The sequence below is a fragment of the Schistocerca gregaria genome, chromosome 5 (assembly GCF_023897955.1).
Source record: "Schistocerca gregaria isolate iqSchGreg1 chromosome 5, iqSchGreg1.2, whole genome shotgun sequence".
In the NCBI taxonomy this organism is placed as follows: Eukaryota; Metazoa; Arthropoda; class Insecta; order Orthoptera; family Acrididae; genus Schistocerca; species Schistocerca gregaria.
Genome location: NC_064924.1, coordinates 450,522,645 through 450,594,733, shown reverse-complemented (window position 1 = coordinate 450,594,733; position 72,089 = coordinate 450,522,645). Strand labels below are relative to the sequence as shown.

General features: G+C 43.4%; 1 protein-coding gene across 1 annotated transcript; it reads left to right on the top strand.

Annotated features, from left to right (window-relative positions):
* The first annotated feature begins 13,065 nt into the window (after positions 1-13,065).
* Positions 13,066-38,938, top strand: LOC126272501 (uncharacterized). The gene is made up of 3 exons (XM_049975391.1): positions 13,066-13,268; positions 26,934-28,112; positions 38,349-38,938. The coding sequence occupies exons 1-3, from the start codon at positions 13,257-13,259 to the stop codon at positions 38,538-38,540; spliced, it is 1,383 nt and encodes a 460-aa protein (XP_049831348.1). The 5' UTR covers positions 13,066-13,256; the 3' UTR covers positions 38,541-38,938.
* The last annotated feature ends 33,151 nt before the right edge of the window (positions 38,939-72,089 follow it).

The following is a 72,089-nucleotide window of genomic DNA, read 5'->3' as shown; positions in this document are numbered from 1 at the left end:
TCTGTACTTCTAGTTGAAAATAGCAAGGGTTTGTGTTAAACTAATTTGGAAAACAATTTAATAATTCTTTTATTGGTGGCATCAATTTAAATGATTAATTATTTATTGAGCAAAGGAAAATCTTAATTAAAAAAGAAATCGTCTATCTTTTGTTGGCCGCCATCTTAACTTTTATCTCTGAGGCAAATTTAAATTACTTGAAACTGCAAACAATATTCCGATGTGTAAGAAATAAATGTGCACCGGTTGTACTGAACTCAATTTATAAAAGAAAAAAATTAATCGAATCAGACTGCATTTTTAAGAACAGTGCTGATGGTATTTATTGTTGAACAGGATTTCGTTGCTGATGTATGAGACCAGGAGCTAGAACCGCTGGGGCACACTGGCCGGCGCAACCTGCTACGTCCTCAGTTGTTTGCTTTGTGTATTCCAGCCTCTGTCCTGCACAGTTTTTGCCATCTGCAGCTCCGTCTAGCAGCGTGGAAATCATTACCTGATCTTTTAAAAGATGTTGTATCATTCTGTCCCTTCTCCTTGTCAGGGTTTTCCACATATTCCTTTCCTCTCCGATTCTCCGTAGAACTTGCTCATTCTTTATATTATCAATCCGTCTAATTATCAACGTTCGTCCATGTCTCACTGCCACACACTGATGTTTTGAAAACGTACATTCTCAGAAATTTCTTCCTAAAATGAAGACCTATGTTATTTTAATAGACATCTCGTGTCCAGGAGTGCCCATTCTGCCAGTGCTGGTCTGCATTTGACGTCCTCCTTGCTCCGTCCGCCATTGGCTATTTCACTGGCAAGGTAGCAGAATTCCTTAAGTTCGTCTGCATCGTGGCCATCAATTATGGTGGTAAATTTCTCGTGCTCATTTCCTCTACATCTCGTTACTTTCATCTTTCTACGATTTACTCTCAATCCATATTCTGTATTCAGACTATTCATTCCAGTCAACAGGACCTGTAATACTTCTTCCCTTCCACTCAGAATAGCAATGTCATCAGCGAATCTTGACACTGATATCTTTTCACCTTCCCACTCTTCAACTGAACTTCGTACTGCAGGGGCGAGAGACTACCTCTCAGTCTTACACCGTAGATCAGTCGGTAGACCTCTTGACCGCGAAAAGCAAAGGTCCCGATTTCGAGCGTCGGCCCGGCACAAGGTTTTTATCTAACAGGAACTTTCATATCAGTGCACACTCCGCTGCAGAGTGAAAATTTCATTCTGGATACAAGGTGGAATGTCGGTGTTGAAAAGTATAAATTACTGAGACCGGCAAGCCGATAGCAACGCTGATACGAGAACACGAGCCCTAAATTCGTCTGAGGCAGCACAATGGTGAAACACCGCAAGATTCAGCAAGGAAATTAAATTTAACGAACCCTGCATTCTGGCCAAGCAGCCAGCTTTGAAGAAACGCGATATCTCAGAATCCCTATAAAAAATGAAGCACTCTTATAACGTGAACACAGAGCACGGATGCAGGCTTGCCCCATCCCGGCTGCCAGCCCTCAGAGTCTAACAGGGCACACAAACAAGATATGACACTAGCGCTACTAGCGAGTAACTGTCTGCGAGAATCCTGTGTCCAGCAGCAGAAAAGCTGTTGCCCAAAACATATTCGCTAATGAGCAGCAATCATAGCAAACAGCGCCAGAATCAGTAGTTGATAGCAGATCTCCACTGTCTCCAGCGTAGCAACCCGGTACGCTCATTTGACCTCAGCTGACCAATGATAACACCGACCTTTTTAAAACTGCGACGTAAGGTTATGCTCAGTGAGCATCAATGAAATAATTTAAGCGATTCCACACAGCTAAATCTCAACATTACTCCCAGAATGGTTCAAATGGCTCTAAGCACTATTGGACATAACATCTGAGATCATCAGTCCCCTAGCCTTTGAGAACTACTTAAACCTAACTAACCTAATGGCATCACACACATTCATGCCCGAGGCAGGATTCGAACCTGCGACCGTAGCAGCAGCGCGGTTCCGGACTGAAGCTCCTAGAACCGCTCGGCCACAGCGGCCGGCTATTAGACCCAGAACAAAGCCACTGTAACCGTGGTCGAAACGTTGGTTTGTCCAACGTAGTTTTCTGTCTTATGACGCTGTACGATACTCAGAAACCTTTTATGTTAAATGAGGAATGTATTGCTAGAATTAAAAATCGGCTGCAGCTACCAGTAATTTGTTATGTATGCCATGAGCGGTTTCGTAGACTAAAACATCATCTTCAAGTGTCGCCATACAATTATCGAGACTTGAATTTGTGGAGGCCTCGAACCAGTCAGTCATGGTCGGTCATATTTACGTCAGACAAACGCATGGACCACAGGACCAGCAGTCGCGGCGCCCATTGGACAGCTAGTCTCCTGGCACGCTGCACTAGCCACTTCCGTGTCGGGCTGTCAAGGCGGGCGCCGCGGTTGCTGTTCTACGCTCCCATGCGTTTGTCTGACATGGATGTGACCGACCCTGACTGACTGTCCCGATCACCACGCATTTATGCTTCCATAATTACTTGGTGGCGCATTAAGATGAAGCTTTGGGCTTCGAAACCAATCGTTCAATAAATAAGAAATTACTGGCAGCTCAAGCCGATTTATTATTCTATCGTTTTATTTATGATTCTCTTATGACTACAGATATTTACTGAAGAATGTCGTTTTCTTTTGTGAACAAAAAAATGGCCAGTAAACAGCAAAAGATCTGACCTTTTGCAGAATGGCGTCGTATATCTGCTCACGAAGCTCAAGTTTTCGTCACTTTACTTCCATTCAAATCAGTTTATGTGAAACGTAGGAACCATCATTGGAAAGCAGTGTCTACGTTATTTAAATTACTAAACTAGTGTAGCTGAATGAAAAGCACACTGATGAGGTAGTAAAACGTCAAAAGCAACAAAATGGTTTCCTAACATTTATAAAAAATATTCGTGTGTTAGAAAGGCAAGTGAACTGCAAGAAAGTCCGAATCATTACACTCCACATAAAATTATTGCATGTTAAGGGAAATGCCTATCATAATAAGAAGAGAAAACAGCAGAAATACATGCTTCTTATGCGTGAAATTTGTGTTCATTTTCCATTGCTTTCAGCGGAGTAAGCTGCAGTTATACACGTACTCGAAAGTATCTGTTCGTGAATAAGTTGCAGCTTATGTCACTGAAGCTGTCACATTTTACATTTATTTCACGATCATTCATGTCTCTCGATAATATGCTAATGCTTGGAACGCAAAAATATGACAACTTTCGTTAATTAAGTAGGAAAACAATTAAAAACACACATTAATTTTACGGTGGGCTTTCTTTCATTCTGGAGCGCTAGTGTCGTTCCAACTGTCTATATCTACACTCTGCAAATCACACTTAAGTGCCTGGCAGTGGGTTCATTGAACTAACTTCACAGTATTTCTCTATTATTCAAATTCCGAACAATACGCGGAATAAACGATCACCTATATCTTTCCGTGCGAGACCTAATTTCGCTTGTTTTATTATGATGATCGTCTCTCGGTATTTAGGTCGGCGTCAACAAAATATTTTCGCATTTGGAGGAGAATATTGGTGATTAAAAATTGATGAGAGGATTCCGTCGCAACGAATAACGCCTTTGTTTTAATTATGTCCATCTCAAATCCTGTATAATGTCCGTCACACTCTTTTCCCTGTTTCGCGATAGTGCAAAAAGTGCTGCTCTTCGTGGATTTTTCTCGGTGTAGTCCGTTAATCTAATCTGCTAAGGACCCCAGACCGCGCAGCAGTACCCCAAAAGAGTACGGACAACCGTAGTGTAGGCAGTCTCTGTAGTACATATGTTACATTTTCTAAGTGGTCTGCCAATGAAACGAGGTTTTAGTTTGCCTTTCTATGTGTTCTTTCCAATTCAAGCTGTCCGTAATTGTAATTCCTAGATATTTAGGTGAATTTACAGCCTCCAGATATGACTGTTTTATCGTATAACCGAAGTTTAACGGATTCCTTTCAGCACTTATTTGGATGACCTCACACTTTTCATTATTTACGAGGAATTGCCCATTTCTGCACCATACAGATAGCTTTTCTAAATATATTTGTAATTTGTATTATGTTCTGATGACTCAAGTAAACGATAAACGACATCATCAAATGCAAACAACCCAAGACGGCTGTTCTGATTGTCTCCTAAATCGTTTATACAGATAAGGAATAGCAGAGGGTTTGTAACACTACCTTGCGGAACGCCAGAAGTCACTTCTGTTTCACCCGATGACTTTCCGTCAGTTACTACGCACTGTGACCTTTCTGACAGAAAATCACGAATCCAGTCACATAACTGAAACGATATTCCACAAACACGCAGTTTCACTACAAGCCACTTGTGTGGTACAGTATCAAAAGCCTTCTGTGAGTCTACAAATACGGAATCAAATTGAAATCCCTTGTCAATAGCACTCAGCACTTAGTGTGAGTAAAGAGCTAGTTAAGTTTCACACGAATGGTGTTTTCTAAATACGTGTTGACTATGTGTCAAAAGACGGTTCTCTTCGAAGTAATGTACACTCCTGGAAATTGAAATAAGAACACCGTGAATTCATTGTCCCAGGAAGGGGAAACTTTATTGACACATTCCTGGGATCAGATACATCACATGATCACACTGACAGAACCACAGGCACATAGACACAGGCAACAGAGCATGCACAATGTCGGCACTAGTACAGTGTATATCCACCTTTCGCAGCAATGCAGGCTGCTATTCTCCCATGGAGACGATCGTAGAGATGCTGGATGTAGTCCTGTGGAACGGCTTGCCATGCCATTTCCACCTGGCGCCTCAGTTGGACCAGCATTCGTGCTGGACCTGCAGACCGCGTGAGACGACGCTTCACCCAGTCCCAAACATGCTCAATGCGGGACAGATCCGGAGATCTTGCTGGCCAGGGTAGTTGACTTACACCTTCTAGAGCACGTTGGGTGGCACGGGATACATGCGGACGTGCATTGTCCTGTTGGAACAGCAAGTTCCCTTGCCGGTCTAGGAATGGTAGAACGATGAGTTCGATGACGGTTTGGATGTACCGTGCACTATTCAGTGTCCCCTCGACGATCACCAGAGGTGTATGGCCAGTGTAGGAGATCGCTCCCCACACCACGATGCCGGGTGTTGGCCCTGTGTGCCTCGGTCGTATGCAGTCCTGATTGTGGCGCTCACCTGCACGGCGCCAAACACGCATACGACCATCATTGGCACCAAGGCAGAAGCGACTCTCATCGCTGAAGACGACACGTCTCCATTCGTCCCTCCAATCACGCCTGTCGCGACACCACTGGAGGCGGGCTGCACGATGTTGGGGCGTGTGCGGAAGGCGGCCTAACGGTGTGCGGGACCGTCGCCCAGCTTCATGGAGACGGTTGCGAATGGTCCTCGCCGATACCTCAGGAGCAACAGTGTCCCTAATTTGCTGGGAAGTGGCGGTGCGGTCCCCTACGGCACTGCGTAGGATCCTACGGTCTTGGCGTGCATCCGTGCGTCGCTGCGGTCCGGTCCCAGGTCGACGGGCACGTGCACCTTCCGCCGACCACTGGCGACAACATCGATTTAGTGTGGAGACCTCACGCCCCACGTGTTGAGCAATTCGGAGGTACGTCCACCCGGCCTCCCGCATGCCCACTATACGCCCTCGCTCAAAGTCCGTCAACTGCACATACGGCTCACGTCCACGCTGTCGCGGCATGCTACCAGTGTTAAAGACTGCGATGGAGCTCCGTATGCCACGGCAAACTGGCTGACACTGACGGCGGCGGTGCACAAATGCTGCGGTTCCTGGTGTGTCCGCTTTGCCGTGCGTGTGATCATTGCTTGTACAGCCCTCTCGCAGTGTCCGGAGCTAGTATGGTGGGTCTGACACACCGGTGTCAATGTGTTCTTTTTTCCATTTCCAGGAGTGTATAATGTTTGAACGTAATATACGTTCCAAAAGCTTACTGCATATTGATGTTACTGATATGGACTGTTAAGTATGAAGCTACTGTGTCAGCATACTCAGAAAGGAAACTAGTTGGTATACAGCTTGGACCGTAAGACTTGTTTCTATTAAGTGATTTAAGTTGCTTCACTACTCCGAGGATATCTACTTTTAAGTTTAAGTGGCAGCAGGGACTAGATTGAGTAAAGAGGGTAAAATGGACGCACGTACGCTCACACGTAAAGTCAAGAAAGACAACATGAACTTACTCAGGTGCTTGCATTTACAATTACATCCACATTCATTTGATCCAGATATAATCCCTGTTTAGGGCAGGTGGTTACATATACATCGTGTGCCTAGTACCAAATGTAATAAGAAATTAAAATAAAACGCACTCAACTTCGGTTCCCATCGTGACCTTCCTCTCTGGCACGGAAAAATTTGAGAAGCCACAAGCTAAGAAAATACGGGCTGCAGACTTTGATAGAACCACAAATTTGTATTAAAGGTATACTGACTGCCACCTTTCATTATTTCTATTATATATGCCCGAAAGTACAAAAACAATTTCCAACAATTTTTCAGCCTCGAAACTTTATCGAAAATCCTTCAAATACCAGGATAAGAAAATGCATTCTCATTTGCTTTATGTAATTTTGAACATTATTCAATGGCGAGTCAAATGTTTCTCTAATCTAATTTATTTCATACTCTTAGACAAATTATATAAAAAATTAATCGCTTTTCCAAAAAATTGTAGTACTGGAATAGAAGAGAAAATTTAAATGGGATGTTCTGTAACAATTAATCTATTGTATAACAATAACTATATACATCCTGATTGGTAGGGTTATTAATAACGTGATACGGCGACAAGGCGAGTATTTTGTCTGCTGTCTGCACTATTGCTATCTAAAAGCAGCGCCAGCGGAGAATGCAGAGTCAATGTGTCAGGGAGTAAGTGTCACTATATCGAAGCCTCGCAGTGCATTCGTTCACTTGTGACGGTTGTTACAACATGAGCGGGGGTCTAGAATGGCTATATGTGACAGAAGTTTAAGTTATCCTGAGACAGACACTTTGGTTTCACTTGATTCGCATTGTATGGAATTCAAATTCCGCGTGAATATTAGGCAAATATTTACCTCATCCGCTTCGGTTCAGCTAGTTTTCATGTACCGCTTGTATTAAAATCCGTGGGGGGAGGGGAGCATTAAACTTTCCACTTTCAGGTGAAATAAAACATCTTTGATTAATGTGGCCGATGCGAGATGGAGGCAGAATTTGTAGAACTGTGAATTGGACTTGGATTCTGAGGAGAGGAAACAACTCAGCAGAAACTTCGTGATACGGGGAAAATTTGATCACATTAATTTTTTCCCAGAAACATTGCTTAAATGATTACAGTAGCTACTTTTTCAAGACCTTACAGAATTTTTTTCTAGCTTTGGAGAGCTGAAAATCTAGCCACCTGGAATACACACTGCCGGTAAATCGTCTATACACCATTTTAGGTTTACCTACCTCGGTAGTTTACAGGCCCTTGTTGCAAACTGGTCAGTAAGTACGATTATTAGGACAAAAACCGAGAAATTTAAACTAAATACAAGCCCTACGTCCGACAACATGTATGGAGGCCCAGTGTGCAGTGAAACTTGTGAAATGAGTTGACACACAGACTTTGAAGAATCGTCGGTAAAAGAGGCAAAGTAAGCGGGAAAAAACAGGTAGTAAATTATCGCGAATAAGGTGACTTTACAGTGGATGCCATTTTTAACGACCTTGAACACTACTAGCAGGAGGAACTGAGTCTGGGGAAAAGAGTAAACCGAACATAAAGAGAGAGCCAGAAGACATATGACATCATGAGGTAATTTGATCATAAAGGTAGAGCTATAAGGAGAACGAGATGATGAAGTTTGAGGATTCAGGTAACCAGAAGTTCATAAAATACAGGAAACACCTTTACAAACAGATGGAAAGCAATATAAGGATGTGGTGGTATCATATAGGATCCAGCTAAGTCATTTTTCCATTTTAGCTGTGTAGTAAAAGCACACTGTATCATCACTGCGAAGGAACACAGTTGTCTGAATGTAAATTATAGATAAGACCCTTACCAAGAAAAACGTGCTACACGTTTTAAAATGACAACTTATTCATGTTATATGCTTCCGTTTTGGATTACAAACTTCACTATTATTGGCACTATGACAGATCATTGGTGTACACTATGGAGGAAATCTGCAGATGTATGACACTGACCAAAGAATAAAAGTGAGGACTATCTAATAATTTCAAAGACCTATTTATGTATATCCACGGCTACACCCAAAGAAGAAAGGGCTAATACAGATTAAATAAACATAAAATTATGAAGAGGATGCGGTGCAGAGGCTCAGAAAAAGTCAATATGTGTCAAACAAATTCAAATCTTAATAGCCTAAGTGGAAAAGTGGCCTTTAAGTTAGTAAATTTAAGACTGTGATACCCACAATGAAGAATATTTAGTATTTTGGAAGCGTCGGAGGCTGTTAACGAATGGTACTCTCAGACATAAAGAAAAAATGCCATAAAATTATAGTGAAATGCTGAATACCTGTAGAGGATCAGCTATTTCACAGGGAACGTAACCTCTTCCTTGAATTAAATAAATTTGACGTATTGGACATACATTGGCTGAGATACTTATTGTTAATTTATCATACAGTAGGAAAAAATCACTGGGTTCATAAGGCTCTGAGCACTATGGGACTTAACTTCTGAGGTCATCAGTCCCCTAGAACTTAGAACTACTTAAACCTAACTAAGGACATCATACACATCCATGCCCGAGGCAGGATTCGAACCTGCGACCGTAGCGTTCGCGCGGTTCCAGACTGTAGTGCCTAGAACCGCTCGGTCACTCCGGCCGGCAAAATCACTGGGAAAGTTAGATATCTGGGTTTAGGAGTTTCGAGCGATCTAAATAGTTTTGTCCACTTAAAGCTGGCTATTGAAAAGACCAACAGCAACTGAGTTTTATTAGAATAAAAAGAAATGTTAATCACTCACGCATGAGTTAGTTTGCAAAACCTTCGTTCCGTCGATTATTACGTGTTGTTTCTCATGATTATTTGGCAGAATCATTAGAAGAGATAGACCGACACGAAGGAAGGCGTCGTATTTCGCCACTGGTTACTTCACATGTACCGATACGGTGCTATTCAAACGTCATTCAAGACAGGCGTTGTGGATCGCGCAGGAATTTATTGTTAAAATTTCCGGAGCGTGCGCTGCAAGGTCCGTAGGACAGCACATTACATACCACACATATCTCGCGAAGTGACTACGGTGGCAGAATGAGAAAAATTCGAACTTTTATGGAGGCACGGACAAGACAGAATATGTGGTAAGGTATCAAGAAATAACTTCCATGTTACTTGAAGCAGCTGTAGATGGTACAAATTGTGGAAGAAGACAGAGATTGGAACGTATCTAACAACTATTCGAGGATTTTGCGTGTAAGTGCCACCCTAAGACGAAGAGGTTGACACTCGAAAAGAATTCGTAGCAGCCCGTATCACACCAGTGAGGAGACGCTTGACAACAATATGAAGACTTAACAAAACTCTTTCTTCACTTCAGCTAGTTACAAATGGAACAAGAAACGGAACAAATGATAACAGGTGAATGAACCGTGCCTTACTACTCGCTGGAAAGTGGCCCATGGAGTATAAATGTGGATGTGCGTAACTAAATGATTATAATCTAATAAAAAAAGCTACGTTCTTGAATAGAACACATACAAACACATTGATCCCAGTTTTCATAACTTCGCCTGACGCTTTCTCAGAAAGAAGAAAAGTATGTGGCCAAGAACATATTCGAATACTTTCACAATAAATTAATAATAATATATATAGATATAACTGTTTTAAAAACGAATTAATTGTTATTTAGTAACACTATTTATTTCACACAAGGAGATTTTCAGTACATCATGGATGTACGGGTTTGTGGGTGTTTTCATTTAAGTACCTTCATAACAAGTTTAGCACGTAACTTAAAACTGTATACATATTCTCAACAAATTCAATGAGTATTGCATTTTCATTTCTGATAAATCACTTTACCCATTCCACATCACAACGAGAATCGGCCTACATAATAGGTTGGCACGAAACACGAAGAGCAGTTAAATAATTAACTATAACATTGCTATTAGTGTTATAGTAGACTGTATAAGTGTAATGTGAGTTGCCATACCTTTAGACTGGTGGTCAAATTCAGGCACGAAATTCCAGAAAGCCGTAACTTTGCGGATGTGTTTCCTGTTCCTTCACATGTCAGACGGTGAGCAAGTTACGAAAGCATTTTTGGTGACCGTTGTTATATCATGGATTTCCTAATTTTCAGACGGCTCCAGACGTAAACACCATCTTTCATCTGAAATTATCTTGGAGCCGACGGCAGTTACTGTAAGAAAATGTATCAGTGTTTTAATAAATATCTCTTTCTTCCGACATTCCATCATTCATTTAACCAATGCGAGGAAGGAGGGTGTAGCGAGAATAAATAAAATGAAAACGGTAAACACCTAATAAGAAAGTACAATACTGAACCGACTTATAAGTTGGTGAAGGGTGTACTAGATCTTCAATAGATAATATAACTGTGAATATGCACAAAAACGAACACAGGAACACATTTAACATGGCCGCCCTATTAGCAACTTGTACAAGGTTCTAATAGCGGTTTTTTATTCGGTTTCTTCGTAGAGAAGGATACAGAACCGTTGAAAGGAGATAGAAGTTCGCTAACGGTGCGGCGCTGCAGCTGTTTTAGCCAACGTTACAGATAACCCACCCAGTGACGCTACGCTGCACAAACTGTAACCTTTAATCAACGGGCAGCTCACCACACTGTGTATATTATGTTTCATTTTCGCAAAGTGTCTGCGAGGTGGACTCATCGACGGCAGATTCCTGTCAATTCGAGTCCGCAGCACGTGGTCGTGCGGTAGCGTTTTCGCTTTCCGCGCCTGGGTCCCCGGGTTCGATTCCCGGCGGGCTCAGGGATTTTCTCTGCCTCGTGATGACTGGGTGTTGTGTGATGTCTTTAGGTTACTTAGGTTTAAGTAGTTCTAAGTTCTAGGGGACTGATGACCATAGATGTTGACTCCCATAGTGCTCAGAGCCATTTGAACTATTTTTTTCGATTCGAGTAAACAACTTCTGCTGGATGATTGCGAAAGTGATGACGTCCTTTAAGAACTGCTACCTGGGACAAAGCTAGGTTCCGCTTTCGGCAATTATTAATTGGGAGAGCTGATAAGGAATGACACCAGTCTTCGTAATCCAAATGATGGAAGCTATGAACACAGTCATCAACAGGGAACGCAATGCAGACACTGTTTCGAACACCAAAAAGGGGTCTTTTTAGAGCGAACACTACACTTCAAACAAATACTTCCAGAAAAGACTCCATAACAATTAAATTTATAATCAATATTAACAAATTCTCTTCTATAGGAACGCTGTTTCTCTTATCTTCTCTGCTTCGGCCATCATCAGTTATTTTGCTGCCCAAATAATAAAATTCATCTACTACTTTAAGTATCTCGTTTCCTAACATAATTTCCTCAGCATCACTTAATTCAATTCGAATACATTCCATTATCCTTGTTTCTCTTTAGTTGTTGTTCATGTTATATCCTCCTTTCAAGATACTGTTCATTCCGTTCAAATCCTTTGTTGTCTCTGACAGAATTACAATGTCATCAGCAAACCTTAAAGTTTTTACTTCCTCCCACTGGACTTTAATTCCTACTCAGAATTTCTGTCTGATTTTCTTTACTGTTTGCTCAATCTACAGACTGAATAACGTCGGGGATAGGCATCAACCCTGCGTCACTCCCTTGTCAAGTATTGCTTGCCTTCAATGCCCCTCAACACTTATAACTGCCGTCTGGTTTCTGTACAAGTTGTAAACAACCTTACACTCCCTGTGTTTTACCCCTGCTACCTTTAGAATTTCAAGGAGGGTCCTAAAGTCAACACTGTCAAACGTTTTCTGTAAATCTACAATTACTATAAACCTAGCTTTGCCTTTCCTTAAGCTATCTTCTAAGATAAGTCGTAGGATCAATATTGTTTCGCGTGTTCCTGCATTTCTACTGAACCCAAACTGAACTTCCCCAAGGTCGGTTTCTACTAGTTTTTCCAGTCTTCTGTAAATAATTCGTGCTAGTATTTTGTAAACTTGACGTATTAAACTTAAAGTTCTTTAATATTCGGACCGGTCAGCACCTGCCTCCTTCTTTTTCTTGAAGTCTTCGGAAATGTCTCCTGTGTCATACATCTTGCACACCAGATGGAAGTGTTTTGTCATTGCTGGCTTTTTCAAAGCTATCAGTAGTTCTGGAAGAATGTCTTATACTCCTGGTGCCTTGTTTTGACTTACTTTTTCAGCGCTGTGTAAAATTCTTCTCGCAGTATCATATGTCTCGTTTTATCATAACCTACGTTCTTCCAGTTCTATAATATTTCCTTGAAGCTCATCGCGCATTGGTAGACCCTCTATGTATTCCTTCTACATCGCCACGATTTCTTGATATCTATACGGCTGCTTCTCTTTCCTCCAAAGGCCTCTCGAATTTATCTCTAGGCGGTATCCAAAGTAATATTTTTTTGTTTAACAATTTTTCATCAGCTGGTAGTCTTTCCTGCGCAATTAGTCCTTGATGAATCCAAAGACATCCTCTCACACAGGCTTGCGCTCCACTTCTAATGACCTCGTCGTCACAGGGAGTTACGGAACCGAACCACAATCTTCCTCATTCTCCTGGCTCGGTGAATCAGCCAGTGAACCGAGCGCTCAGAATCGTGTTCAGCTAAGGTCACTGTGGCCGCTGCAAGGTATACAATTTAGACATTTTCATCAAGAAATCGGTTCATACTGTAGCGAGGCTATCCATTAGTATAGGCTGGGAGGTCCCGTAGTACCGTCAACAAAAAGCGTGGAGAATTGAAATCACCGCGCTGAGCCCAGAAACTGGATAGCTATTGCGCCGAGAGCTAATTCTCCTTATTAACGGCGTGCCACTTTGTCAGCCCGCGGACGAATCCCACGAGGAGGAGCAAAAACGGTCGCCTGCGCACTGAGGGGGGCGCGAGAGGGGTCGGCGGCAGGCGGTCGCGGTTCGCGGCCCCGCGCGGCCCTGCGGTCTGCGCTGCGGCGCACGTCTTAAATACGGAAAGCCCTCCGCAGCAACCAGTGAGTGCGCCGACTGCAACCAGCCACCATGTTACCGCAGGTAAACACCGGCGTGTGGCGTCTCCAGTACGTAGCTGTTCTCTCTGTGGCGCTGCGGTGGGTGACCTTTCCGACTACTCGTTCCCGCATTTCTTCTTCCAGACGCTGTGCTCAGCAGCATGATGGCTATGCCTTCGCGTGACAATGCTTTTATCTGTTTTCACATTTCGTTACTGAGCCCTGTCTAGTCCACACTGTAAGGACTCGATCATTCATGCAAGTTGTACATCCCGCATGTCTCAGTCCGCTTCGGCTACTGTATATTTTTGGGTCCTGGCATACTTTACGCTTTCAGTAAGTCTATTGATTTTAGACGTAGTTACGTCTCGGATCAGTCTATGATCTTCGATGTTGAGTTGGACTGACACAAGTACGTCTGAAGACTGTGTAATTTCGAATCACAACTTATGAACACCATGCCACCAATAAAACAGCTCAATGGATTATGCGATAATGGTATACTGTTGTCCATTCGGTTCAATTAATCTTCGAAGTCCTCCTTCGTCGCCGGCCGCTGTGACCAAGCGGTTCTAGGCGCTTCAGTCCGGGTCCGCGCTGCTGCTACGGTCGCAGGTTCGACTCCTGCCTCGGGCATGGATGTATGTGATGTCCTTAGGTTAGTTAGGTTTAAGTAGTTCTAGTCTAGGGGGCTGATTCCAATCCGATGTTAAGTCCCATAGTGCTTAGAGCCATTTGAACCTCCTTCGTCTCTGATAGAATTACACTTTCATTGGCAAATCTCAAAATTTTTGTATCTTCTCCATGAAATTTAATTCCATTTCCATTTTTTTTTTTATTACGAGCTCAGTGTATATTTGGAATTACATCGGAGACAGGCTACAACTCCGTCCCACTTTCTTCTTGACTACTGCTTTCCTTTCATGTTCGTCTACTCTGGATTCTCTGAAAATCGTAGATAATCTTTATATCCTTGTATTTTATCTCCTTCTACTTTCGGAAGAGTGGATTCCATTCACTATTGCCAGAACCTTTCTCTAAACCTACAAAGCTTCAATGCTTTAAAATTAATTGTATATGTTTCTGTTGTTTTGGATACGATTTTGATCCTGCAGCCACTATGAATGAAGACACAAAGGAATTAAAGAAGTTAGCTGTCAGTGGTTATTGATTTATATCAATGGGACAAGTTAATTCGTAGTGGAATATATAATTACGGCGATGACGGCCAATGATCCCTTCAGTGCAGGCCCAACGGAGAGGCCGTACGGTTCTAGGCGCTACAGTCTGGAGCCGAGAGACCGCTACGGTTGCAGGTTCGAATCCTGTCCCGGCCATGGATGTGTGTGATGTCCTTAGAATAGTTATGTTTAATTAGTTCTAAGTTCTAGGCGACTGATGACCTCAGAAGTTAAGTCGCATAGTGCTCAGAGCCATTTGAACCATTTTTGAGCCTTCAGTGCAGATGGACAACAAGCAAGAACTCTTATAGGAATTGGCAAGATGCCGTGATTAATGACTACAATGATCAGGAGCAATGAATTAGTAGTGTATATGAGATGAGAATTTGGGTTTTATGGGAGGCATGCTAGGGTAGTCCAAGCGATTGTGATGATCACTGTCTCTGGTTGGTATAGTGGGCAGCGCATCTGCCCAGTAAGCAGGAGGCCTGGGCTCGATTCTTGATCCAGCATAAATTTTCAACTTTCCCCACTGATTTATATCAGTGGCCTCTAATGTCTTTAATTCCTTGGGCCTTTGCCTTAATCGTAGGTTTACTTTCTACAATTTATCTTTTAAGATGAATCGTAAAGTCACTTTTACCTGCTGTGCTACCACGTATCTTCGGAACCTACACTGTACTATCAGGACCAGATTCTTTTAAAAAAAAAATCCTTTTGCTTTGTCACCGTCTCTCATTAAACTGATGGTACAGCAATATATAATTGTCGACAAGTTCATTGTTTGAGACTGTTGTTATTATATTCTTCTTGAAGTCTGATGATACGTCACCAGTCCCATATACTTTGAATACCAGGTGGAATAGCTTTGTCACGGTATGTTCATCAAACGACCTCGAGTATTCTGAGATAATTTCATTTGCTCCAGGTACCTTGTTACGATTTAGGTCTTTCAGTTCTTTGTCATCCGCATAGTACCATATATCCCATCTCCTCTTCATCTACTTTCTCTTTCCTTTCCATGGTGTTGTCTACAAGTTCGTTTCCGTTATGAAACCCATCTATATATTCCTTCCACCTTTCAGTTGTTCTTTCTTTTCTTAGCACGGGAAACGCATCGAACTACACGGGACATACTAGGTTCATGGCCCCATGTTATCCTCCACCACTGTCTTACCGTCCTAGATTTGTGTTCATAATGCAATGTGACATCGTGGTGCTGTTTTAAATTTGTGGCAGCGCCTTTCTTAGCCCTGTGGCGTTTTCTTATCGCTACTCACAGATAATCAGATACCCCATTGCTTCTATTTTATAAATATCAACAGACGCTTACATAAGAATTCTACAGTCGTCGTTCTAGAAATTTTAAATTTCACTTTATTTACACTATTTTCAGCTACATTGGCACCCGTCACATGGAGAGATAAGTGTAATAAGAACATATACTTTTGAAATTGTACTGTATTGACTCTGAAGAGTCATTGGAACGCTCGCAAATTACAAAACCAAACAAAATCCCGTAACATAATTTTCGCTAATCCGTCGTTAAGATGGAAATAATGTGGTTGGTATATGTTTACAAATAGTGTAGCTCTTGTTCTGAACTTTTTCATTTATTAATTATTCATGAAGCATTGATAACAGATGAAAATGTTTAAAACTGCTAACAGTATACAAATATGTACTCTTAATGAAGGGCCCTATCTAGATAAGCACTTAATTGTTCTCGTATTTCATAGTTGTCTCCTGGCTGGTCACATACAGCAAACCTTTTGTATTTCGCCAATGTCTTCATTTTTCTATTCCTGATGACCGTTACGACTTTAAGCTTCTTTCTTTCTCTCCATTGCAAAATTAACTTGTCTTGGGTGCCTTTACAAGCATTCCACCAACTTCCCGTACTTCTGCTGTCGTATTCGACAGATGAACTACACACAGCAAAACAAAGTTTTGCACTACCTTGGTTTCGAGAGTTCCGTAACCTGTAAAGAAAATTTGAATAGAGATCAACATAAACATCATTCCTGCCCTTTTTATTGCCCATGAAAACCACACATTAAATGTTGTACCATCATACAGCGAGATCTTCAGAAATGGTGGGCCAGGTTTATGTACACACCGGTACCTCTAATACCCAGCAGCACATCTTCTTCATGTGATGCATGCTTGCATTCGTAGTGGCATACTATCCACAAGTCCATCAAGGCACTGTTGGTCCAGATTGTCCCACTCCTCAACGGCGATTCGGAGTGGATTCCTCAGAGTAGTTGATGGGTCACGTCGTCCATAAACAACCCTTTTCAATATATCTCCGGCATGTTCGTTCGGGTTCATGTCTGGAGAACATGCTGGCCACTCAAGTCAAGTGATGTCGTTATCCTGAAGGAAATCATTCACAAGATGTGCGCGATGGGGGTGAGAATTGTGATCTTCAATATGCTGCCGATATGTTTGCAATATCGGTCTGAAGATGGCATTCACGAATAGTATAGCCAATACGGCGCCTTCCATGACCACTAGAGGCGTACGTCGGCCCCACATAAAGCCCCTCCAAATCAGCAGGGAACCTCCAGATTGCTGCACTCGCTGTATAATGTGTCTAAGGCGTTGAACCTCACCTGGTTGCCTCCAAATAAGTCTCCGACGATTGTCTGGTTGAAGGCATACGCGACGCTCATCGGTGAAGAGATTGTGATGCCAATCTTGAGCGGTCCATTTGGAACGTTGTTGGGCCCATCTGTACCGCGCTGCATGGTGTCGTGGTTGCAAAGACGAACCTCCCCATGGACGTCGGGAGTGAAGCTGCGCATCATGCAGCCTATTACGCACAGTTTGAGTCGTAACACGACGTCCTGTGGCTGCACGAAAAGCATTATTTAACACGGTGGCATTGCTGTCAGGGTTCCTTCTATCCATAATCCGTAGGTAGCAGTCATCCACTGCAGTATTAGCCTTTAGGCGTCCTGAGCGAGGCATGTTATCGAAAGTTCCTGTCTCTCTGTATCTCCTCCATGTCCAAACAACATCGTTTTAGTTCACTCCGAGACGCCTGGACACTTCAGGGGGCGTTTCCTGGCACAAAGTAACGATGCGGACGCAATCGAACCACGGTACTGAATGTCTGGGAGTGATTGAACTACAGAAAGCACGAGCCGTTTACCTCCTTCCTGGTGGAATGACTGCATCTGTGGATCTGATCGGCTGTCGGACCCCTGCCTGCCCCCCCCCCCCCCCCCCCGTCTAATAGGCGCTACTCACGCAAGGTTGTTCACATTTTTGGGCGTGTTTAGTGACATCTCTGAACAGTCAAAGGGACTGTGTCTGTGATACAATATCCACAGTCCGCGTCTATCTTCACAAGTTCTCGGAACCTGGGTGATGCAAAACGTATTTTGCTGTGTGCAATACTAGGCACATTTATTTTCTCCTATGTTTGTATCATGTCTGCTTTAACTATCTAACTGTCAAACTGATCTCTATAATGTTTCTGTAGCGGTAGCCTTTCATCTTAAATTCTTCCAGTTTCATCTCTTCCGGTTTTTCCACTGCCGCACTATCCACGCCTCACATTTAAGTAATGACGAAGCCGAAAGAAAGCAGTAATAGTAACTTATTTTTCTTAATCTGACCGAAATATTTGATGAAAATATATGTCTTCCACATTACGCCGTTTGTGTAAAGCTCTAAGTGGTTTTTCGCTGTCATTTAACAGATCTAAGTCGTAACCAGTTACTGACGTCCTTTCATAGTATTCTTATGAAATTTATTTAACTTTTTTAATTCCTCACTAACAGACAAATTAAAAAGAAACTATGATAAATGACATTCTTTAATTAACACTTTCTGAAACGACCTTTTTTCTAATACGATCTTTGTATGTAAATATAACATCGATAAAAGAATTCGACATGTTACGTAAAGCCCTGCGTCGAGCGTAGGATAAACGTCATCAGTTTTTTGTAAATGAACCGCAGTTGAAGATATCCCTTCCAGTATTTTATCTCTTCCATTATTTCAATTCACATCTCTATCAGTAGTGATTTTTTAAAATACACATCTTTGAAATTTGCTCAGCGTCGATTGCCCAGCTAGCTGTCATTTTTGGTAACATCTTTCCGGTTTCCCTTTATTTCTTTCAGCAATTAATTTCACTCAAGGTTCAATCAGTACCAGATTATGAAGGAGTATTGGGAGATTCAGAAGTCATGTTCCATTCGATAAAGTCTGCATTGGTAATTCAGTAGTCTTGGCCCACAGGACAGAGTCATATTCAGGGATATGACAGGATCTTTGGAAAACAGAAAGTTTAGTAAATATAGGCTCTAATACGCATACCTTAAGAGCTAAGAGCACTTGTTCACTAAAAGAAATGTGATTTACAATAGCGAAGATGAACAAGTGCTCTTAGGTTTTCAAGTACTCACTTTAGAGCCCAAGTTTACTGGACATTTTTTCTTGTTTTAGTCCATACCGACATTTCTCAAAATATGGAAGGCAAAGAGCTTGCAGCAGAAGAGAGTCGTTTCACAGTGTCGAAGTGCTCTGGTCCTATGAAAATCGCTAAGCGGGTCTAAGGCTTCCATCGAGTCCCTTGTTGACCAGTCTGGTGTGGCAGTAAGAAATAGCAAAACGAAATCCGAAGTTTTAAATTTCACGTTCAAGAAGTCGTTGACACAGAAGAATCGTACCAACATACCGTCATTTGACCATCGGACAGACTTCCGTGTGGACGGCCTAGTAATGAGCATCCCTGGTGCAGAGAAACAACTGAAAGATTTGAAAGCAAACAAATCACCAGATCCGGATGGAATCTCAGTCCGGCACAGAGAGTACTCTACGGCACTGGCCGCTTACCTAGCTTGCATTTATCGTGAATCTCTCGCCCAACAGAAAGTCCCAGTGAATGGAAGGAAGCGGAGGTGACACCAGTATATAAGAAAGTAAAAGAACTGGCCCGCAGAATTACAGACCAATACCCCTAACTTCAGTTTACCGAGCGAGGTGGCGCAGTGGTTAGCACACTGGACTCGCATTCGGGAGGACGACGGTTCAATCCCGTCTCCAGCCATCCTGATTTAGGTTTTCCGTGATTTCCCTAAATCGTTTCAAGCAAATGCCGGGATGGTTCCTTCGAAAGGGCACGGCCGATTTCCTTCCCAATCCTTCCCTAACCCGAGCTTGCGCTCCGTCTCTAATGACCTCGTTGTCGACGGGACGTTAAACACTAACCACCACCACCATAACTTCGGTTTGCTTCAGAATCCTCGAACAGATTCCCTGGTCGAATAGAATTAACTTTCTTGAGACGGAGAAGCTTATATTAATGAATCAGCGTGGTTTTAGAAAGCATCACTCTTGCAAAGCTAAGCTTGGATGAAAGGCCACAGACAGATTCCATATTCCTAGATTTCCGGAAAGCATTTGACAAGGTCTCCCATTGCAGGTTGTTAACGAAGATACGAGCATATGGAGTAAGTTCACAAGTATGCGAGTGGCTGAAGACATCATAAGTAATGGAACCCCGTATGTTGTTCTCGACGGCGAGTGTCCCGCAGAGTGTCAGGAGTGCCCCAGGGAAGTTGATAGGACCGCTGTTGTTCCCTATATACTGTACGTAAGTGATTTGGCAGACAGGGTGGGCAGCGATCTGCGGTTGTTTGCTGACGATGCTGTGATGTACGGTAAGGGGTCGTAGCTGAGAGACTGTGGGAAGATACAAGACAACCTATACAAAATTTGTAGTTTGTGTGATGAATGGCAGCTAGGTCTAAATGTGGGAAAATGTAAGTTAATGCGGATGAGTAGGAAGAACAAACTTTTTAATGTTCGCTTACAGTGTCCTATTTAAGACAGTCAAGTCGTTTAAATATCTGTGCGTGATGTTGCAAAGCGATATGAAATGGAACGACCATATGAGAAATGTAGTAGGAAAGGCAAATGGTCGTCTTCGGTTTATTGGGAGAATTTTAGAGAAGATTGGTTCACTTGTAAATGAGACTGCATATGGGACACTGGTGCGAAATATTCTTGAGTTCTGGTCGAGTGTTTGGGATCGGTACGAGGTCGGATTGAAGGAAGACATAGAAGCAATGCAGAGGCGGACTGCTACATTTGTTACCGGTAGGTTGGAACAACACGTAAGTGTTACGGAGATGTTTCGGGAACGCAACCAGGAATCCTGGAGGGAAGGCGTTTCTTTTCGAGAAACATTGCTGAGAAAATTTAGAGAATCGGCATTTGAAACTGACTGCCAAACGATTCTACTGCCGCTTGAGGGCCATGAAGATAAGGTTCTAGAAATTAGGGCTCATTCAGAGGCATACAGACAGTCGTTCTTCCCTCGCTGTATTTGGGAGCCGAACAGGAAGGAAGTGACATGTAGTAGTACTACAGGGTACCCTCCGGCACGCACCGCACGATGGCTTGCGGAGTATATACGTAGACGCAGACTGCTGTTAAGGTATGCATTTTAGAGCCCATGTTTACTACACATTTTTTACGTGGCATCATCTTTCCTGTCATATCCATGAATACGGGTTTCTATAGTGGGCCAAGTCTATTGAATCAACAATGTAGACTCTGTCCTATGGGGTATGACTTTGGTATCACACTGTATAGTGATACGTAGTCCTCCCAAGTTCCTATAACAAGTGTCGATCACAACTTGAAAAAGAGTTTGTCATTTGAGAGCTCCTAACGTAAATGAGCTGTATATACAATACCCTTGTCCGAGATATCGTAAAACCACATATTAAGTCTACTGCACTTTCACTCAAGAGAAACGCTATTTTAAATGGCGTTGCGTAGTCTGGGTAGACAACCGCAGCGCAATGCAATGCGGCGGGTAGCGCATTCGGGACATAATTTTACCTGCGTAGCAATTGTGATTTCGCGATGCAAGATGTTAAGCTAATGGAAAATTCGCGTCTTAGCTAATAGGTCGACGTCGGAGTTGTTGCGATAAGTAGAGTGAACGCCCTTCAAATGAGATATTGTAGGACAAATGCTGAATTCTTGCCCCATACGACGTCAGTGTGTAATGTGAACGGAACACGAGGGTTAAAAGGATGTTTGCACTGTTTCAATGAGTCATCAGGACAGTAATCTGACCTTGCCTGTGTCTGTTCCGTCTTCACCCTTAAATCACTTTCAGTTACACTGGAAATGAAGATATACAGGGTTATCAGTTTTGATTAGAAACTGTCTGAAAAGATTGTAAGGTTTTTGCAGGATAGGCTGTGGTGAGAAATAACTGTTAAGGAAAAAATTCGACATGTTGCACCATTTGCGGGTTCATTAGCATTGAAGTAGCCCAGTCAGGTCGTTGCAATAATACATTTAAGCTCCTCGTCTGATACAATTAGTGTCTGTTGTCCCCACAGTGCAGACAATAACTCACGAGACTGCTCATCATTTGACTCTGGTTCGATCCTTAGCATTGCGCCATGTCCAGTTTTTTGTATGGTCCTCTTCTGCGGTTTTTGAAAACCAAACGAAGGACATGTTTTCTGCCCCCCCTCCCCCCCCCCCCCCCCCCCCCACATGAATTTGCGCGCGTAACGGCGTTATTGGCTAACTTCAGTGCCAATTAACTCAGAGACGGTGCAGCATACAGAATTTTTGGTTAACAATTATTTCTCAGCACAACCTAACCTGCAAACACCCTTACAAGCTCTTCAAACTGTTTCTCACTACCTTCTTTGAAACTGCTCTGTAAAGTAAATATACAGGGTGATGAAAAAACTTCTACAAAATGACAATGAACATGGGGCATACAACAGGGATTAGTAATCAGAGGAACCGGGAGTCACAAACACAACGAATGGGTGTTACATTTACAACAAGGCGCTACACTCACAAGACAGCGTTTCTATACAAACACGGGCGGAGCGCAAGGACCATTCACACCGTGGAAGAGTTGGGAGGTAACATGGTTTCCAAAACGTACAGCGAAATAGCTCAGATGCACTTGATTTACGGCGCGGCCGTCTGCAATGGACGAGAAGCCGTACAATTGAACTTAAGTAGTACGTATTGCCTCACCCACCACACTCGCCTGACATTGCGCCATTTCATTTCCATCAATGTGAAAATGACGACCAGAATACAATCTCCAAATATTTTGCTCAAAAACTAATTGATTTTTATCGATCTGTCATTGAAACTTCTCACATTAAATAGCAAAATGTTGTTAATAACGGCTTGTTTACAATTAATGTTTGAATTTATTGTAAAAATGACATTACAATGTGTCCTTTAAGTTATGGATCATTTTTAAGCGGTCACAGAACAAAAGTGAAACAAGACAGAAATGTAAAACAATATAGACAGAAAGAAAAACTACCCAAGTGTGTTTACCTGTTGAGCGCAGTTCGATGTGGCTTCCATTTATTGCATTACACAAATCTAAACGATATTCTAGTTCTTCCCACGCACGTATGAAGACATCTGATGTAACAGAGTGAACAGCGTCTGTAGTTGTGTGTTTTAAATGATTAATGTCGTTGGTATGGTCACGGTACACATATTGCTTTACATACTCAGTGTAGGCGCGAGGATTTTCAGAAACCCACATTCTGACATTACAGCGATGAACGTGACCACAAGTAGGGATTGTAGACTCATCGCTAAACACAATCTTCTTCATAAAAAGTTCATCAAAGTCCACCTCATTAAGCGTATCTGTACCAAACTCGAATCGTGTAAACCTATCAGTCGGTTTGATAGCGTGCAACAACAGTAATTTGTAACCCGAAAAATGGAGAATTGTCTTTAAAAGGTTACGAACTGTTCTTTCTTTTTACGTCTAATTCTCGAGCGAGTGCCCGTACTTACTTTTTTTTGCGCTTCTTTTGTAGCTATTCTGTATAGCTTCTACAGACTCGTCATTTACCGAAGGCCTACCAGAAAGGGGTTTCTTCAACAAACTGCTGGTATCCTTCAATTGCATAGTCCACTGATTAATTTCAATATAAGATTAAACATCCAACCGGTAGCACATAAACGTTAGCTACATTGACCTAGGTTTCAGCACCTACTAGGGGTGTCTTCATGAGAATGAACAGCTGCTAAATCACAAAATAACGTTGTTAAAAAGCAATAGTCGGAATTTTGAGCCGCTATGAAATGTTGGAAGACGTGAGAGAATACTGACCCTACGACTTATCTTAGAAAATAGATTAAGCAAAGGCAAACCTACGTTTCTAGCATTTGTAGACTTAGAGAAAGCTTTTGACAATGTTCACTGGAATACACTCTTTCAAATTATGAAGGTGTCAGGGGTAAAATACAGGGATCGAAAGGCTATTTACAATTTGTACAGAAACCAGATTGCAGTTATAAGAGTCGAGGAGCATGAAAGGTAAACAGTGGTTGGAAAGGGAGTGAGACAGGGTTGTAGCCTACCCCGATGTTATTCAATCTGTATATTGAGCATGCAGTAAAAGAAACAAAAGAAAAATTCGGAGTAGGAATTAAAATCCATGAAAAAGAAATAAAAACTTTGAGGTTCACCGATGACATTTTCATTCTGTCAGAGACAGCAAAGGACCTGGAAGAACAGTTTAACGGAACGGACAGTGTCTTTAAAGGAGGATATAACAAGAACATCAACAAAAGTAAAACGAGGATAACGGAATTAAATTGGGTGATGCTGCGGGAATTAGATTAGGAAATGAGACGCTTAAAGTAGTAAAGGAGTTTTGCTATTTGGGGAGCAAAATAACCGATGATGGTCGAAGTAGAGAGGATATAAAATGTAGACTGGCAATAGCAAGAAGAGCGTTTCTGAAGAAGACAAAGTATAATTTAAGCGTCAGGAAGTCGTTTAAGGAGTGTAGCCATGTATGGAAGTGAAACGTGGACGATAAATAGTTTAGACAAAAAGTGAATAGAAGCTTTCGAAATGTGGTGCTACAGAAGAATGCTGAAGATTAGATGGGTAGATCACGTAACTAATGAGGAGGTATTGAATAGAACTGAAGAGAAGAGAAATATGTGGCACAACTTGACTAGAAGAAGGGATCGGTTGGTAGGACATGTTCTGAGCCATCAAGGAATGTTCAATTTAGTATTGGAGGGCAGCGTGAAGGATAAAAGTCGTAGAGGGAGACCAAGAGATGAATACAATAAACAGATTCAGAAGGATGTAGACTGCAGTACGTACTGGGAGATGAAGAAGCTTGCACAGGATAGAGTAGCATGGAGAGCTGCATCAAACCAGTCTCTGGACTGAAGACCACAACAACAAACAACATGCTCAAGTCAAAAGTAATAAAAACGTTGTAGCTTTTGCTACATGTGCCCAGATGGGAACATCATCAGACGTAGAGTTATTTTACTATTTAGCAACTGTTCATCGTGGTGAACACACCCCTAGTAGGTGCCGAAACGTAGGTCAATGTAGCTAACGATTATGTGCAGCCGGTTGGCAGTTTAATCTTATATTGAAACTAATATACGGCTGCATAATAATAACAATGTTCTAAACCATTGATTAATGCTATTGCTAAAGTGGTGGCTCTTCGCTATATACGAATTCAAGTTTAGAAAGCCACACACTACAATGAACTTTCCTCTATATCGTCCACGCCTCGTGGATGGACTGCTGCTACCCAGTTCGTTGTGTTGCATCATCACCAGCAAGTGGACGCCACGGAACATTATTCTACAGGAACTCTTTGCCATCAACCCTCCTTTTCCATTCTGTCAGCCACTAGAAGCGTTCACAGCTAAGCCATGACTTTACGAATGCACTGTATTTTCTGGTCCCCCTAATACACTACTTGCCATTAAAATTATTACACCACGAAGATGACTTGCAACAGATGCGAAATTTAAACGACAGGAAGAAGATGCTGTGATATGCAAATGATTAGCTTTTCAGAGCATTCACACAAGGTTGGCCCCGGTGACGACAACTACAACTTGCTGACATGAGGAAAGTTTCCAACCGATTTCTCATACACAAACAGCAGTTGACAGGCGTTGACTGGTGAAACGTTGTAGTGATGTCTCGTGTAAGGAGGAGAATGCGTGACATCACGTTTCAGACTTTAATAAAGGTTGGATTGTAGCCTACCGGGATTGCGATTTATCGTATCGCCACATTTCTGCTCACTTTGCTCGAGATCCAATGAGTGTTAGCAGAATATGGAATCGGTGGGTTCAGGAGGGTAATACGGAACGCCGTGCTGGATCCCAACGGCCTCATAACGCTAGCAGTCGGGATAACAGGCATCTTAACCGCATAACTGTAACGGATCGTGCAGCCGCGTCTCGATCCCTGAGTTAACAGATGGGGATGTTTGTAAGACAACAATCATCTGCACGAACAGTTCGACGACGTTTGCAGCAGTGTGGACTATCAGCTCGGAGACCATGGCTGCAGTTACCCTTGACGCTACATCACAGACAGGATCGCCTGCTATGGTGTACTCAACGACGAACCTGGCTGCACGAATGGCAAAACGTCATTTTTTCGGATTAATCCAGGTTCTGTTTACAGAATCATGATGGTCGCTTCCGTTTTTGGCGACATCGCTGTGAACTCACATTCGACATCGCCATAATGGCGTATCCCCCGGCGTGATGGTCTGGGGTGCCATTGGCTCCACGTCTCGGTCACCTCTTGAACAGTGGACGTTACATTTTAGATGTGTTAGGACCCGTGGCTCTAACCTTATTTCGATCCCTGCGAAACCCTACATTTCAACATGATAATGCACGACCGCATGTTGCAGGTCCTGTACGGGCCTTTCTGGATACAGAAAATGTTCGACTGCCGCCCTGGCTGGCACATTCTCCAGATCTCTCACCAATTGAAAGCGTCTGGTCAATGGTGACCGAGCAACTGGCTCGTCACAATACGCCAGTCATTACTCTTGATGAACTGTGGTATCGTGTTGAAGCTGCATGGGCAGCTGTACCTTTACACGGCATTCAACCCCTGTTTGACTCAATGCCCAGGCGTATCAAGGCCGTTATTACGGCCAGAGGTGGTTGTTTTGGTTACTGATTTCTTAGGATCTATGCACCCAAATTGCTTGCAAATGTAATCAAAAATGGTTCAAATGGCTCTGAGCACTATGGGACTTAACATCTACGTTCATCAGTCCCCTTGAACTTAGAACTACTTAAACCTAACTAACCTAAGGACAGCACACAACACCCAGTCATCACGAGGCAGAGAATATCCCTGACCCCGCCGGGAATCTAACCCAGGAACCCGGGCGTAGGAAGCGAGAACGCTACCGCACGACCACGAGCTGCGGACAAAATGTAATCACATGTCAGTTCTAGTATAATATATTTGTCCAATGAATACCCGTTTATCATCTGCATTTCTTCTTGGTGTAGCAATTTTAATGGCCAGTAGAGTATTTTGATTCGTTCCACGTCCCCGAAGGCTCTACTTCATGATAAAGTTCACGGAAGGCAGTACTGAGGGAGTGAGCGTGCTTTTGGGGCGTCCCTGCGAGACTGCCCTTGTTGCGACTTCAGGCTCAAGTGCCGTGTCCTGGTTGCAGACGATAACTGCCGCGCTGCTATTGGTCGCCTGCTGGCCGCTGCGCGCCGAGGCGGACGTGTCGGAGCTGCTGGCGGCGCCGCCCGCCGACGCCTTCACCAGCGACTTCCGGCAGGCCGGCGAGTCGCTTCCGCAGCCGCAGGGCCCGCCAGTGGACGCGCGCTTCCTGCAGAGCGCCGGCGCGCCCAGGGGGTTCCCCGCGCGCCCGCCTCCGCCGCCGGCAGGGCAGCCGTCCGGCGACCTGGTCCCCACTCGGCGAGTCTTCTTCAGGCTGGGTGACAACCCGCCACTCTCTGACCTCGATGGCCTCACGGCGCGTGCTGCCAACTGCAGGGACTCCGGCTCGTGCCCTGATCCCCTGCAGGTGACATCGTTCCCCAACCCCAACAACTTCTTCAGAGCATTCCCTACCGCAGCACCATCCGACGCCGTACCTCGCGTGCAGAGTTTCGCCAACTTCCCCGCACCACCAGAATTTTCCCGCTCCCCTGTGAACTCGGTATCGCCTCTCCCGTCGACTGGAACGTTCCAGAATCAGGCACCCTCAGAGACTCTGATGGAGGCGCGTCCTAATGTTTCGCCTGCTACAGTCTCATTTCGCACTTCTCCTCAGTTTTCTAACAACGCTCCCCCTGCGCAGCTGACCTCGAGATCTGACGTCCCTCCGCTTTCATTTTCCAACAACGTACCGCTTACGCAATTGGTCTCCAGATCTGACGCTCCTCGCTTGTCATTTACAAATACTTTACCTCCAGCTCAACCCATCTTCAGATCTGACACTTCCAGGGTGGCGCTTCCTAACAGTGCACCTCAAACACAGATGGGCTCTGACGTCCCACGGCTGTCATTTCCCAACAATGCACCTCCAGCGAGGGTTGTGTTCAGACCAAATGCTCCTCAGCTGCCACTTCCGAATGGCGCATCGCCAACGCAGCTCTTCCCCAGATCAGAAGCTCCTCTCCCGTCAATCTCCAACACTGCAGCTCCATCGCAAGTGGTGTCCAGCTCTGGCGCTTCTCGTTTCGCACCTTCCACGGGTGCTTCTTCATCGCAGCTGGTCTCCAGGCCTGAAGCGTTTTCTTCACCACAGAGAGTATCGATTTCAAACAGGGCTCTCTGCACACCAGAGAATCCGTGCAGCTTCCCAGCAATCTCAAACGAAATATCTGCTGGAAAAGAGGTAGGAATTCTTAATAACGTTTACATACGTATATTGATATATGTATCTGCTGCAGAGAGAAACTGTCTTGGTTGCAGGCATGTAATTATTATTTATTTACCATTGACGAGTTTCTCCTGTTTCAAACACCTACGAATGGGCCTACTCAAAAAATACAAATTTCGTTAGAAGTAGCTTGATCCCATTTTGAAGCCGGCCGCGGTGGCCGAGCAGTTCTAGGCGCTTCAGTCCGGAACCGCGCGACTGCTACGTTTGCAGGTTCGAATCCTGCCTCGGGCATGGAAGTATATGATGTCGTTAGGTTAGTTACGTTAAAATAGTTCTAAGTTCTAGGGGACTGATGACCTCAGATGTTAAGTCCCATAGTGTCCACAGTCATTTGAACCATTTTTGAACCCATTTTGAAAATTGGAGTATTAGCGAGAAACTGTAACACGGCTTACTGATATTGGATGGTGTTAGGAATACGGGATATCGAGCATGCAAAACAACCCAGGAAATAAATGCCCTCGTCAAATATTCGGAAACATTTCCCGGTGCCCTATAAATAAAAATATCGCAGTGTGAAAAAAGAAGAAAGGAAAACAACAGATTACCCTGTTGAGGGATGCATCGTAGTCCAATGAGTACAAAACAGTATCAGGCCTACATAAATCTGTCATCATGTTAACATGTTGTAGGTGAAGTGCCTCATATCCGGGCTACGCAAATAGCACTAGGGAGTGAGCAGTGGAATACAAGAGAAGCGAGCGCCGAGTGTCCGCAGCTCACAGCAGATGGCGTCAGTGAGCTGTCAGTATTATTTAATTGCCAAATATAGGCAAGGCATGTATAGCGAAACATGAGCTATTACGAGTCATACGTAAAACTGAACTGAAACTAATCGTATTAAAAATTGTGGGTAATCTAACAAGGTAAAACGTAAGGTCTCTATGTATGTGTGATAACCAACGTACTGTACAGAACGCGGTGCGGGATTAGCCAAGCGGTCTCAGGCGCTGCAGTCATGGACTGTTCGGCTGGTCCCGACGGAGGTTCGAGTCCTCCCTCAGGCATAGGTGTGTGTGTTTTTACCTTAGAATAATTTAGGTTAACTAGTGTGTAAGCTTAAGGACTGATGACCTTAGCAGTTAAGTCCCATAAGATTTCACACACATTTGAACATTTTGAACTGTACAGATCACAAAGCGCATACTAAGTAATGATGCTATAACCAAAACAGAAAGACTAAAAACTGCAGTTTGAAAGGTAACAAATACGAGGTAGTTTAGACATGTTGCACAGTGAAAGTACAGTACAGTTTAGTCTGAGCTACCTTGTATTTGCCAAAACGTTGATTACTTTTTAAATTGTAATTTTTAGCCTTCATCTTTTAATTGTTGCTTCTTATTTGGTATAGGCACCGCATTCTATACTGCATGTTGGTTATCACCCCCACATAGAATCTGCATGTGGTACTGATAATACCTAAGGTTTCTGTGGCAAGTGGTCACAGTATGACACGATATAATGCTGTGGCTTGTTTCTCTCTCTGTATAGATTCACTTGTATACATTATTTATTAACCATAGATTTTGCTCCATACTTTCGAGATTATGGGCGCGCGCTACTGCTGGCTCTTGGCTCCATGCAGTCTATCACAGAGAAAAAGGAAGTGATATTGGGAAGTGTTTCTGTATTTGTTCCCTATGGAGGCCTGGAGGACCATTTGATTTTTGTGCATCTCTTATCCGCAGTATTTTAGGCTCTACTGATTAATGCTCCAGTTTTATGTCAAGTGTAATCTTTTCAACTTCTATATGGGCCTGTAATGTATAACCAGTTACCTCCTGCATTCATCTTTGACGATTGTCATTACCATTTGAGAGTCCTTCATGCGTTACAGCAACAAATTTTATTCATTAATTTTTATCTTGTTTTTCTGGCCCATGTTTGTAAACAGATTACCCACAATGTTTAATACGATTAGATTTATATCTGTGTTGTTCGTGATACCTCTCATGTTTTGCTATTTCATCCTTGCCTATATTTGGCAAGTATATAATACATGGCAACTGTCAGTTCACTGACGCCACCTGCTGTTAGCTGGAGACACTCGGCTTCTTGTGTCCATGCCCAGTACTATTTGCGTAGCCAGAATATGAGCAATTGCACATCCAACATGTTTACTTGGTGACAGATCTACGTAGGCCTGATACTGTTTTGTACTCATTGGACTTTGGTTCATGACTCAAGAAGTTAATCCGTTGTTTTTCTATTTCTTCTTTTTTCAAACTGTGTACTATATTTTTATGATAAAACCCGTCACCGGGTTTGATTATATTTCGGCTACATTCCGTTCTATTCAGTTTTGTATTTGAAGAGACAATTATTTGCTTGGACATTTTGTGTGCTTGGTGTCCCGTGTGCCAAACATTATCTGTTATCAGTAAGTCGTGCTACAGTTTCCTGCCAGTAACTCTAATTTTGAATAATGGAATTATGATACTTCCAATGAAGTTTACATATTTTGTGTAGACCAATCTGAAGATTCTTGAATCAGGCGAAATGCGTCTTTGATAAATAAGTAATAACAACAAACCCGCAACCAAGTTATATCTCTCTCTCTCTCTCTCTCTCTCTCTCTCTCTCTCTCTCTCTCTCTCTCTCTCTCTTCTCCCTCCCTCTCTCTCCCCCTCTTTCTCTCCCTCTCCTTCTTTCTCCCTCTCTCTAAACGTGTGTGTGTGTGTGTCTGTGTGTGTATTTTTCAGCAAAGCTCTTGAAAAACTGAAGTAATTCTGATGTAAAAGGCGGATCCGGTGATCATACTTCCAATGGCGTTGACGAACGTCTCTTGCAGAGCACATTGTGAACAGTACATGGGAATTATTTTACAGGAAGAATCTATTTATCTGACGTTGTCGAGTTGGTGGCATAATCGACTGGATGACTTTCTGGGTGATGGTTTTACATTCTCTTTGTCCTTTAAAAAACATCATAGGGTACAGTTAGTGTAGATGATGCCCCCTCTTGATGCTATTATTGACGGAGATGTTCCCTGTATGTAGGGAGGCAAAAGAAAACCCGCCCGAGACGTTAGTGCTGCATTTCGTCATAACTGTGTGATACAGTGTACCCAACGAAGCATCAAATTCAAGAGTGCTTAGGAAATAAATTGTGATCTAGAGAAGTATAAGTTTTCGCTAAACGCTATTAGTAACATAATTTACTAGCGACTGCCAAAAGTTATTATTACCTCTCATGTTTATTAAGCTTAAGGACCTTATGGACAAAATAAGAGATATTACTGCATGTAGGTCACCTCTTATCCCTCGCTCCATTTTCGAGTGGAAAAGGAAAAGGTAGAACTAACAATGGTAAAACGTACGTGCCACCTTGTTCTGTACATCGGGTTTCGGTCTGCTGAGGTACATTCACAACACCTCCTCTTAAGAGCAGTTCTCCTGTTTTTTAAGTAACGTGACTCATTTCTATTCAGGCTTATAAAAATATTCCAAGCTAGTTTTATTTTGGTCACTCTGTAACCGACAGTTCCGACTACGCGGAAGTCGACGAATAGAAGAAAGCTTTGCATCCAGCACCTTTGCCTATAGTCTACACTATTTTCTTCCAGGCCTGCTTGAGAAATATATATATTTTAAGGATTCCATATGGAGCAACACATAATTTCTTTGTATATTTTTTGTGCACCCTTACGTTTTTTGTTATGTTAGACAATCACCTGTGGGTTTCACTTTCAAAAACATTTACACTTGAAAATAACCAAGAGCTTCCGATACAATAACTATTTGTTTAATACTGGTTAATACAATTTATATTATGTTAAGTGCCACGTTCAACTATTCTGGGTGATCAGAAACAGTCTAAAAAGCTCTTATGAGTGCTGCAGGATAGGTTGTTTTGTTAAGCAAAAAATTCGATACGTTACTCCGTTTCTGAGATATATAGCATTGGATTTAGCCAATCAGGTCATCGCGCGCGCGAAATCAAGCACTTGCATGCGCTAAAATGTGGTAATGGCAGACATCTATGGGTTCGTAGGTTATTACGTGTTCAGATGCTCATTACCAGATAAAGATGTGTCTTTTTTGGAAGTGATAAATTTAAGCTCGGTGAGAAAAGCCACGTTTTTTCGATTTGTGGAAACCAAACGAAGAACAGGTTTGGCGACACGCAGCTGTCGGGCTGCTTGAATTATAGCGCATGACGACCTCACTGGCTAACTTCAATGCTAAACAACTAGGAAGCGCAGTAACATAACTAATTTTTTTCTTAACAATTTTTTTCTCAGCACAATCTCCCCTGCAACACTCTTACACGTTTTATGCTGTTTCTGACCACCCTGTATAGGTGACGAAGACGCATCTCTTATTATACACATGAAAAATGTAAACACTCTAAAGCCCCGTCCTTATTCTGTAAATAATTGAACTCCCATGTGTAAAAAGGCTTCAGACATTTGATAATTTTACGAATGAGTTAACGTATTAAGTATTTTCCGTTGAGCATGTAAAACCTTTATGGTTGGAGACAAAAACTCCAAATGACGTTGGTTTCATTTGTTTTGTACAAATAACTTTTATCACATCCTGCAGGCTCACATCGAAAATACGAGCAGCATTTTGCCCTAATTTCTCGTAGGCCATATATATAGTAGTCATTTAAGAACTACTCGCCAACAAAGTTTCCGATTTTGAGAAGTTATATATGTTTCTGGAAAGCTTGCAATCCGTTTGAGGAAAAGTCAGTTTTTCAGACGTCTCGATATTTGTGGCGTAATGCCTTTAGAAATATGTGTCGTACCACGATATAATTTTGCCGTTACATTCAGTGGTGTATGTGGATACTGTACGCAAAACATGTTTCTAACAGAGCTAGTAGTAGCCTAAAGAAGTCTTAACTGAAACGTCATGTCTGACGCCGAAGCTTTACTGCATGAACAGCGAAACTGTAAAAAAAAAAAAAACTTTTAACTTTTATTTATTTCTTTATTTTATGGGGCGATAAGAACTTTCGAGAAGGTTTGAAATTGTCTGTAATGTTTCTTGGAATTCGGCAAGTGTTCTCATTATTAAATACTGGTTGAAAATAATCTGCATAATCTGCGCGAAGTAAGATCCACTGCCTGAAGACACAAACATTATTTATAACTTTAATACGCAGTCGAGTCACGTAAATGTGACCACATGTTAAAAACCTGAATAACCACCTTTTGCGGCACGCGATGTGGAGGGAGAGTGTTAATGAGGTTCTAGAAGGTACCGACAGGGACGGAGAGGTATGGTAACTCCAGTGCCGTGGCCAGATGAGCTAGGTTTCTTGATTGAGGATCCGTACCGCGAACTATCCGATCAAGGTGGTCCTACACATTCTCTATTGGGTTTAAATCCGGGTCGTTTGGCGGCCAGAGGAGAATGATAAAATCACCCTGGTGCTATTTGAAACATGCTCGTATATTGCGAGCTGTATGACACTTTGCAATGTCCTGGTGGTATATGCCATCGTGCTGAGGAAAAATGAACAGCACTTAGGGGCGCACATGGTATCCAAGGATAGATGCATACTTGCGTTGATCCTTAGGGCGTTCCAGACTGACAATGTTACCCAGGGAAAACCACGGAAACATTCCCTAGACCTCAAGACTCCCTCCTGGTTGAAGGGTGTTTGCTTTCAGATGTTTCACGCTGTACACGACAACGGCCATCAGCACATTGGAACCTGAAGCGTGATTCATCTTAAAAGGTCACCTGTCGCCATTCCGTGGAGGTGCACTTTCGCTACTGTCATGAAATTCCGGCCTTCGACGACGACGAGCAGCAGTCAGCATGGGTACGTGAACCAATAGCCAGTTGCGGAGGCCAATATACAGCAACTTTCGCTCAGCGGTTGGTCAGGAAACACTGGGTGACTCTGTTGGTAGCCCCTTGGTTCATCTGAGCGATCAGTCGCTCAACAGTTGCACGTCTACTCGTCCGTGCATGTCACCGCAGCTGTGGTTCATCCCTGTCATCTATGGACCCTGGTACCCTACAGTTGCCTCGGCGCCGATTTTGAATAGCGCCACTGTGGCATGCACAGTTAAGCATGACGACGGCGACACACGAACAGCTTACAAACTTAGCAATATTGGAAATGTTTCTATACTTGGCCCGAAAGTCAATGATGATGCCCTTTTCGACATCAGATAAATCGCTGCGTTGCCGTACTAGGACAACGACTGCATTGTTATCCACGTCCGCCCGACTCGCTCTGTGTACCCTCCACGGCTAGTGCTGCCACCTGAATCTGTGTGTGAGTACTGCACGTTGACTTCGAACATAGAGGGCGGTCCCTGCGATTTAACTGAAGCACATGTATGATTTATTGTGTTAAACCTCTAACGTAGGATTTTACATCGTACTAGATTCGGACAGCATTTTAAATTTTTAAATTTGGTCCATAATTATTATATGAATAACAGAAAAACAAATTTTTGTTGCTCCTGAAAGCCGTTAGACAGGCAAATGTGACTGGGACTGGATGACAAATTAAGTGTTTTAGCCGTTTAGTAATGTAGATGATCATAACGAGGACAATGTCAAAAGGAACTATATGCTCTGGTATACGTCATTCTGATCTGAAACTACATAACGGCACAACAGCTGAAATCGCGAACATGACTAAATACATTTAATAAGACAAGGTGAAAAATGTTGTCTTTTCCAAAACATATAAGGCTTTACGTATTACCTCATTCGGTTATTTATTTTGCTCTCTGCGTGTGTGATATTGCTGGTATTTCTTACAGGAAAAAAAAATCAATTTAACAGAAGAGGCGAGATGAATGTGAATGCATGAGTAAATAGAGACAACCAAATAATTTTTTGTTCAAGGCGTAATATTCAAAGTATATTTACACAGAGAGACTTTCCAGCATTCGTGTAGTGGTTTGACTGGTTTGACGCGCCCCTTTTTGTGCCCGCCTTTCCATCTCATAGTACCAGCTGCAACCTATGTCCTCAGTTCTCTGCTAGATGTATTGCGATCTCTGTCTTCCTATACAGTTTTTACCCTCTGCGGCTCCCTCCAGGACCAAGGAAGTTATTCCCTGGTGTGTTTACCGACGTCCCATCATCCTGTCCGTTCTTCTTAGCAGTATTTTCCATATATTCCTTACCTCGCCAATCCTGCAGAGATCATCCTCATTCCTTAGTTTATCAGTCCACCTAACTTCCAGCATTATTCTGTAGCACCACGTCTCAAATGCCTCGATTATCTTCTGTTCCGGTTTTCCCGCAGTCGATGTTTCACGACCATGCAATTATCTTTTCACAGACGTGCGATTCTCTACTAACAATGACTTGTCTTCATTTGCGCGTTTTCTTTTGAACCGAGGCTGCAACAGGCTCTACTTGCTCAGCATTTTCCGAATCTCGTTATTAAATCATGGTGGGTCCTTTCCGTCCTTAATTCACTCACTATTCACACAATTCTCTAGACCACGTTTTACAGCCTGCTTAAACTTTGTCCATAATTACTCCCCGTCCGTCTTACTGGAGCAAGTGATGTCGATCATTGTCTAAGTGAGAAGCTAACAACTGATTATCGGCTGTTTCTAGCAGAAACACTCTCATAGCCTTCTTGACTAATCTATTAACTTTCGTAATCATAGTTCCTATAATGATATCATCATCGTTAGTCCTCTTTTCGATACTTGCGTTGCCCATAAGGTCTGGCTATTTGTAGCTACAAGAGCTAAGATATTTCCATTTCGTGTGGACTGCTGAACTAGCTGCTCAAGACAGTTTTCAGAAAACTTGTTCAAACGTACCTCGCATGACTGCCTGTCTCTACTCCCTACAGTGAATATATAGACATTCCAGGCCATACTTGGTAAGTTAAAGCCGCCTCCAACTAGCACTGCATGATCTAGGAATTTACCCGCTACTAACCAAAGACAACGAGTTTGTGTCTGGCCGTAGAGCATGGCTGGATAGCCGAATGGTTAAGGAGATTGCTCGCGACAAGCTGGAAATTCGGGCTCGAGTACCAGATACCAGCCCGGCACAAATTTTCAATTTCGTCATTCCATTATACAGCTAAAATTTGTAGATATGCGAAACTGCGAATACATTTCTTGTATTTCATAACAACTGTAGTCCCTGCAGTGTTGCTTCTTCGAACGTACGTGCACTGCAGTATCATATTTATCCGCCGATACAAGGATAGCGACTTTCAATTAAAATGTCTCTCCAGTTCAGGAATATGCACAATGAATGTACGAGTGCAGGTTGTACAGACAAGGACCACGACATATGAAAATTTGGGTCTAACCATGAACAGTGCTCGTATAGTCGAAGTGCTTAAGGCAACCGCTCGCGACAAGCGGGGAAATCCAGTGTCGAGTCGCGTTCCCGCACGAATTTTCAATGTCGTTATTCCATTATACAACTGACGGTTGTCCATATCCGCAAATGCGAATACATTAGATATTGTCATTTTGTGCTATTCTCTTTGCCACTCTTACACTTTCCATAATTTTAACTCACGTTTCGTTATTATTTCGTGACCCATAATTTCTCTCATCTTGTGAAGATTCCCTCTATATCTGACAGTAATATGCATTTGGCACATGCCTCTTATGACTTATAGTGCCTCCGTCAATGCTGTTCCATATGCCAGTGAGACTTAGCAACACACTTTTCGGTGTACGTCGTAGAATTAAATTGTTTCGACTGTATCACGGCCTGAGTGCCACCACGCTGGCGGCAAATCCCACGGCATCAATGAGTACTGTGTCATGATAGAGTCGAAGTTGTGGCAAAGGGATCTTTAAGTCATTTGCATCCAGTGTTTCCAACTTGTGCATATCTTTGTTAGTTTTCTGACCTGTGTGAGATGTATGAGTGTGAAGGTTACCCTTCTCGTCCTTGTGTACCCCTAAATATCTCACTGCATCGCACCGGAGTCTCCCACCCCCCGCGCCACCAATCCCAATCCAAATTTTGAGAATGGGATTCCGCGAGAGGGAGAGGCTCCCTTTGAGCAGCAGGTAGTCTTATTTGCTGCGATTTCTAATTTGTTATCTGAGTGCCACGTTTTCACCTGGGCAAGTAGATAACATGCTTTTCTTTCCAGCCTGGCTCTTAGTTCTCTGCCACCACAACCAGTGTGTCGCCAGCATAGGTTATTACCGTCGACACTTCAGCGTTTTCGTTTGCAGTTGTTGGCAAAGGCTCAAGAGTAAGGTCTCAGAAAATTAGTCCACATATCTCTTTTGACAGCCCTTAGTAATTCGCCAGACTACTTTACTGGACGTTGTACTCTACAATTTGCCCTCCACAGTAAGCTAGGAAGTTATGGTACGAACATTTTGGATCCTCCAATTGCCGTAAGCAGAAAACTTTGCGGGCACCACAGGTTGTCAAAGGCGCCCGAGATGTCAACCATGACTCCTATTACATATTTGCTACTGCAGTATACCAAAATGCTGAGGGCACTGTTAATTACATAGTCTATAGATCTGCCCTTTCTGAAGTCGAACTGGCTCTGGTCGAGACCCCGTCGCTCACAGTGGAACTTCAGTCTGTTGCACAACAAGCGTTCCTGCTCTTTATTCAGGATGCTAATAAGGCAGTTTGGTCTGTAGGTCTTAGGAACCATTACTCTTCTGGACTAATAAGGATTGCACAGACTTGCGGACCATAGGAATCTTACTGATTCATTCAGTATGTGAAGACATGAACAATGTTGTTCTTTGCTGTTTCCAGTTCTTTTTTTTTAATGTAATCAGGGCGGGACGCTTTTCCATTCTTTGCCTGAGTGATAGCAGCTGCAGCTTATTCTTACGCAAATGGTAGAATGACATTCGGGCTTTCATATGGAGTGTGCGTACTTCTTCGAGAATCTCTTTGATCACGAGTGTCGCTGTTATTTTCTTGAAGAAGCCACTTCAGCAAGTATTCACTGTAGTCCCTCCAACCTCCCATCATGTTTATACACTGTAGGTAACACAGCTGGTGTTTTTACTTTCTTGTTTCTGTTTTTTAGGAGTACTCCATGCACCTGTTCTTAGCTATCTTCGCTTCCAGTGCCATTTCTTCGTGGTATCTATGACAGCTCTGTATTCGCTTTTCATTGATCTATACAACATAAGTCTGGCATACCCGGCCAACAACGTTTTAGCATTCTTTCTTTGTTTCTAATGTAGTTTCATGTATCAACCGGTCAGTTTCGATGTATTTCCCTGAATTGCAGACACCAGCCAACTACCAGTTCAGTTACGCGGTCCAGGACGCCGCCTCCGCCTCAGATTTCGCCCACGAGGAATCTGCGCAACAGGAGGGCATCAAGGGCCAGTACCGCGTGCTGCTCCCCGACGGCCGGCAGCAGGTCGTCTCGTACAGAGCCGACGAGACCGGCTTTAGGCCGGAGGTGTCCTACCAGTAGCTCCAAGCCGCTCTACCGCCAGCCGGCCAGCCGGAGGAGATACGTCACCAGCAGCTGCACAACAGAACACCACCGCCAGTTCCTCACTCACCGCCACGGCTGACGAAAACAGTTACCGCTGCAGCGACTTGCTTTGCACGACGACGCTGTCGCTGCACGACACAAGAACACAAGCCTTGAGAAGTGTTTCACCACCAGATTGCGTTAACAAATATCTCCGTCAGAGGATAATGGAGCAGTTTCTCAGTACCGAATATGCCATCGATCTAAAACTCCTATGAGGTGCCACAGTAAGATATGTCATGCGGCTTCTCAAAGGACATGTTCAGTAACTCATACAATGTTATTTGTACGTAATTTTTTGTGCCAAATGATACGAATAAATGCAAATACTTCGACGTAAACCATTTATTTTTCTATAATCCTACCCAATTTTTTTCCTGTACATCCGCAAATGTTACGCACCACCTTCTGCGCTTCCAAAACATTTGTCGGCACCAGAAAATATACACGGTGAGTAGCATCAGTTGCTCTTACGACACAAACTAGTACGAGCGGCGTTCTATAAGTAATGAAACAATTTTTTTCTGAAACATTGGTTTTATTCAGGATTCCAGTACACCATATTATTCCGCAACCTTTTAGCTACAAAATCCTACTTACAACATAATCTCCGTTCAAAGCGACGACCTTACACCACCTTACTGAGCGAGCCTGTCTGCCCCCCTGGTACCACTCTATTCTTCGACGTAGGAGCCAACGTCTTGTTGCATCAGTATCCTCCCCATTATCCACCTACTCCTTCCCGCGGAGTGCACCCTTCATTGGGCCAAACAGATGGAAGTCGGAAGTTGCGAGATCCGTCAGATTCTGTCAGATGGATGAGGAACAGTCCAATGAAGTTCTGTGAGGTCCTCTCCGGTACGCATACTTGTGTGAGGCTTGCGTTGTCATGGAGGGGAAGTTCGTCTGAATTTTTGTGACGACGAACACGTGGAAGTCGTTTATTCAGTTTCCTGAGAGTACCACAAGACACCTGGGAGTTGATATTTACATCACGACGGAGAACATCAAACAGCATCATCCCTTCAGATTCCAAAAACCCCGTCGCCATGACTTTCGCGGCTGAGGTTGAGGCTATGAACGTTTTCTTCGTAGAAGAGGTGGTGTGGCGCAACTTCATAGATGGCCGTTTTTTTCTGGTTCCAAATGATGAACCATTATTTCACAACCTGTGACAATGTTCGACAAAGAATTGTCACGATCAGCCTCATAACACTCAAGCAATTACACAGAACTGGTCCATCGTTGCTCTTTATTATCTGTTGTTAGGCGGCGAAGAACCCAGCGGGCACACACCATTCAATACCGCAGCTGCTGGATTGGTGTGTCAGCACAACCAGTTGTGCGGCGAGTTGTTTGACTGCGATCCGTCTATTACCTCGAATGAGAGTGTCCGCACGTTCCAATATTGCAGAAGACACAGCCGTGTGCGGCTTGGCGGCACGAGGAAGATGGAAACAGGTATGCGTGGCCTTGTTGCGATGATGACATACGCCTCGCCCAAGATTCTGCAAGCGCCTATTACACTACAAGCCATTAAAATTTCTACACAAAGAAAAATGCAGATGGTAAACGGATATTCATTGGACAAATATATTATACTAGAACTGACATGTGATTACATTCTCACGCAATTTGGGTGAGAAATCAGTACCCAGAACAATTACCTCTGACCGCAATAACGGCCTTCATACGCCTGGGCATTGAGTCAAACAGAGGTTGGATGGCGTGTACAGGTACAGCGGCCCATGCAACTTCAACACGATACCACAGTTCATCAAGAGTAGTGACTGGCGTATTGTGACGAGCCTGTTGCTCGGCCACCATTGACCAGACGTTTTCAGTTGGTGATAGATCTGGAGAATGTGCTGGCCAGGGCAGCAGTCGAACACTTTCTGTATCCAGAAAGGCCCGTACAGGACCTGCAACATGCGGTCGTGCATTATCCTGCTGAAATGTAGGGTTTCGTAGGGATCGAAAGAAGGGTAGAGCCATGGGACGTAACACATCTTAAATGTAGCGTCCACTGTTCAAAGTGCCGTCAATGCGAACAAGAGGTGATCGAGACGTGTAAGCGATGCAACCCATACCATCACGCCAGGTGATACGCCAGTATGGCGATGACGAATACACGCTTCCAATGTGCGTTCACCGCGCGATCGTAATGATGCTGTAAACAGAACCTGGATTCATCCGAAAAAATGACGTTTTGCCATTCGCGCACCCAGGTTCATCGTTGAGTACACCATAGCAGGCGCTCCTGTCTGTGATGCAGCGTCAAGGGTAACCGCAGCCATGAACTGTTCGTACAGATGGTTCTTGTCTTGTAAACGTCCCCATCTGTTGACTCAGCGATTGAGACGTGGCTGCACGATTCGTTACAGGCATGCGGATAAAGATTCCTGTCATCTCGACTGCTCGTGATACGAGGCCGTCGGAATCCTGCACGACGTTCCGTATTACCCTCCTGAACCCACCGATTCCATATTCTGCTAACAGTCAATGGATCTCTACCAACGCGAGCAGCAATGTCGTGATACGATAAACCGCAATCGCGATAGGCTACAATCAGACCTTTATAGGCTACAATCAGACCTTTATCAAAACGTGATGGTACGCATTTCTCCTCCTTACACGAGGCATCACAACAACGTTTCACCAGGCAACACCGATCAACTGCTGTTTGTGTATGAGAAATCGGTTGGAAACTTTCCTCATGTCAGCACGTTGTAGGTGTCGCCACCGGCGCCAACCTTGTGTGAATGCTCTGGAAAGCTGATCATTTGTATATCACAGCATCTTCTTCTTGTCGGTTAAATTTCGCGTCTGTAGCACGTCATCTTCGTGGTGTACCAATTTTAATGGCCAGTGGTGCAATATCTACGATGCTCTGGTTTTCCACCAAAAGAAACTCAATAAAAGTTCTCTGCTTGGAACGCATCTCCGTTACAGATGTTATTTTGAAAGCTACGTATAGCGCCGAAACTTCATGAAACTGTATGGGCTGAGGTGGGAGCATTCCACGATGTCCCACAGCAGATTCTGCATTTTTTTTTCAATGGAAACCGCCTGAGAAAAAAATGTGTTGCATCACTAACTGAACACCTCTAGTAATTACCGCTATGTTTACGATTTGGCAGAGACATATCGCCAGGATCGCTAGTCGTCGCCGGTCTCAACGTCTGCAGTCTGCAGTTTCACGGGTAGACTGCGCTTGTGGAGTTATCTGCGTTACTCTGTTGTACAAAACATTCAAGTGTAGTACAAATGCAGTAGGCTTTTATATTTTTATCTGGGACATATTGTACCGAAATGAAATTAAAAATAGTTCCCATGCCCCGTTCTGCACTATGACCAACTCGCTCGACATTTGGCTAAAAAGACCATGATTCAGCAGTTGGTCGGAATTCAAACAGCTCGCATGCCTTAGTGCATGGTTTATAATCTAATTACGATTGCCGTACTATTTAAAATTTCTCCATTAAAATAAATACACAATTGTAAAGCAAAGTCGGTTGTACAAAATTGTTAAGGCTTTCGTGACCACTTGTTGACAAACTGCCTATTGGCAGTTCATGTAATGATTTTTCTGACGTTTTGCCAGCACGAGTGGCTGGCATTGCCAAAGCTTCACCGTCCATTGCACTTTTGAAACATGTAGCACAACTAAAACCGGATAATTATAACTTCCTTCGGAGCTCATACAACACACGGCCGTATCATTTGAAGGCTGGTCTCCGACTACTTTATATTGTTGTAAGCATTCTGTATCCCCAAGAGAGAAGATGCGCGAAGAATACTCCTTTCGGATTGGTCAGATCACTAGAAAACCATTATTCTCCCTCGTTAGTCTGCGCTTTTCATGACTAACCAATCAAAAAATAACACACTATCGAACTGCACTTTTTCCCGAATAAATATTTAACATTCTGATATTTTGTTTATACTTTACGTTATTAACTATTTTCATTTGCACTCGAATTAGCCTTCCTTTTACCATAAACTCACTTAACATATTATGATACAAAATTCCTCATCGTCTGCATTCACACTGTCTTCAAATTCCTGCCGGACGCGCTGGTCTAGCGGTTCTAGGCGCTCAGTCCGGAACCGCGCGACTGCTACGGTCGCAGGTTCGAACCCTGCCTCGGGCATGGATGTGTGTGATGTCCTTAGGTTAGTTAGGTTTAAGCAGTTCTAAGTTCTAGGGGACTGATGACTACAGATGTTAAGTCCCATAGTGCTCAGAGCGATTTGAACCATTTTTTAAAACTTCCTCACATTAGTTCGCATAGCGTTCATCAGTACGACAGTGATCTACATTTTTACTTTAGACCACATTCACGTATCATTCACTAAACGCATATAAAATTGTGGAAACATAAATAAACAAAAAAGTCTTCGAGAAATTAACAGAATAATTCACAAAAACATTCTCTTGACCTGTTTCTTGAATGTCGCTGTGCACTACTGTCCTCTAACAGATGAAAATTAGAACTACGTAGTCGACTGAACCCGCTTCAGACCATCTGTCAATGTGCACGCATGAGGCATTCTCCGATTCACAGGCTCTAGATAGGAGCGATATAAGGCGCCACGGCTCAGGGGCACTAGAAACTGAATCCATAGTCATCGAGTCAGTAGCTAACGACAATAGTTACGCTCTATAATGCCAACATTCTGACATACTAGCTGTCCTTTGATGGATTAAAATCATTGTTCTATTTATCATTAATTGCTACGCAGTTTAGGCTGTAAAAATTGCCTGAAATATAGAAAAAACAAGTGTAGCATGAAACTTCCTGGCAGATTAAAACTGTGTGCCCGACCGAGACTCGAACTCGGGACCTTTGCCTTTCGCGGGCAAGTGCTCTACCAACTGAGCTACCGAAGCACGACTCAGGCCCGGTACTCACAGCTTTACTTCTGACAGTACCTCGTCTCCTACCTTCCAAACTTTACAGAAGCTCTCCTGCGAACCTTGCAGAACTAGCACTCCTGAAAGAAAGGGTATTGCGGAGACATGGCTTAGCCACAGCCTTGGGGATGTTTCCAGAATGAGATTTTCACTCTGCAGCGGAGTGTGCGCTGATATGAAACTTACTGGCAGATTAAAACTGTGTGCCCGACCGAGACTCGAACTCGGGACCTTTGCCTTTCGCGGGCAAGTGCTCTACCAACTGAGCTACCGAAGCACAACTCACGGCCAGTACTCACAGCTTTACTTCTGACAGTACCTTGTCTCCTACCTTCCAAAGTTTCATATCAGCGCACACTCCGCTGCAGAGTGAAAATCTCATTCAAGTGTAGCACGGTTGAAATACAGATACAAAAGAACTATTGATTGCTATGTCGAAACAACAGATATTACTCAAATGGTAGACGCCACAAGCGAGATTTTTAGCATCAGACATAGTAGAACTATTAAAATTCAAGAGTTCACGTTTCATGATAAGTCATGCGTTAGACAACGATGGACAGTTGGTTTCGGAAGCGTTGCCTGTCCGCTAGTGGCAGCAGCGGCGGATACCGATATGTAGTAACTGAGGCCCTATCTTTGGAGCGATGTCGTGGTTCTTCTGGGCGAGTGAGTGTGCAGTTTGATTGGGGACTCAGGAGGAGCGTGGTCCGCGCAGTGCGCCAATGCGCCAGCACCGCTGGACTGCCGGATCGAAGGGCTGTGGTCACGAGGGTGCACGACCACGCCGTAAACCGGATTCTGGGAGCTTCAAGTTTGCATTTGGATTCAAGTAGACAAACCTCCATCATTGTGAGATCTCGCGATTCTCCAGCGAATTGCTGCTGCTTCTAGTGTTACCGGCTCGAAGAGCTGTGAGTAGAGTGATTGGGGAACTCGGATCTGATTAGCTTTCCTGGACTTCTAAATACTATTTATTGCTTTCAGTTTGTTGCTATTTATTAAGTTCAGTCAGCGATAGTTTTCCTGCCTCGTGGCCGCTAATGTCCCTGTAACGTGCCCTGAGGGTTAATGTACGTAACAGCAGTGTACGTTTCCTCGCCTTGCTGCTGCTGTCCGGCGAGGCTCGTAGTTTTGACAGATTCCTTGATTGTAGGTTGGTTGGTGATTCTTCTACTGTGGTGGTAGTGATTCCTTCCTCGTTCTGGGCGCTCTAAGGACAGTATTCTGCAGACGGAGTCCAGACCGCCGGTTCCGGCTTTGGCGTATTTTTACGTCTTTGCATTTGGTTTATTGGATGCCAGGTAGCCTCAGCATGATTATCATTAGTCATTCGTTAGACTGCCACTAGTCTGAGTTACCATCTTGTGAACTGAATGCAACTCTTGACTGCTTACCTCATCGCTCACGAAAGCGTTTTTTGCTGGACCTAATCAGAGGTCGATTCCTGTGCACCGTTTGTGACTGGCCTTTGTATTTGCTGTTTTATTGCATGATTCTAAAATTTTTATATACACTCCTGGAAATTGAAATAAGAACACCGTGAATTCATTGTCCCAGGAAGGGGAAACTTCATTGACACATTCCTGGGGTCAGATACATCACATGATCACACTGACAGAACCACAGGCACATAGACACAGGCAACAGAGCATGCACAATGTCGGCACTAGTACAGTGTATATCCACCTTTCGCAGCAATGCAGGCTGCTATTCTCCCATGGAGACGATCGTAGAGATGCTGGATGTAGTCCTGTGGAACGGCTTGCCATGCCATTTCCAACTGGCTCCTCAGTTGGACCAGCGTTCGTGCTGGACGTGCAAACCGCGTGAGACGACGCTTCATCCAGTCCCAAGCATGCTCAATGGGGGACAGATCCGGAGATCTTGCTGGCCAGGGTAGTTGACTTACACCTTCTAGAGCACGTTGGGTGGCACGGGATACATGCGGACGTGCATTGTCCTGTTGGAACAGCAAGTTCCCTTGTCGGTCTAGGAATGGTAGAACGATGGGTTAGATGACGGTTTGGATGTACCGTGCACTATTCAGTGTCCTCTCGACGATCACCAGAGGTGTACGGCCAGTGTAGGAGATCGCTCCCCACACCATGATGCCGGGTGTTGGCCCTGTGTGCCTCGGTCGTATGCAGTCCTGATTGTGGCGCTCACCTGCACGGCGCCAAACACGCATACGACCATCATTGGCACCAAGGCAGAAGCGACTCTCATCGCTGAAGACGACACGTCTCCATTCGTCCCTCCATTCACGCCTGTCGTGACACCACTGGAGGCGGGCTGCACGATGTTGGGGCGTGAGCGGAAGACGGCCTAACGGTGTGCGGGACCGTAGCCCAGCTTCATGGAGACGGTTGCGAATGGTCCTCGCCGATACCCCAGGAGCAACAGTGTCCCCAATTTGCTGGGAAGTGGCGGTGCGGTCCCCTACGGCACTGCGTAGGATACTACGGTCTTGGCGTGCATCCGTGCGTCGCTGCGGTCCGATCCCAGGTCGACGGGCACGTGCACCTTCCGCCGACCACTGGCGACAACATCGATGTACTGTGGAGACCTCACGCCCCACGTGTTGAGCAATTCGGCGGTACGTCCACCCGGCCTCCCGCATGCCCACTTTACGCCCTCGCTCAAAGTCCGTCAACTGCACATACGGTTCACGTCCACGCTGTCGCGGCATGCTACCAGTGTTAAAGACTGCGATGGAGCTCCGTATGCCACGGCAAACTGGCTGACACTGACGGCGGCGGTGCACAAATGCTGCGCAGCTAGCGCCATTCGACGGCCAACACCGCGGTTCCTGGTGTGTCCGCTGTGCCGTGCGTGTGATCATTGCTTGTACAGCCCTCTCGCAGTGTCCGGAGCAAGTATGGTGGGTCTGACACACCGGTGTCAATGTGTTCTTTTTTCCATTTCCAGGAGTGTATTTGCCATTCTTGGGGTTACGGCAGGTTTAAAGGGTTGTGCTACTAAGTTTACCACCATTTTGTCTCACCCATTTGGTGATCAGTTGCCTGTCTTTCTAAATTAACCTTTGCTGTAGCATTGCTGTTTTACAGTGTGTTTGTTAAATTTTTTTTATAATTGCCGTTCGTGGCGTTAAAGGGCTTCAGCAGTGACTGTGGTTACTTGCCTTACAATTCTAACTGGGATCACATTGCCTTGTTTTTAAAACATTATTTGCTGTGTCTGTATTTTATGCTCATTTGGTAAATCGTAATGCACTGAAAGCACTATTAATTACACAGTTGTTTATTCTTTCTTTAATAACGTGTGATATCTTGATTTATTGCTAAGTCTGGAATTATAGTTTTAAAATAAATGTATGTAATTGCAAAAGGGAACCAATAGTAACTGATTACGACCCTGCCCACAACCGTAACCGAATCCTGCCTCCCTTAACTACCGGGTTTCAGTATTTGACTGAGACAAAGTTGTCAGCACCTGACAGAGTTTGGAAGAGGCCTCGTTACGGATCTCCACTTGGCCGGCTGCCGAATCGTGCAGTATCCAGATTTGTGGAGCGCCCGAATGTGACGGTCGCCCGCTGTTGGACTGTGTGGGAGCGTCAGGGCAGGCAAACTCGTCGTCAGTGTTCCGAAAGACCACGCCTCACCATCACAAATGAGAATCGCCATATTGTGCACCACGAACACTGCGCCTGCCATCCGAGAACAAGTAATGGAGACACTGCAGCATTCTGCGTCATCCCCCACCACTGGTCAGAGGCTAGCAGGTGTCAGACTAGAGAATTACTGCCCCAAGCGTAAGCTACCTTTGGAGGGGTACCGTGAGCGGGAAGACGTGATGAATGGCGTCGAACTGCGTTCAGCGATGAATCGCGGCTCTGCACTATCTCGCAAGACCATCGTCAATGAGACTGGTGGCAACCTGCAGAAAAATCCCATTCTTCCAATGTTTTGGAGAAGCATCTCAGTGTTATTCCTGGTGTCATGATGTGCGAAGCCATCGGTTATGGGTTCGTGACATGGGTGGTAGTGACTGAGGGAGCTCTGAAGGCACAACAGTACATCTCAAACATCCTGCGTTCTCATGTGTTACAACTTTATAAATTGCTTGCGTGTTGCTGAGATACTCCTATGGCCAGCAGAGTCCCCAAATCTGTTCGCGTTAGAACATGTCTCTCCGCTGCCAGAATGCAATGGGGTGCAACATCATACTGATAAGCAGCCCCATGTTACCAAGATCCTCATAAATTTGACCTGCTTTTGATATAACTAAAGTAACGTGACATAGCGTCTCAACAAGTGAAGTTTTTTTTTCGTTTCCTCCTCTTCTTCCGTGGTATTTAGTTAATTAATTTGTCCCAAATGTAAGTTACAAGACTATCCTTTGTGTTAAGCCAGAGACATCCAAGGTTGTATAGGTATGTTTTAGAGTCGGAGGATCAAACCCGGGACTCCAGATGGCCGAGCTGAAGGCGGAACCCACCGCCCCATATTTTGTCACGAGGCCGAGCAAGATCAAGAGCGTACAGGGGAGTTGAGAGTGATACAGCGGTATTCGGTAACATTTCTTTATTCCGATTATTTAGAGTACTCGATGGTGAACTGTAATGTCAGCACCCTGCCCGTGCGCTGTCCCGTGAGTCCAGCCGGCTCAGCAAACTCCTGGTGTGCCGACGCAGCTGCTGCCGTCATCAAGATCACACGCGAATGGAAGTCGGCCACGCTCTTCTGATCGCCGCTCACTGCAGCATTGCGACTGGCGCAGCTCCACTGCCCGCGATTCCGGAGACTGCTACAGGCCCTGGATCTCAGCACCCTCCACCCCATTTGGCCTGCTCTGTCAGACCATAGGACGAAGGACCGTGGTTTCCCATGGCCCTTGGGCCCCCGATGCTCCCAGGACAGGACCAGACTCGAACCATGCCATCCTGGATTCTGTACCGCAACTTGCCGCTAGTGGTACTTGCCGGATAGCAACATCTGCCGCTGTCTTTGGCACTGTCGCAGTGCTGCTGCACCTCCTGCAGCTTACGCCTCACCCGGACCCCAGTTGCCAGGTGGGAAGCAAACGTGGCCCATATACTCGAGTGGAACCGTGCCCTTCCTGGTCCCACTGCACACACCGGTGTCACTGCCCTCCTTCGGGCAGATCATGCAATCTCCGAGTTCCAGATTGCCATTCCATTCTGCCCCAGTGTTGTGTCCCTGGAGGCGGAATGTAGCGTGAACAAGTACATAGAAACAGAATACTAGTTTGTACAGAATACTTATAACATTGCTGCCAAACTGGCCCCTGTAAGTGAAGACCAGTACAGGTCCGTCTCAAAGCTTGACTGACCTGGCACACTCCTTCCAAAGCTAAAATTGTCCGTATACTTACATCAATTTTTCCCTAGCTTCTGAGGTAGTGCCAGAGAGAGACAGAAACTATGGCAGGGATAAATTCCCACAACGGCAGCTACTTACAAATTTCCAGTCTAGGCTCTGGCCTAGTGCCCCACCTCATACATTGCAATAACTCAAAGCAACTAGACAGTTTTCTGTCTCATTGTTGCTCCACTCGAAACAAATTGTGTGTGCAATACTGCCGTCGCATCTCCGCGCCCGTTAGTGACATGCTTACCTTGCCTGGCCCGCTGCCTGTTGACTGTTACCACACACTGCGAGCGGCCCCAGATTTCATCGCCCAACTGTACCTTCGTTGAATTTTGACAAAATTTCCTTTTCCTTCAACTAGGACTAATACTAGCGCAGCAGGTAGTTACTGGTCTGTTCTTCCCGTATCGTGATATTATGATATTCTACATGTTTCACCACCCACCATTTCTTGGAAGGGCTCGTAGCACTCTTTCTATCACTAACAACACTGGGTTCGGTCTACAAAGAGCCAAAAAAATGTTCAAATGGCGTTAAGCACTATGGGACTTAACATCTGAAGTCATCAGTCCCCTAGACTTACAATTACTTATACCTAACTAACCTACGGACACCACACACATTCATGCTCGAGGCAGGATTCGAAGCTGCGACCATAGCAGGAGCTCAGTTCTGGAATGCCACAGTGGCAGGCCTACAAAGAGCCGGCCATGGCACTGGCATATTTACTAAACCGATGTTGCAAGGTAGAAACACATTGTCATAAATACCCTGCCGAGCAGGATTATAATCCCAGATGAATGGAATTGGTCAGCGAACAACTCACGTCTGAATCAAATGCATAAGCATGCTTTCGGACACTACTCAACTAGATAAAAATACCATACAATACATATAAATATGCCCTACATAACGATGCTGAATGGTAAGGTGTTCATTCGACTCAACATGGTTACGCAACAGCAGTTTTTATCAGAATATGAATTTATTTTAAGCTCTTATCATCGTATCAGCGAAGCATCAGTCTTATCCTTATACGTAGTGCTGCTCATGTTTGAATATACGATTTCTGGTTTAAGGGGAGTTAGAACGGAAATTTTTTTTCCACATTTTCGTATTTTTATCTCATTATAAAATTTGCAATTTTCCGAATAAAATGATTTATATATCACTTATAAACTCACATGGTATGTATTTTATTTTATTTTTATAAATATAATCTACATGGTTGAATTTGTTAATATTTTTTACGTACGTTACTTGGAGATCTAATAAAATCGGTAATTTTTTGTATATAAGGCTGTGTACTGCTGTGTTATAAAGGTTAAACGACGTGTTTGTATGGGCACCAGGTTGGGGAAGCTGAAACAAAGTTTGAGAGACAATAAACTTTCTGATGGTAAAACCATTAGAGGCAGGCTGACAGACAAAATGATTGATAAACTGCAGCAGCATTATGGGATGGCCATTAGAAATAATTCTGAGGATTTGTTGAAAATGAAGCAGGCAGTATGGACTACCTTCTTCCACAGTCAACTAATGAAACATCGGTACACCACCTTTGCCCTCCAGGACCTGATTCATGGTGGCATTACCGCAATGCTCAGTTCTCAAACAGTTCATACAGCGATAAGCATTCCATCCGAGCAGCAGTCGTGGATATCATAAAACCCATTTACAGAGAAGTGGCAAATCCTGAATTACTGAAGAAGTGTCTCCACGGTCAGACTCAAAATCCCGATGAGTAGTTCAATAATCTTACATGGACTCGCTTACCAAAAATTGTTTTTGTTGGAATGAAGACACTAAAGTGGAGTTCAGTTATTAGTTTTAAAACTGGCAACATTGGTAGGGTGAAACTACTACGGCATATGGGAATTGATCCTGGAGCAAACTGTCTCAGTGAACTTGAACGGATGGACACGGTTCGCATTGATAAAGCAGAGTACGCAGCACAGTTGACCACTAAGGTGCCCATAAATAAGAAAAGAAGAAAAAACTTGGGAAAAGATCAAGAGGGTGCTTCTGAGTGACTAAAAATAAAAAATTAAGCATAAATTAAGTGAGTTAGAGTCTTTTGAAACTTTACAAGCCGTTCCTGAAAATTTACATTCTCTGTTGCATTTTTCCCTAAGTTTCAGAAACCACTTCAAGTAGAGCATACAGATTTTCAGTGAGTAATAACATACATATCCTGACTCAACTGAACTGGAAGAAGAACATAATATTATGTATAATTGTAATTATTTAGGATAATGTACAGAAAAGTACACAAAATTTTAACCGTGTACTTAAAAAGTGGTATTTCCGAAAAAGGTACCTGAAATGCAATTATTGTAGTTCAGTAGAATCAGAACATACAGTTTAATGTCCTGTAAAAGTTTCATGTCAATGGCTACAGTGGTTCAGAATTACAGGGAAGCCAACATTGTCCGGATAGGGCGTTCCAACTCGCCTTAAACATTTGACATACAGCATGGTTGTAGCTTCCGTGGCTCTAAATGATACACAGGCAATTGTTCTTACTTCCTACGTCTGTTGCTGTGGCCCAACGTTTTGACATGCTTCCAGGGCTGAAGTTAGCTGACAGTACCTGACAATTTGCCTGGTGACGAGGCAGCGAACACGTCCAAGGTTACACCTTCCAAAAATACAATGATAACTACATCAGTAGTCAAAATTGTTCAGAGAAATGGAATCTTCAGCTACCCGGTAAACTCTGAAATATGAGTTTTCTGAACAACACCAATAAAAACTCATAAATGATATTTCTCCTTTTTCTAGTGCTCTCCAAATATAATTTTAATAGCAAGACGGAGAGAAGTTCTGAGGTCCTACACATTTCATGTAGTATATATAAACAAACCGATCCATTTGGCACAGTGGTTGGCGCAATGGAATCCCGTTGGGAAGGTTTGGGTTTCTAACCTCCGTCCAACTGTCGAAATATGCGTTTTCTGAGGTTGTCCCCGATAAATTAAGGTACTGTTGGACGGATTCCTTTTCTAGGAAATGGTAGATATGTCAGTTTATGTGGCCTATCTAACGAATTCGACTTCTAGGGAAGATTAATTATTAAATTAACTTTCATTCCTTCTTCATCGAAATAAATTCTGAAGTTATCTGGCATACAGAATCATTTCACAGAACGTACAACAATAAGATGTTTTCATAGAAGGTAGCCCTCTCACCATATGACAGTGGTCTGCATTATAGGCTCCCAAGATAAGGACTCAAAGCGGTTGCCAACCATAAATGAAAACAATAAAGGTATCATTCTACTAGTCACAGAAGGTCAATATGTAGAAAGGGTAATGTGATATTATTCAAAAGCAGAGAGATGGTGTCTCATTATATATATATATATATATATATATATATATATATATATATATATATATATATATATTGCTTATCACACTGTATTGCACGCTGACGGAAATGAAAATTGTTAGACCCCAAACAACTTGACCAAGCGCTACCCAATTGATACACCAGTATTTCCTTGCCCGAGGGGCCATTATCAAAATTCCATCCTTATGCTAAGTTATTTTTTAATATTGCGCGGAAAAATACAATTCCGATACATGTCACCTATTGGGTGCGTCTAAAGTTACAATAAGCTAAAGATCGTAGCACTCCATTTGCAAAGGACGTTCGTGTCCAGTTCACCGCCATGATTAGGAGACAGAGGAAGGTCAAATAATTGGCGCTAGGGATATGGGAGCTTCGTACCGACAGATGATGCTGACAGTTGGCTGTAGCGCAATTACTGCAAACGAATGGATACGATAGCACAGCAACGATTTGCTACGGTCTAACGCACTGCTTTCGGAGCGGGAAGGCGTGCCGGTCCTCGGCACAAATCCGCCCGGCGGATTCGTGTCGAGGTCCGGTATGCTGGCCAGCCTGTTGATGGCTTTTAAGGCCGTTTTCCATCTGCTTCGCCGAATGCGGGCTGGTTCCCCTTATTCGATCTCAGTTACACCATGTCGGCGATTGTTGCGCAAACACTTTCTTCACGTACGCGTACAGCATAATTACTCTACCACGCAAACATTGGGCTCACACTCGTCTGGTGTGAGACGTCCCTGGGTGGTGGTGGGGGGGGGGGGCAGAGGGAAGGGGGGAGGGGGGGGGAGGGGTACGTCCACTGGGGGTCGAACCGCACAATAACCCTAGGTTAGGTGTGGAGCGGCGGTGGGGTCAGTGAACTGCTGTAACTTGTGGAGTTGTGAACCACTAAGGGCTTCGGCGGGAACAAACCCCCTCCGTCGTTTCTAGGTCCCCACTTCCATACAATACAATACAGTACAACGGTATGCCAAAAAGAATAGGCGTGGATCCTTCCAGAAGGAGTGCACCACGAGAAGAGCGTAGGATAGTTCGGGAAAATAACGGGGTATTACACCGCCTAATCACATTAATGTGACCACCTGTCAAAAGCCTGAATAACCACATTTTGCAGCCCAAACATGCATGAAGAGGGTCACTGATTCTGGAAGGTAGCAACAGGGTTCTACAGCCATGCCGACTCAAGTGCCGCGGCCAACTGAGCAATGTTTCTCGCTTGAGGATCCATGGTGCGAACAGCCCATTCGAGGTGTTCCCACGGATTCCCGACTGGGTGTAAATCCGGGTCACTGTGAGCTGTGTAACACATTACACTGTCCTGCTTGTACGTGCTGTCGCGCCGAGGAAAAACGAACGGCATGTACGAGTGGACATGATCCCCAAGGGTAGATGCACACTTTTGTTGACCTACTGTACCTTCAAGAACGACGAGATCTCTCTTGGAGTGCCACGAAAACGTTCCCCAGACCATAAATCTCCGACGATTGTTGCAGCGTGTTTGCTTTCAGCTGTTTCACGCTGTACACGCCAAAGGCCATCTGTCCTAAGCAGCATGAAAAGTGATTCATCTGAGAAAGCCACCTGCCACCAGTTAGTGGAAGTCCATTTGCGGTCCTGGCGTACAAATTCCAGTCTTTGTCCCTGATGAACAGCAGTCAGCAAGGGTACATGAACCAGGCGTCTGCTGTGGATGACCACATGCAACAGTGTTCGCTGAATGGTCGCTGAGAAGACTCTGTTCATAGTCTCTTGGTTCACGTGGGTGGTCAGTTGCACGTCTATTCACTCGCACAGATCTCCCTAGCCGTCGTTCACTCCTGTCATCTACGGCCTGTGGTACACCAGAGTTGCCTCGGTGCCAATTTTGGAAAGCGAAATGTTGAATTGCACGTTAGACTTTCACCGCGGCGGCATGCGACCACTTTACACATTCAACAGTCTCGGTGAAGTTTCCATCCATAGCTAGAAAGCCAATGATGATGCCCGTTTGAACATCAGATAAATCTCTCCGTTTCCACATTACAGCAACGATTGCACTGTCATCCCCGTCAGTTCCCCCGCCCACCCTCAGTCCCCCGCCCCCCCCCCCCCCCTCACCCCCCACACGCTATATATTCCCTCCACCGCTAGTGTTGCCGCCTACCTTCCTGAGTGGTTATTGCATGTTCGCGTCGAATATAGGGAGCGGTCACGTTAATGTAACTGAACCGTGAATAATGACGACTACTACTAACTTAGTAGTACTGGGTATTTGTAAAACCTACAGCATAATTTGTACGTTTTCTTTACTCTTTTAAAAACATGTAAATGAAATTCTTTGATTTTACACTACAAGCATGAGGGACAAATTTCCTTACAGAACGTTGTGGTAAATAAGGAACTCTCCAAATTGGTTTTTGAGCTAGCTGTAATGTGAACTTAAAAATCTGAAGTAAAAAATTTTATATTGTAATGTATTTTGTGAAAAGCAGATAATATTCTGGGTTTGAAATGAACTGTAACCACTATACAAGCCTAATAATTGTATTAGAAGTACTTCGTTTCCGTTCGGTTAAATAACTGGATGTGGATTTGTGTCTAACTATGTGCCTGTGAAGCACATTTGTTTTACAGTTGACTGAGTCTCACGAATTAATTATTAATTTGCAGGGAATAATTAAACAGTTTCAAGCGAACGAGCGGGGCCGACTGTGACAGGCCATTTAATACTGATGAAGGAAACACAGCCCGGAATTATGGCAACTTCTGAGGCTGCATTCTCTCCCTATTTTCTTGAATAATGTTTGAGATTTGGGGACCGTAATCGTAATACTATCACTGCGTCCTGGCCCTCTTGCTTTAATCAGTGCAGCAAGCAGTGTACTCCTTCTGGATAGGCTGGCAATTCATTTGTCAGGTCGTGTTTTGCCCTGAAGTTACATAAACAGTTTCTTCCTTTAATTTCTTGTCCTATTAGGGAAGTGAGTAATGAATGTGTCCGGAGGCGCAATTAAGATTCTACGGGTTTTTTCTTTCTCGGTTCGCTTTATGTCACGGACTGTGCAAAGTAAAAAATTGCTCCCAGGGGAAGCAGGTGCGCTCCGTGAGCGCCACGCGGTCCATAATATAGCAAACAGTTATTTAATTAAACAGACGGCAACCCAGTAGAAAGAGACAATAAATGCGAACTACGTCAAAAGTAATTTCTCAGTGGAGAGCGGGCTCTTTGCATTAACGACACAGGTGCAGTGAATATTTTTCTAAAAATATGTACATTGATCAGCCTGAAAATGATGACTACCGATCTACTGTCGACATAAACCCGTCCAGGCGATACCAACATCACCTGACGAGGAATGACTGCTAGTTAGACACACGCAACGTGCATGAGGTATCAGTAAGCGTGCTATCAATGTGTGGAAAGGGGAGTTTGACTGAGGGCAGATTGAGATGGCCCAGAGGCTCGGCACGAGCATTTCGGAAACTGCACGACTAGGGTGTTTCAGGTGTGGTGTGATGAGAATATTCGACACATGGCGAAATCAAGGTGAAACCACGTGCAGACGTCGTGGGGTTGCGTGGCCACCGCTCATTACAGATGTCGGGGAGGCACACCAGTAAAACAGGACAGACCGTGCACTGTGGCAGAACTAACATCAGATTTAAATGCTGGCCAGAGTACAAGTGTTTCAGAACACACAGTGCACCGAACACTCCTAACGATGGGCCTCCGCAGCCGACGACTCATGCTTGCGCCAACGTTAACACCACGACATCGACAACTACGACTGAAATGGGCACGTGACCATCAGCACTGGACGTGGGCGCAACGGCAGAGGGTTTCATAGTCTGATGAATCCTGACACCTTCTTCATCATGCCGATGGGAGAGCGCGAATCCATCGTCTTCCTGGAGAACAGCTCCTTGGAACCTGTACTGCGTAATGGAAACAAGCTGGCGGCAGCTCCATTATGCTCTGGGTAACATACACGTGGGCATCCATGGGTAAAGCGGAGCTCGTGCAAGGTACCATGACGGTCAAGGAGTATCGTACACTGGTTGCAGACCACGTACGCTCCCTCATGACAATCATATTTCCCTACGGCAGTGGCATTTTTCAGGAAGATTATGCCCCATGCCAAAGGCCAGGAGTGCGATGGAGTGATTCGAGGCCGGCCACAATGGCGGGTTCCAATGCATGTGCTGGCTCCCCAGCTTGCCAGATGTGAACCCGACTGAACTCAACTGATGTGACTGATCCTGTCGGTGACGCCCTCCCCCCCCCCTCCCTACGGGGGTTTGGGCTTCTAACCTCCGTCCAACTGTCCAAATATGCGTTTTCTGAGGTTGTCCTCGATAAATAAAGGTACTGTTGGACGGATTCCTTTTCTAGGAAATGGTAGATATGTCAGTTTATGTGCCCCATCTAACGAATTCGACTTCTAGGGAAGATTAATTATTAAATTAACTTTTATTCCTTCTTCATCGAAATAAACTCTGAAGTTATCTGGCATACAGAATCATTTCACAGAACGTACAACAATAAGATGTTTTCATAGAAGGTAGCCGTCTCACCATATGACACTGGTCTGCATTATAGGCTCCCAAGATAAGGACTCAAAGCGGTTACCAACCATAAATGAAAACAATAAAGGTATCATTCTACTAGTCACAGAAGGTCAATATGTAGAAAGGCTAATGTGATATTATTCAAAAGCAGAGAGAAGATGGTGTCTCATTGCTTATCACACTGTATTGCACGCTGACGGAAATGAAAATTGTTAGACCCCAAACAACTTGACCGAGCGCTACCCAATTGATACACCAGTATTTCCTTGCCCGAGGGGCCATTATCAAAATTCCATCCTTATGCGAAGTTATTTTTTAATATTGCGCGGAAAAATACAATTCCGATACATGTCACCTATTGCGTGCGTCTAAAGTTACAGTAAGCTAAATATCGTAGCACTCCATTTGCAAAGGACGTCCGTGTCCAGTTCACCGCCATGATTAGGAGACAGAGGAAGGTCAAATAATTGGCGCTAGGGATATGGGAGCTTCGTACCGACAGATGATGCTGACAGTTGGCTGTAGCGCAATTACTGCAAACGAATGGATACGATAGCACAGCAACGATTTGCTACGGTCTAACGCACTGCTTTCGGAGCGGGAAGGCGTGCCGGTCCTCGGCACAAATCCGCCCGGCGGATTCGTGTCGAGGTCCGGTATGCTGGCCAGCCTGTTGTTGCTTTTTAAGGCGGTTTTCCATCTGCTTCGCCGAATGCGGGCTGGTTCCCCTTATTCGATCTCAGTTACACCATGTCGGCGATTGTTGCGCAAACACTTTCTTCACGTACGCGTACAGCATAATTACTCTACCACGCAAACATTGGGGTCACACTCGTTTGGTGTGAGACGTCCCTGGGTGGTGGTGGGGGGAGAGGGAAGGGGGGGGGGGGGGGGGAAGGGGACGTCCACTGGGGGTCGAACTGCACAATAACCCTGGGTTCCAATGTATGTGCTGGCTTCCCAGCTTGCCAGATGTGAACCCGACTGAACTCAACTGGTGACTGATCCTGTCGGTGACGCCCTCCCCCCTCCCTACGGGGCTCTTACGGTAATTAGGTGACTTGCATGGTTCCAGTTCATTCCAGCGACATACCAACACAATTGCTTCCATGTCATGACCTGTTGCAGCAGTTATTCTTGCCAAAGATTGACATAATTTTCTGGCTGATCAGTGTTTCAAAAATAGGTGGACGGTGACTTTTTAGAGATCGGGGACAGATAGACTGATTATTTTGAAAACATCATTCTGAAAAACTGAGAAAGAATCTTTGATACCTGTATGTGAAAAATACGATAACGATAAAGGGATCAATGTCAACAGAAGTAACTACCAAAAGTTACGCAGAAAAATTTGTATTTTGGGTTTATTTACGAGAATAACATTGCAGTTTATGTGTTCAGTTAAACAAATAACTAATTTTCTGCTTCCGTCTCCAGCTAAACACTATTTCTCTTATAGGTCCATCTACAATACTTTCTCCTCAAGGCACTAGTTTCAAAATACAGAAATATTATCCCGCAGCCTGAAGCAATATGATGAACTGGATTGCCAGAGAAAAGTATAACGTAAGTGTCTGAGTGCCTTCAAAAAGGTGGAATAATCAGTTATACTGTTGACTCCCTACAGAAAACGCAGCTGTGATAATCCGGTTACCTAACGGCAACACGAGGTGCTCGAACTCTCATAACGCTGTCAGAGGTGGTAGGCCTGTATTATAAGTAATTAAAGACAAGTCTTCAATCATTTATCATGCAAATGACGCGATGCTCTCAGCTTCGCTTCGCTCGCGGAGGAGTGCTGATCCTGCGGTTAATGAACCACCAAGAGTGCCGGCTGACGTGACCTCAGCTGTCGCGACTACCGCCCAAGCGAATTCAATGATGGCGTGCTGCCGCTTTGGAATGTCTCATTACCTAGCCGGGGCTAGCATGCACCGCGGGATGCCGTACTGCTAGGGGCTCCGAGTTGACAGCGACTACAGTTTGCCTACATCCAGTGCGCAGGTAACACGCGACCTAGACGCGACCTTGACAGCAATTCGGGAGGACGACGGTTCAAACCCTAGTCGGTCATCCTGATTCACGTTTTTCGTGATTCTCCTAAATTGCTTCAGGCAAATGCAGGGATGGTTTCTTTGAAAGGGCACGGACCACTTCCCCGTCCTTTCCCAATTCGATGGGACCGATGACCTCCCTGTTTGGCATCCTCGCACAAACCGACCAACACGATACGCGAAATCCCCGTGTTTTCTCTCAGAACAGGGGAAAAGCGGCAAAAATGGGTAAGTCGGAATGTGCATCGAACGAGGTGGCACTCTGATTTGGGCAAGGGACTTGCATTCGGTGGAAGCTGAGTGTAATGTCCGTCTGGCTGTCTTATTTAGTTTTCCTGCGATTCCGCTAAATCACTTAAGGCAAATATTAGCACTTGTAATGCAGTTTTGCCATTAACATTATTCCTTGCCGCATACTGCAACTAATGCAATTTTCGATCCTTGAATCTACATAATCAGATAATTGGTGGAACGAGTGGCTATACAGTGAAATGTCCAAGAATGACGATGTTTTGCTGAAGCTCGAAACTTAGCATGAACTTCTAGCGATATAATTTTAATAGTTTCCACAACGATACTCTGTCTCGAAATCTAACAAAAATATCTTGTCCGTTCCTGACGTGTAACAGCAGCAAGCCACAATCAACACCTTCACTGTGCAATAGCAATGATAATGTTACCGATAACAGCACAATTCAAGCGGAGTTACTAAAAACTGTTTTCCAAGATCCCTTCACCAAAGTAGCTGTGGTAAGTACTTCAGGATTCGAATCAAGAAAAGCTGTCAACATGAGTAATTTAAAGGTAGATATCCTCCGTTTAGCGAAGTAGTTTAAGTAGATTACTAAAGACAAGTCTTCCTATCAAGTTTATTTACCAGTTACTTTCTTTTTATAGCTCATCGATGATTTAACTTAATTTTTAATAATCATATGCAACCGCTCGCTCACCAAAAGATCTATAGCTGCCGACTGAAAAGTTGCTCAGGTGACACAAAGACACAAGAAAAGAAACAGAAGTAATCCGATGAATTATAGACCCATACGATTTCAATCGATTTTCAGTAGAATTTGGGAACATAGGAGTATGTTGTGTTTGGACTCTATGAAGAGAACAATCTATTAACACATAACCAGCGTGGATTGAGAAAATACAGTTCCTGTGAAACACCAGTGGCTCTTCATCCACACGAAGTAATGAATCCTATCAGCAGGGAATCTAAGAATTATTCCATATTTATAGATTTCCAGAAGGCTTTTGAAACCGTTCCTCACAAACGGCTTCGGGGTTGTGTACCTATGGAGTGTCATGTCAGTCGGGCGTCTGGACGCGTAATTCCCTGTAGAAAGGTAACAGTTCATAGTCACAGATATGATAGGCAATGACAATCCTTAAAACAAAGGCGTTTTTCGTTGTGGCGAGATTGTTCAAGAAATCGTTATTACATACTTTCTCTGACGAATGTGTTTTTGACTCTAACCTACATAGGAATGTTCAAAAAAGCACTATGGGACTTAACATCTGTGGTCATCAGTCCCCTAGAACTTAGAACTACTTAAACCTAACTAACCTAAGGACAACACACACATCCATGTCCGAGGCAGGATTCGAAACTGCAACCGTAGCAGAGGCGCGGACATAGGGAGAAATGACCATCGTAACAAAATACAGAAATAAGAGACTGCACTCAAAAATTTAGGTGTTCTTTTTGGCCATGTGCTATTCGAGAGTGGAACGATCGATAAGTAGAACATGGTTTTCTGAAACCTCTACCAAGCACTTAACCCTTAGCAACTCTTTTGGTTACAGTTCCCTTACTATAGCAATGTTGCAACTCCGCTTCTACATTAGATTAGGAAACGAGACACTTAAAGTAGTAAAGGAGTTTTGCTATTTGGGGAGCAAAATAACTTATGATGGTCGAAGTAGAGAGGATATAAAATGTAGACCAGCAATGGCAAGGAAAGTGTTTCTGAAGACGAAAAATTTGTTAACATCGAGTATAGATTTAAGTGTCAGGAAGTCATTTCTGAAAGTATTTGTCTGGAGTGTAGCAATCTATGGAAGTGAAACGTGGACGATAAATAGTTTAGACAAGAAGAGAATAGTAGCTTTCGAAATGTGGTGCTACAGAAGAATGCTAGAGATTAGATGGGCAGATCTCATATTGAATAGAATTGAAGAGAAATTTTTGGCGCAACTTGACTAGAAGAAGGGATCGGTTGGTAGGGTATGTTCTGAGGCATCAAGGCATCACCAATTTAGTATTGGAGGGCAGCGTGGAGGGTAAAACTCGTAGAGGGAGACCGAGAGATGAATATACTAAGTAGATTCAGAAGAATGTAGGTCGCAGTAGGTACTGGGCGGTGAAGAAGTTTCCACAGGGTAGAGAAGCATGGAGAGCTGCATCAAACCAGTCTCTGTACTGAAGACCACGCAGGCGCGTACTAACCAGCGACCATTATTTACGCTGGTCGAAATCTAATGCATGAAACTACAAACGATACTTTTCTTATTTGTCATCACAAATTGTTTTTAATTGCCCTAGACAGAATGGAGCGACGTTTAAACCACGATCAAATTTGGAGTTATTGTTAGTGAATGTAGACTCCTGACTTCTTGGATACACCGGATCCTTTGCAAGAGTTTTGTGACAGTGAAACAGAACTATCTGATCATGAAACTAACAGTGAAACAGAGGACGATGAATAGGCAGAACCGGACAACGTTAGCAAAGGAAATCAAGAAATTGTAAGATAGTTTGGTTATTTTTATGGAAAAAACGTTGTAAATAAGAATAGCGAGATGATGCATCGAGATTTTATAAAACAAGTCGGCATGGCACTGTTCAATGCAAATATCAAAGAGGGGGAAATGAATTCCAGAAATGCTTCTAGGGACTTGGAGACTACAATAGACGAAGCCCTTTGTAAAAATTTTGAAAAAGATACCAGGGTCTACGTATCTGCAGTGCAAGTACAATCGGGACAGAGTCTGTAGAAAAAAATGAATAAAAAAAGCAAGTGTGTCAAGCTGCCTTAAGACACAAGAATACCTGCATAAAATGCATTTCATTCGACAAAAAGGTATGTCTTGATTCTGACGACAGAAAAATAAGTGAAATAAGTGCTTACTTGATTCTTTCATGTACCAAGTGCCACTTTGTTATTAAAAGTCATTGTTTAATTGTTCTTTTCAGTTTAGTTAAGAGATTATTATATGTTCTCAAAACATGTTTCTCAGCATGTCTGAAGCAGGTTTTCTTTGTTTTTCAAGTTAATTTCAAAACCTTATTAAGAGGCCAATGTTAATGTAAGAGTCTTTATTGTTGTCGAGATTATGTTTTCCTTTTAATAAAGATTGATATGTCATAGACAGAAGCTTTCTCTTATTGATTCCTTAACACCAGTTTAGAGAAGCGTGGAAATAAATCAGTTTCAGATGGTCTTTGCTTTTGGTCTGTAAAACGTCTCCACGAAGTTACTAAAGTCAGTCTAAATAGCGATTACAGTTAAGGCTTTTATGTGAATTGCAATATAGTCATTTTCTTGTATATGTGGGAGAAGATGTTTACAATTTATTTTGAATTGGTAGAGATTCACAGTTTCATTCTTTTTATTGTAGATGGAACTTGTTAAAGGCTTTAGCACATAAGTATGCAATTCTACGCTAAACACTAGACAAGGAGACAAATTCTACATTAAGATCATTCCTATTTTTTGCGAATTTGCAAATCGCGATTCAACAGCGACAAATAACACTAAGTAGCAAACGTGCCGATAAGTGACCTGCCGGCCGTTGTGGTCGAGCGGTTCTAGGCGCTTCAGTCTGGAACCGCGCGACAGCTACGGTCACAGGTTCGACTCCTGCCTCGGGCATGGATATATGTGATGTCCTTAGATAGGTTTAAGACGGTTAAAGTCCTGTATAGCGAGCCACATTTAGCCTTTCTGTGGTTTCCGTACATCGTTTAAGGTAAATACAGAGACAGTTCCTAAGGAAAAATGGTTCAAATGGCTATGAGCACCATGAGGCTTAATTTCTGAGGTCGTCAGTCCCCTAGAACATAGAACTAATTAAACCTAACTAACCTAAGGACATCTCACACATCCATGCCCGAGGCAAGATTCGAAACTGCGACCGTAGCGGTCGCGCTGTTCCAGACAGTAGAGCTTAGAACCGCTCGGCCACACTGGCCGTCTCCAAAAGAAAGAACTCGGTCCTTTCTTCCACATCCTTCTCATAATCGAGAAAGTGCTAAGCCTCTAATCAGAGATGTTAAACCGTTCGTACATATGAAGATGGAGCTACAATGTATCCCTATAGAAATTAGTGACTCTCTACGTAAATGCTGAAAAGATAGTATCCTGATCGACGACGCGAGTCTTCGTTGCGACATTCCCTTGTCTTTAGACGTCGGTGGCAAACTCTCATGCGATGTGAAGTCCCCTTCGTAAGCGGCTGCCACGGGGACAGACAGCCTTTGGAATAACCGGTGAGGGAGGCGGCGCGCATCACCGGATGATGGATGCTAGCGCAGGCGTGGGGCGGTGGGAGGTGCGTGGTGGGCGGCATCGCCGCCGGACTCACAGTGTCAGCACGTCGTGGCTCGTTACTCCCACACCGCTCTCTGACGCCTCTCATCCAGCCGAAAATACACTTCCGCAGGCGATTGATAGTCCCAGCAGCAGCGGGTGTCTGTTCAGATTTCAGTGGTCGTAATTCATCTGTTTACCTGTGTCAGGAACACCATCCCATCCACCTTGTTGTTACATTGCCTACGTTATAGAAAAATTAATTGCCTTTCAAATGTAAACATGTTTGTTGTGTAATCCTTGAAACAACAGGCGTAAATGACTTATGGATTGTTGACTTAGATGTCCGCTAGTGGTGCAGTCATCTTAATCAGAAAGCCATCTCCATTATAGCCGGCATACACGTCGTGAGAGAATTCAACAACTAAGTTGATATTTTTGAGAAAATTACGTCTTTTTTTTTAATCCAAGCTGAACATTTTTTTTTCAGCACGGCCAGTTTCGACAACACTCGATCATCTTCTGATCCAAGTAGTTGCCTAAGTATCCCGACGTGACTACACTGGAAATAATAAACCCGAAAATACACTTTAGTCGTATAGTTCAAATGGAGACAATGATACGCAATTCAGAAGATATCAGGGTGGTCCACTGATCGTGACCCGGCCAAATATCTCACGAAATAAGCGTCAAACGAAAAAACTACAATGAACGAAACTTGTCTAGCTTGAAGGGGGAAAACCAGATGGCGCTATAGTTGGCTCGCTAGATGGCGCTGCCATAGGTCAAACGGATATCAACTGCGTTTTTTTTTTTTTAATAGGAACCCCCATTTTTACTACATATTCGTGCAGAACGTAAGGAAATATGAATTTTTAGTTGGACCACTTTTTTCGCTTTGTGATAGATGGCTCTGTAATAGTCACAAACATCTCGCTCATAATTATAGACGAACAGTTGGTAACAGGTAGGTTTTTTGAATTCAAATACAGAATGTAGGTACGTTTGAACATTTTATTTCCGTTGTTCCAGTGTGATACATGTACCTTTGTGAACTTACCATTTCTGAGAACGCATGCTGTTACAGTGTGATTACCTGTAAATACCACATTAAAGCAATAAATGCTCAAAATGATGTCCGTCGACCTCGGTGCATTTGGCAATACTTGTAACGACATAACCTTTCAACAGCGAGTAGTTCGCCTTCCTTAATGTTCGCACATGAATTGACAATGCGCTGACGCATGTTGACAGGCGTTGTCTGTGGATCACGATAGCAAATATCCCTCAACTTTCCCCACAGAAAGAAATCCGGGGACGTCAGATCCGATGAACGTGCGGGCCATGGTGCTTCGACGACCAATCCACCTGCCATGAAATATGCTATTCAATACCACTTCAAACGCATGCGAGCTATGTGCCGGGCATCCATCATATGGGAAGTACATCGCCATACTGTCATGCAGTGAAACATGTTGTCGTAACATTGGTAGAACATTACTTAAGAAATCAACATACATTGCACCATGTAGATTGCCATCGATAAAATGGGGGCCAATTATCCTTCCTCCCATAATGCCACACCATACATTAACCCGCCAAGGTCGCTGATGTTCCACTTTTCGCAGCCATCGTGTATTTACCGTTGCCCAGTAATGCATATTTACGTTACCGCTATTGGTGAATGACGCTTCGTCACTAAATAGAACGCGTGCAAAAATCTGTCATCGTCCCGTAATTTCTCTTTTGCCCAGTGGCAGAACTGTACACTACGTTCAAAGTCGTCGCCATGCAATTCCTGGTGCATAGAAATATGGTACGGGTGCAATCGATGTTGATGTAGCATTCTCAACACCGACGTTTCTGAGATTCGCGATTTTCGTGCAACTTGTCTGCTACTGATGTGCGGATTAGCCGCCACAGCAGCTAAAACTCCTACTTGGGCATCATCATTTGTTGCAGTTCGTGGTTCCTTAAATAACGCAACTATCCGGCGAACGGTCCGAACACTTGGATGATGTCGTCCAGGATACCGGGCAGCATACATAAGCACACACCTGTTAGGAACGGCAATTGGTAAACGGTTCATTTTAACACGGATTATGTATCATGAAGCAAATACCGTCCGCACTGGCGGAATGTTACGTGATACCACGTACTTATACTTTAGTGACTATTACAGCGCCATCTATGACAAAGCGAAAAAAGTGGTCCAACTAAAACATTCATATTTCTTTACGTTCAAGCTAGACGATTTTTTTCTTTGTAGTTTTTTCGTTTGATGCTTATTTCGTGAGATATTTGGGCCGGTCACTATTAATGGACCACCCTGTATACTTCCCAGAAATAAGTCGAAATACCTATCACAAGAAAACTTTAACTGCTTACCGAAAAGAATAAGTATCAAGAGTCGTAAAAAAACGCTATATCTGTATGAGTACCACGACAAACGATCCGAAATAAAAAAGTACATAGCAAAGAAAAAAATACTGATAGATCGTCTGTATATCATAATTCCCCATGAAACAGAACAGACAGTATTTTGTTTATCACAAACAGCAGAGATTGATAATATATCTCTAGAACCAATGGTAATATGTGAAACAGCTTTATAGATGGATGTAATCGAAATTTCTCAACAGGAAGTGACGTCACAGGAGCCATTACCATTACGTCACTGGTCAAAGGAGACGAATAGCGTAATTTTTCCTTCGACATGTAGACCAACAACAGTGTCTCGACTCAATTCGTCTTTTGGTAATAAATTTCATGAAAGCTATCGAAAATCAGTTTTTGTTTCAAGTCCCATTGATGCTGCGCGCTGCATGATTGAAGAGATCCGGCATGTGACTTATTGTGGAATAGAGGCATACTTAAATATATCGAAGACTTAAGGACGAACAATGAAATCTACCGACGAATTGTGAACTAGGTATACAACATCGAACAACAGACGAAACTTTCATATATTCGTGGGAGCCGCAAATTAGTCAGCAATCATCCGACAGCATGCTCTACGATGAACAAAATCAAAACTCTCGATCGTGAAGCATTTCCAATGAAATTACCATTTATCTCTTTTGTAATGTCGATCGTTCAAAAATTACGTTTTCAAGGTACTAACACCACAGTGCGACTGGTATGAATGGATGCAAAGGTGTATAAATTTTCGATAAAACCATAAAATAATTTGCACAAAAAAATACTTCTGTAGAAACATAAAATGTGGACCTTGTATGACATAAAGTCATCCACTATACGCATTAACTGAAGGCTTTGTCAACAAGGCTCTAACCTTAAACGTACATTTTATTATAGTAAACCGAACCAAAATACTTAAAGATGTTACAGTTTTGAACTAATTTAATACTGAGGGGGTGGGGGGGGGGACCACAGACTGGCAAGTAAAAGTAGATACAAACATACAATAATCAAGAAGGAAACTAAAATCAGTGAAAGGAGAAACTATTAACACGGACATATTAAGTGAGAAGAAAAGAGAGTTCTAGAGAACATTTCGGGTGAGATTAGAACATTCAATAGCGGAAAAACTAGCGAAAACAGTAACGAAAACTGCAAAAGGAAAAGGGGATCATTAAATTTGCTTAAAACCAGGAGTACGAATTTCTGGAACCAGGGCCTTATGACAAAGAGACGTGAAATGAAAACTAGACCAACTATTGACAAAATAGAATACTCAGAATTATATAAGTGTTAAGAAAGGGCTCTAGAGAACAGGAGTAGCAAGAACGTTAAACGAAAGCTTATGACTGGTAAAAGATAAATAACAGCAATAATAATAAAGACGCATAACAGATAAGAAACAAATTCTAGATCATACAAGGAATTCCTACACCAAACTAAGAACACCATATGCAAATGACAATGATGAAATCCCAGAAATCCTCCCTAAAAATTAAGAAAATCTATACATGAAATGTAGAATGATAAAGCAGGGGCTCATGATGGTTTGACGACTAAAATACTTATGCTTATCGGTGAAGTTACAGAGAAACATCTGACAAAAATCTTTACTGCTTAAATACGAAGAGGCGGACCAGTAATATGAACTGCCACTGTGCATATGTCCTACAGTCTATGGAAAGGTTATTGACAGTCTCAGTCACATTGCAGTTTTACAGGCACTGACCGACGAAGGTGCGGAAACAAAGTACATAAACATACTATGTAACACTTATTATACCTCAATGATTTAAAGGTTTTTTCAAAAGGAAACTACGAACAACTGAGGAAGCTATGAAAACGCCACTCCTTCGTCTCACTAAGAAAGAAGAAAAGAAGACATAAGAACAAAAGCACCTGTCCGGAAGGTTGTGAAAAGTTAAAGACTTTAAAAAGGAAATGGTCAGGTCATATCGCACGAAGAAATAATGGAAGCTGGGCAAAGTGGTACTAGAGTGGAGTCCCAGACAAAAACGAAGACATGAGGCAGACCACCCGACCGCTGGGATAAAAAAGTGAAGAACGTTGCTGGCGGAAGACTGCAGGAGATAGAGAAGCATGAGAACAGCTACTGAAATTGTATTTGCTAGTTTAATGTAAAAAAGGTTGCACCTTGTTAAGGTTGAATAACTAAATAATATTAATTATAAATTAAGTGAATTTTACACAGGCAGACCGACACTATGGTATCCAGTGAAACCGCATTTTCATTCAAGGCGATTACTCGTCGTGTGGTGAGCTGCAAGAGCCATCAGAGCAAACAGTGTGCGCTTCATATTTTGATTTGTTTTACTTCGTTTAAGCACCTGCATAACGCTGCATCACGAGTGTTTTTTGCATTACGAAGACCTCTTCGCGAAACCTAGTGCCATACACACAAATTCTATAATCGGCTGTTTCTTTGGCGGCTGGAAGTTGTAGGAGTGAAATCCTAAAACAAATAGGATCTGCTGTGTGATGAAAATTGTGCCCTCCTTGTGGACACGTACTCCTTCCGCAGGTCCGATAAGATGTGTTCTGATTTCAAACAGGGCATCATTCTTCAAGGTAGTTCGGAGAAAGAAAATGTTAATATAGCATTAGTTAACTGCAGCAGCGTGTATGGGAAGGACACAGAGCTAATCTCACTTATAAACGGTAATTATGTCCACATAGCACTAGAGACAAAAAGATGACTTAAACCAGAGGCCAGTAGCAAGGAAATTCTAAATTAAAATTAGAACATTTATCGCAAAGGTGGGGTGAACAGTAGTGGCGGAGGTGTGTTCATAACCATAGAAAATACGATAATGTCTAGTTAATTACTACAGATTCCGAAAGCGAAATAATTCGGGTGAAGACAAGGTGAAAGGTGGATCAAACATGGTCACATGATGCTTTTATGGACCTCCTGTCTCAGCAGCAGTAGTGGCGAAGTTTTTGGAGGGAAACTTCGAGAACGTTTCACGTCAATTTTATGGTCATGTTGTACTGTTAGGTGAAGATTTCAACATACCAGCTACATACTGGAGGACTCAAGTGCTTAGGGCAGGTAGAAGGGATAGGGAATCGTATGGAAGTATTTTGGATGCCTTACACGAAAATAACCTTGTGCAGTTAATCAGAGGACCCACTCGCCAAGGCAACATCTTAGATACGATTGCGACAAAAAAATCGAGATTTTCGATTCAGTGTAGAACAGGGTATCAGTGATCATAAGGCCTTTACTTGATCACTGAAAACGACTGTAAATAACAATAGCATAGCAAAAAAGGGAGGAAGATCCTTCTGCTTAGTAAGAGCGACACGAAATAGATTTCAGATTACAAGTTATAGATAGATTTATATAAGATTTATATAGACTAATACCGTCGTTTTCGACTGTAATAAAAGCTTTATTAAAAGTAATGCGTTTGCTTGATTGTAAAGCATCTTCAGTGGTCACTGTAAGAGTTTTTTTTTTCCTTCATGTTTGCTAGGATCATAAGAAGAATTTCTCACGCTTAAACAGTATAAAATTACTATCGTTACTCACGGTTTTTTCTTGTTCCTCACGCCATTCTTACGTTCTTCCACATCTGTGTCTTAGGGTTTTGCAGACAGTACCTTATTACATTATGGTATAGTAGTGGGTGATCTATTATGGATACATTGCCTAGTATATATGATATTATTTTTGTGTTGTCTAGGGAGGTTGTTCTTTACCAACTATATCTTTTATTAGTTCAAATAAGAGTTTGGATGCTAATGCCTGTTTGGCCATTTATTTTGTGTTTTTCTATTATTGGATCTTGGATTTTTAAATCCAAATCTGTTGTGTACAACGAGTTCTTTTAGTAAGTACAAGATAGTATTGGTTGATCAACCGAGACCAGTGGCAAGCGCTGCAAAAGATGCATTCTGCAACACGATGTGATTTACTGTTAAAATTCCGAGAGCGTACGTTCGTGGAAGAGTCAACAAATATATTGTTTCCTCCTACGTATCTCTCACGAAACTACAGTGAAAATAAAATCAGAGAGATTCTAGTCCACACGCAGGCTTACCGGCAATCGTTCCCGTGAAACATTCGCGACTGGAAAAGGAAAGGGAGAGAGTGACATTGGTACACAAAATACCCTCCGCCACACGCCGCAAAGTGTCCCGAGGCGTGTATATGTAAATGAAGACGTAGATGTAGACTCTCAACTTTTATGTTCTCCTTAGTTGTCGTTTGTGAGCTACAGAAGTGTAGCGATAGATTCGTAAATATTGACTTGGAAAGAAAGATGGTATACAATTATCGCTGTCGCTGACCATCATGGGAAATTCTGCAGCTATGTTGAAATTTAAAATTGATCGAAAGCACTCAGAATAAATATAAAAGTGCAGCTACAAAACCGCCTTGTCCACTCCAAATCCTGCATCATTTCAGTGACACTATCCCCCCTATTTCGCGATAAAACAATACGTGCTGCCCTTCTTTGAACTTTTCCGATGTACTCCGTCAATCCTATCTGGTAAGGATCCCACACCGCGCAGAAGTATTCTAAAAGAGGACGGACAAGCGTACAGTAGACAGTATCTTAAACAGATCTGTTACATTTTATAGTTGTTCTGCCAATAAAACGCATTCTTTGGTTAGCCTTCCCCAAAACATTTTCTATGTGTTCCTTCGAATTTCAGTTGTTCGTAATTGAAATTCCTAAGTATTTAGTTGAGTTTACAGCCTTTAGATTTGACTGATTTATCGTGTAACCGAAGTTTAATGGATTCCTTTTAGCACTGATTTGGATGACCTCACATTTTTCGCTATTTAGGGTCAATTGCTAATTTTTTCACCATACAGATATCTTTTCTAAATTGTTTTGCTATTTGTTTGGATCTACAGCGTCATCTGCAAACAACCTAACACGTCTGCTCAGGTTGTCTCGTAAATCGTTTATATAAATAAGGAACATTAAAGGGAGTTCCCCACAGTCGTTTAATGAACAAAGTAAGAGTATATGGACTATCAGACCAATTGTATGATTAGAGTTCCTAGATAACAGAACGCAGCATGTCATTCTCAATGGAGAGAAGTCTTCCGAAGGAAGAGTGATTTCAGGTGTGCCGCAGGGGAGTGTCGTAGGACCGTTGCTATTCACAATATACATAAATGATCTTGTGCATAACATCGGAAGTTCACTGAGTCTATCTGCGGATGATGCTGTAGTATATCGAGAGGTTGTAACAGTGGAAAATTGTACTGAAATGCAGGAGGATCTGTAACGAATTGATGCATGGTGCAGGGAATGGCAATTGAATCTCAATGTAGACAATTGTAATGTGCTGCGAATACATAGAAAGAAAGATCCTTTATCATTTAGCTACAATATAGCACGTCAGAAAATGGAAGCAGTTAATTCTGTAAATTATATGGGAGTAGGCATTAGGAGCGATTTAAAATGGAATGAGCATATAAAATTAATCGTCGGTAATGCACATGCCAGACAGATTCATTGGAAGAATCCTAAGGAATTGCTGTCCGAAAACAATGGAGGTAGATTACAGTACACTTGTTCGCCCACTGCTTGAATACTGCGCACCTGTGTGGGATCCGTACCAGATAGGGTTGATAGAAGTGATAGGGAAGATCCAACGGAGAGCAGCGCGCTTCGTTACAGGATCATTTAGTAATCGCGAAAGCGTTACGGAGATGATAGATAAACTTCAGTGGAAGACTCTGCAGGAGAGACGTTCAGTAGCTCGGTAAGGGCTTTTGTTAAAGTTTCGAGAACATACCTTCACCGAGGAGTCAAGCAGTATATTGTTCCCTCCTACGCATACGTAGAGACCATGAGAATAAAATGAGAGAAATTAGAGACCACACAGATGCATAGCGACAATCATTCTTTCCACAAACAATGCGAGACTGGAATAGAAGGGAGACCCGATAGAGGTACTCCAGGTGCCCCCCGCGACACACAGTCAGGTGGCTTGTGGAGTATGGATGAAGATGTACATCTAGAGGGCCTATAACACTATCTTGGGGAACGCCATAAATCTCTTCTCTTTTACTCGATGACTTTCCGTCAATTACTACGAACTGTGACCTCTGTGACAGGAAATCACGAATCCAGTACCGTAACTGAGATGATATTCCATAACCACGCAATTTCACTAAAGGCCCCTTGTGTGGTATAGTGTCAAAGGCCTTCAGGAAACCCCGAAATACGGAATCCATATGAAATCCCTTGTCAGTAGTACCCAGCACATATACATGACGATCACTGTGTGGCAGTTCGTCACTTCTGAGC

What these genes read in the sequence shown, in the direction of transcription:
- LOC126272501 (XM_049975391.1), top strand. An exon ending in AAATATCTGCTGGAAAAGAG is followed by an intron (nt 28,113 to 38,348) that starts GTAGGAATTCTT and finishes CCTGAATTGCAG; the next exon opens with ACACCAGCCAACTACCAGTT.